Raw genomic sequence first — 72,089 nt, 5'->3', positions numbered from 1 at the left:
CGGGATTGGGGGTAATATTCTGGCGTGGGTGGAGAATTGGCTCTCTGAGAGAAAGCAGAGAGTTGGGTAAATGGTTCATTCTCAGACAGGCAAACAGTAAATAGTGGTGTTCCGCAGGGGTCAGTGCTGGGTCCCCAACTCTTTACAATCTATATTAACGATTTGGAGGAGGGGACCGAGTGTAATATATAAAAGTTTGCAGATGATACAACGATGGGAGGGTAAGTAGTGAGTGAGGAGGACATAAAAAACCTGCAAAGTGACATAGACAGGCTAAGTAATTGGGCAGAGTTTTGGCCGATGGAATGCAATACTGGAAAGTGTGAGGTTATGCATTTTGGCAGGAAAAATCATAGAGGAAGTTATTATCTTAATGGCAAGAAAATGGAAAGTACTGTAGTACAAAGGGATCTGGCTGTCCTGGTGCACGAAACTCACAAAGTTAGTATGCAGGTGCAGCAAGTGATCAAGAAGGCCAATGAAATGTTGGCTTTTATTGCTAGGGGGATAGAATATTAAAACAGGGAGGTATTGCTGCAGTTATACAAGTTATTGGTGAGACCGCACCTGGAATACTGCATACAGTTTTGGTGTCCATACTTAAGAAAAGACATACTTGCTCTTGAGTCAGTACAAAGAAGGTCACTCGGTTAATCCGGGGATGAGGGGGTGGTCATATGAGGAGAGGTTGAGTAGATTGGGACTCTACTCATTGGAGTTCAGAAGAATGAGAGGTGATCTTATTGAAACATATAAGATTGTGAAGGGGCTTGATCTGGTGGATGCGGTGAGGATGTTCCCAATGATGGGTGAAACTAGAACTAGGGGGCACAATCTTTAAATAAGGGGCTGCTCTTTCAAAACTGAGATGAGGAGAAACTTCTTCACTCAGAGGGTGGTAGGTTTGTGGAATTTGCTGCCCCAGAAAGCTGTGGAAGCTACATCATTAAATAAATTTAAAACAGAACTAGATAGTTTCCTCGAAGTAAAGGGAATTAAGGGTTACGGGGAGTGGGCAGGAAATTGGACATGAGTCTAGGTTCGGAATAGTCGTGGACCTGTGGGTAGTGGAGCGGGCCCAGGGGCCGTGTAGCCTGGTTCTGCTCGTACTTCTTGTGTTCTAATTCTGTGTTAGATTTCAGGAGATGGTTTTATTCCTGTTCCTGGCTGGGGTGGAGATCTCCTTTACAGAAGGTAAGTACTGTAGAAAATATAGGGACAGAGTGATCTCCTGGAAGAGTTTCGATCGCCTAGATGGGTCGGAGAGGAATTTCCCAGATTTTTTCTCCCAAATTGGCCATTGGGTTTTTTATCTGGTTTTTCGCCTCTCCCGGGAGATCACATGGGTTTGGGTGGAATGGAGAGTGATAGATGATTTCAGGTTAGGATCAGATCAGCCATGATCTTACTGAATGGTGGAGCAGGCTCGAGGGGCCGATTGGCCTACTCCTGCTCCTATTTCTTATGTTCTTATGTTCTTATGTTCAGTGGCAGATACTTAAGCGAATATTTCAAAATACACAGAATATATACATTCCCACATCAAAGAAAAATTCCAAGGGGAGGATCCACCATCGGTGGTTAAGTAAAAAAGTTAAAGGTAGTTTCAAACTTAAAGAAAAAGCATATAAGTGCGCAAAGATGGGTGGCAGGTCAGAAGATTGGAAAGATAGAGGATACAAGTAACTTCCCAGAAATAGCTTTAAATGAGGAAATGGAAGGGAGTGAGGAATTCAAGAAATTTACAATCACCAGGGAAGAGGTACTGAGCAAATTGTTGGAGCTGCGGGCTGAGACATCTAGGGGTCGTGATGGGCTTCATTCTCGGGTCATAAATTAAGTGGCATGTGAGATAGTTGATGCTTTTTTTTAATTTTCCAAAATTCCATAAATTCGGAGAAGGTTAAATTAGATTGGAAAAAAGCGAATGGAACTCCTTTATTCAAAGAGGGAGCGAGACAGAAAGCAGGAAACTACAGGCCAGTTAGCTTAAAATCTGTCCTAGGGAAGATGTTAGAAGCTATTTTTAAAGATATTATAGCAGGGCACTTGGAAAAGTTCAAGGTAATCCGGCAGTGTCAACATTGTTTTGTGAAATGGAAATCATGTTTTACCAATTTATTGGAGTTCTTTGAGGAAATAACATGTGCTGTGGATAAAGGGGAACCGGTGGATGTACTGTACTAAGATTTCCAGAAGGCCATTGATACGGTGCCACATCAAAGATTATTGCAGCAAAGAAAAGCTCATGTTGTAGGCAGTAAAATATAGGCATGAATAGAAGATTGGTAAGCTAACAGGAAACAGAGAGTAGGCAAAAATGGGTCATTTTCTGAATGGCAAGATGTAACGTGTCGTGTGCCACAGCGATCAGTGCTGGGGCCTTATACTTTATAATTTACATATATAACTTGGATGAAGGGACCGAAGGTATGGTTGCTACCTTTGTTGATGATACAAAGATAGGTAGGAAATTAAATTGTGAAGAGGACATAAGGAGGCTACAAAGGAATATAGATAAGTTAAGTGAGTGGGCAAAGGTCTGGCAAATTGAGTACATTGTGGGAAAATGTAAAGTTGTCCATTTTGGCAGGAAGAATATAAAAGAAGCATATTATCTAAACGGTGAGAGATTGCAGAGCTCTGAGATGTAGAGGGCTCTGGGTGTCCTAGTGCATGAGTCGCAAAAGGTTAGTATGCAAGTACAGCAAGTAATCAGGAACGCTAATAAAATGTTATTGTTTATTGCATGGGGAACTGAACACAAAAGTAGGGAGTTTATGCTCCAGTTATACAGGGCATTGGTGAGACCACATTTGGACTACTGCGTCCAGTATTGGTCTCCTTATTTAACGAATGATGTAAATGCATTGGAAGCAGTTCAGAGAATATTTACTGGACTGATACCGGGAATGGGTTATTTGTCATATGAGGAAAGGTTGGACAGTGTAGACTTGTATCGGTTGGATTTTAGAAGAGTAAGGTGACTTGAGTGAAACATATAAGATCCTGAGGTGTTTTGACAGGGTGGATGTGGAGAGGATGTTTCCTCTTGTGGGAGAACCTGGAACAAGGGATCACTATTGAAAAATAAGGGTGTGCCCACTCAAGACAGAGATGAGGAGAATTTTTTTTCTCACAAAGGGTTGTGTGTCTTTGGAACTCTCTTCCTCAGAGGGCGGTGGAAGCAGAGTTTTTGAATATTTTTTTAAGGTAAAGGTATAGAATCTTGATAGGCAAGGGGCGTGAAAGGCTATCCGGGGTAGGCGGGAATGTGCAGTAATCTGATCAGCCATGATCTTATTGAATTGTGGCGCAGGCTCCAGGAGCCGAGTGTCCCAGTCCTGCTCCGAATTCGTATGTTTGTATGTTAGTAAGTGATATTTCAATCCAATGTGCTATTTCATTGCAGATGTCTATTATATTGCAAAGTGATTTTCCATTGCAATTTTCTATTGCATTGCAAATGAGTATTATATTGCAATGTGCTGCTGCACTGCAAATGAATATTATATTTCATATTGATATTCCATTGCAGTATTCTATTGCATTGCAAATGAATATTATACTGCAAAGCAATTTTCTATTGCTATTTTTTATTGCAATGCAAATGACAGTTATATTGCAAATTTATATTGTATTCTAAAATACTATTGCTTTGCAAATCACTATTATATTGCAAAGTGATTTTCCAATGCAATGTGCTATTACATTTCAAATGGCGATTACATTGCAAACTGGTAATCCATTGCAATGTGCTATTGCATTGCAAAAGTCTAATATATTGAAAAGTGACATTCCATTGCAATGTTCGATTGCATTACAAATGAAAATTATATTTCAAAGCAACATTCAATTGCAATGTGCTATTATATTGTAAATGATTAATATACTGCAAAGTGAAATTCCATTGCAATGTTCAATTGCATTGCAAATGACGATTATATTGCAAAGCGAAATTCCATTGCAATTTGCTTTTGCATTGCAAATGCCTAATATGCTGCAAAGTAATATTCCATTGCAATGCTCTATTGCATTGCTAATGACTATTAAATTGCAAATTGATATTCATTGCTATGTTCTACAGCATGGCAGATGACGATTATATTGCAGTGATATTCCATTGCAATGGACTATTGCATTGGAAATGACTATTATATTGCAAAGCGATAATCAATTGCAATGTTCTGTTGCATTGCAAATGGCAATTATTTTGCAAAGTGATATTCCATTGCAATGTTCTGTTGCATTGCAAATGACGATTATATTGCAAAGTGATATTCCATTGCAAAGTGATATTGCATTGCAATATTCTATTACATTGCAAATGACGGATATATTGCAAACTGATATTCCATTGCAAAATTCTTCTGCACTGCAATTAACTATTATACTGCAAAGTGATATTCCAGGGCAACGTTCTATTGCATTGCAAATGACTATTATATTGCAACGTGATATTCCATTGCAATCTGATATTCCATTGCAAATGACTTTTATATTGCAAACTAACATTCCGTTACAATGTCCTGTTCCATTACAAATGACTACAGTATTTTTAACTGAAATTAGATTGCAATGTGTTATTGCAACGCAAATGATTATTATATTACAAATTGATATTCAATTGCATTGTTATATTGCATTACAAATTACTATAATATTGCAAAGTGATATTTCATTACAATGTTCTATTCCATTACAAATGACTACGATATTGTTAACTGACATTAGTGTCAGGAGCAGCAGGAGAGCGGCCATACAGTGACTATTTAAAATAACCTTTGCGGGCTTTTTTCCTCAGAGGCCGGTGTCAGGAGCGGCAGCTAAGCGGCTGTACAGTGGGTATTTAATCTCACTTTCACGGGCTTTTTTCCTCAGATGCCGGTATCATGAGCAACAGAAGAGCGGCATTTTACTCAGTGGCTTAGCAATCTCGCAGACTGGCAGCGGCATTCCAGAGCCACGTCACGATTCAAATAGTGATGCAGGCAAATGGAAGCAGCTGATTGGGTGCATACTTATACGACTCTATAGATTGACAGTGAAGGTTAAAAGTTTATGAAGTTTAGGTGGTTATAGTTTCGAAGGTCTCTGCTGTTTAGCGGGGAGTGATAGTAAACAAGGGCTCTTGAGTATATCATTTAGTTGCATTGTAATAAGTATTATCGATTTGATTTAATTTAATTTAAATTAATGAAACGTTAAGGCATGGCAGCATAGCTTGGCGCCGTGGAACGCTCCTCCTGCAATATCCACCAGCAGCTACAGGCAGACCACATTGCGGCGCTGGGGCTGCAAATGGATACATACATGAACATTCACGATGCGGTGGACGTCGTGGATAGCACGTTTGATGAGTTGCTCACACTGCAACTAAAGGCTGCACAGGCAGGAAGGAAATGGGTGATGCCCATGCAGTGTAGTAGGTGCAGGCAGGTATTGCAGATGTCCCCTGTGGCCATCCCCCTCTCAAGCAGTTAAACCGCTTTTTTTATTGTTGGGAGAGATGGCTTATTGAGGGAACGCAGCAGCAGCCAGAATCCTGGCACCATGGGGGGTTCTGCAGCCTAGGACATGAGGAAAAAGACCGGGAGAGCTATAGTGATAGGGGATTCTATTGCAAGGGGAAAAGATAGGCGTTTCTTCGGCCTCAAACGAGACTCCAGGATGGTATGTTGCCTCCCTGGTGCAAGGGGCAAGGATGCCTCGGGGCAGCTGCAGGGCATTTTGGAGGGGGATGGTGAAAAGCCAGTTGTCGTGGCACATATAGGTACCAAAGATATAGGTAAAAAACGGGATGATGTCCCAAAAGCTGGATATAGGGATTTAGGAGTTAAACTAAAGAATAGGACCGCAAAGGTAGTAATCTCAGGATTGCTACCAGTACCACGTGCTATTCAGAGTAGAAATAGAAGGATATTTCAGATGAATACGTGGCTAGAGGAATGGTGCTAGTGGGAGGGATTCAAAATTCCTGGAACATTGGAACCGGTTCTGGGGGGAGGTGGGACAAGTACAAACTGGACGGATTGCCCCTGGGCAGGACTGGGTGCGATGTCCTAGGGGGAATGTTTTCTAGTTCTGTTGGTGAGTGTTTAAACTAAAATGGCAGGGGGTTGGGAACCTGTGCAGGGAGACTGAATATAGGGAAGCAAGGATAAAACAAAAGACAGGAAGGATAAAATTGATATTGGAAGGCAGAAAAATCAAGGTTGTCAATCAAACAGGGCTACATTAAATGATCATTCTAAAAGGACCTTTTGTGTTAAAATAACATGCTGAAGGCATTGGCCTAGAAATTCAGTCGCGTTTGCGCCCACTTATTGTTTATAGAGTGGTTTGCGCTGGAAGTTTTTTAGCGCCCGAAATTCAGTTGCTCCCTAACATCGCCGTTAGCCGGTAGCGCTGCGCCGGCACCGATGACGTCATCGGTGTGCGCAGCGCCCCGGTTCCAATGCTATTCTGTCCCGATGGCCAAATTCAGTTGTGGCCGCCTCGCCCGTAGCGGCCGCAAACAGCGTTTGAGAAACGGTGCCTTGCAGCTCCAAGAGGCCGGCGCATAAATGTGGAGGGGCGGCCGGCCGCTTTCCCGGCGGCCGCCTGGCCGCACCTCGCTCCCCGGACTCCTGCACCACCCCCCCGCGTCATTGGTGTCTGACTCCCATGAGCCCGGCACTTCTCCGTGGTGCCGGGCTCATTTGCCGGGGGAATCCAGCGGCGATCTCACGGCTGCAGGCAGCTCCTCCTTAAGAGAAGGAGGAGGCCTGCAGTACGCCAGCCTGCCGCAGCGCATCGGGTGCCGCAGCGGCAGCTGGACGCCTGAAACTGACTTTCATCGCCCCAAACGAGGCGGCCAAACCCTGCAATAGCGCCCGCCTCTGTCTTGGGGCGGCGCAACTGAATTTCAGGCGGGCGCTACGGGAATCCGGGCGAGCGCAAAATTTTGGGCACTAAAGACCTGGCGCGGCGATACCGAATTTTCAGCCCATTGTGTCTTAATGCGAGGAGCATTCATCATAAGGTGGATGAATTAGTTGCGCAAATAGATGGAAACGGATATGATATAATTGGGATTACAGAGACATGCCTCCAGGGTGCCCAAGACTGGGGATTCAAAATCCACGGGTATTCAATATTCAAGAAGGACATGTGAAAAGGAATAGGAGGTGGTGTAGCATTGCTGGTTAAGGAGGAGATTAACAGAATAGTAAGGAAAGATATTAGCTCTGATGACGTGGAATCTGTATGGGTAGAGCTGAGAAATACCGAGGTTAAGAAAACGTTAGTGGAGTTGCATACAGACCTTCAAACAGTAATGCTGAGTTTGGGGATGGCATTATCGGGAAATTAGAGATGCGTGCAAAAAGGGCACAGCAGTTAGCATGGGTGACTTTAATCTACATATAGATTGGGCGAAAAAAATTAATAACAATACTGTGGAGGAGGAATTCCTAGAGTGTATACGGGATGATTTCCTTAAACAATATGTCGAGAAACCAACCAGAGATCAGGCCATAACAATAGATATGCTGGAAATACTCAGCAGGCCAGGCAGCATTTGCGGAGAGAGAGGCAGAGTTAACTTTTCAGATCTGGGACCCATCATTAGAACTGGAAAAAGCTGGAGATTTAACAGATATTAAGCAGGTGCAGAGGCAGGGATTGGTTTAGGAGGGGAGGAAGGAATTGAAAGAATATTCAGTACTTTTGTAAAAGGCAGGAAAGAAAAATGTTGCAAATGGGAATGGCAAAAATCATACAGCATGAGAAATGGAGGCAGGGATTATTATCTGAAAGTCTTCAACTCGATGCTGCCTGGTCTGCTGAGTATTTCCAGCATTTTCTTTATTGTTTCTGATTTCCATCATCCACATTATTTTGCTATTGTATTAATGCTTGGTTCAGTAAGTTCTTTCAATTCCTTCCTCCCCTCCCAAACACCACACCCCGTCTCTGTATCTGCATAATATCAGTTACATCTCCAGCTTTTTCCAGTTCTGATGGAGGGTCCCAGACCTGGAATGTTAACGCTGTTTCTCACTCCACGGATGCTGCCTGGCCTGCTGAGTATTTCCTGCATTTTCTGCTGTTATTTCAGATTTCCAGCATCCACTCTATATTGCTATTTTATTAGAGATCAGGCCATCTTACACTGGGTATTATGTAATGAGAAAGGGTTAATTAGCAGTCCTGTTGTGGGAGGGCCCTTGGGGAGGAACGATCTAAATATGATAGAATTCTTCATTGAGATGGAGAGTGAAGTGGTTGACTCAGAGACTAGGGTCCTGAATGTAAATAAATGAAACTACGATGGTATGAGGCGCGAGGTGGATAGGATGGATTGGGGAATGTTACTTAAAGGCTTGATGGTGGATAGGCAATGGCAAAATTTTAAAGATCACATGGATGAACTACAGAATTTGTTCATCCCTGTTTGGCATAAAAATAAAACAAGAAAGGTGACTCAACCATAGATAACAAGAGAAATTAGGCATAACATATGAGCCAAGGAGAGGACATATAAATTGGCCAGAAAAAGCAACAAACCTGAGGATTGGGAGCAGTTGAGGATCCAGCAATGGAGGGCGAAGGGAGTAATTAAGAGGGGAAAAATAGAATATTAGAGTAAGCTTGCTGGTAACATAAAAACTGACTGTAAAAGCTTCTACAGTTAAGTGAAGAGAAAAAGATTGGTGAAGTGAAGCATAGGTCCATTGCAGCCAGAAACAGGGGAAGTAATATTGGGGATCAAAGAAATGGCTGACCAATTAAATACATACTTTGGTTCTGTCTTCACAAAGGAGGACACAAATAACCTACCAGAGATGTCGGGGAACATAGGAGCTAATGTGAGGGACGAACTGAATTAAATCATTATTTGTAAGGAACTGGTGTTAGGGAAATTGATGGGATTGAAGGCCGATAAATCCCCATGGCTTGATAATCCACATCCTAGGGTAGGTAAGGACTTGGCCTAGAAATAGTAGATGACTTGTGGGGTACTGCATGGATCGGTGCTCAGACCACAGCTATTCACAATGTATATAAATGATCCAGACGAGGGAACTAGATGTTATATCTCCAAGTTTGCAGATGAGACAAAGCTGAGTGGGCTCATGTGCTGTGAGGAAGATGCAGAGAAACTCCAGTATGATTTGGCCAGGTTGGGTGATTACCCAGATGCATGGCAGATGCAGTATAACGTGGCAAAAACAGGAAATCAGATTATTGTCTGGACTGCAATACATTGGGAACAGGGGAAGTGCAATGACACCTGGTTGTCCTTGTGCACCAGTCGCTGATCGTAAGCATGCAGGTGCAGCAGACGATTAAGATGGCAAATGGTATGTTGGCCTTCAAAGTGAGCGGATTCGAGAACAGGCGCAAGGATGTCATGCTGTAGTTCTACAGGGCATTGGTGGGACCACACCTTTAGTATTGTGTGCAGTTTTGGTCGACTTATCTGAGGAAGGATGTTCTTGCTATGGAGGGAGTGTAGAGAAGATTCACCAGACTGATACGTGGGATGGCAGGAATGATCTATGAGGAGAGATTGGGTCTCGTAGGCTTATATTCGCTAGAGTTTAGAAGAATGAGAGGGGAACTCATTGAAACTTAAAGAATTCTAACAGGACTAGACAGACTAGATGCTGGAACGATTTTCCCGATGGCGGGGGCATCCAGAACCAGCGGTCACAATCTAAGGATAATTGGCAAGCCATTTACGGCTGAGATGAGGAGGAATCTCTTCAACCAGAGAGTGGTGAACCTCTGGAATTCTCTACAACAGAACGCAGTTGAGGCGAATTCATTAAATATATTCAAGAAGGAGTTAGATACATTTCTTAATGCTAAAGGGATCAAGGGATAGGCGGAGAAAGCAGGGATAGTGTACTGAATTAGAATGATCAGCCATGATCTCATTAAATGGTGGAAAAGCCTCCAGGGGCCGAATGGCCTACCCCTACCCCTATCTTCTACGTTTCTATGTTTGTATATGTTTGCAATGTGCTATTGCAATGCAAATTATTATTATATTACAAAGCGATATTCCATTGCAATGTTCTATTGCATTGTAAATGACAATTTTATTACAAAGTGATATTCCATTGCAATGTTCTATTGCATTACAAATGATGATTGTATTGCAAAGTGATAATACATTGCAATGTTCTATTGCATTGTAAGTGACATTTATTTTGCAATGTGATATTTCATTGCAATGTTCTATTGCATTGAAAATGACGAATTTAATGCAAAGTGATATTCCATTGCAATGATATATTGTATTGCAAATGTCAATTTTATTGCAAAGTGATATTCAATTGCAGTTTTCTATTGCATTGCAAATGACAATTAAATTGCAAAGTGATATCCCATTGCAATCTGCTATTGCATTGCAAATGACCATTATATTGCAAAGTGATATTGCATTGCAGTGTTCTATTCCATTAAAAATGACTACGATATTATTAAGTGCTATTAGATTGCAACGTACAGTTGCAATTCCAAAGATTATTATATTACAAATTGACATTCCATTGCAAAGTTCCGTTGCATTGCAAATGACAATTATATTGCGAAGTGATATCCCATTCCAATCTGATATTGCATTGCAAATGACCATTATATTGCAAAGTGATTTTGCATTGCAATGTTCTATTCCGTTAAAAGTGACTACGATATTGTTAAGTGATATTGGATTGCAACGTGCAGTTGCAATTCAAAAGGTTATTATATTACAAAGTGATATTCCAATGCAATGTTCTATTGCATTGAAAATGACGATTGTATTGCAAAGTGATATTCCATTGCAATGATATATTGCATTGCAAATGGCAAATATATTGTGAAGTGATATTCCCTTGCAATGTTTTATTACAGTGCAAATGACGATTAATTGCAAAGTGACATTGCATTGCAATGTTATATTGCAAGACAAATGACTGTTATATTGCAAAGTGATATTCCATTGCAATATGCTATTGCATTGCAAATGACTATTATATTAAAAAGTAAAAATCCATTACAATTTTCTATTGCATTGCAGATGACAATTGTATTGCAATGTGATATTACACTGGAATAATTTATTGCATTTCAAATGACAATTATATTGTAAAGTAATATTCCACTGCAAAGTTCCATTGCATTGCAAATGACAATTAAATTGCAAAGTAATATTCCATTGCAATGTTCGATTCAATTTCAAATGACAATTATATTGTAAAGTGATATTCAGTTGCAATATTCTATTGCTTTGCAAATGACAATTATATTGCAAAGTGATATTACATTGCAATGTTCCATTGCATTACAAATGATTTTGATACTGTTAAGTGATACTAGATTGCAATGTGCCATTGCAATGCAAAATAATATTATATATCCAAAATGATATTCCATTGCATTGCAAATGACTATTATATTGCCAAGTGATATCCAATTGCAATGTGCTATTGCATTGCAAATGAATAATAAACTGCTAAGTCAGATTCCATTAGAAAGGCAGATTCCACTACAAAAAATATTTTAAAGCAGAGATATTCCATTACAATGTGCTACTGCATTGCAAATGAATTTTATATTGCAAAGTGATATTCCATTGCAATGTTCTATTGCATTACAAATGACTATTATATTGCAAAATGATATTCCATTACAAGGTTCTATTGAATTGCAAATCACTATTGTATTGCAAAATGATATTCCATTGCAGTGTTATATTCCATTAAAATGACAACGATATAGTTAAATGATATTAGTTTGCAATGTGATATTGCAGTGCAAAATTTTATTATAATACAAAGTGACATTATATTGCATTGCAAATGAATATTACATTGCAAAGTGATATTCAATTGCAATGTGCTATTGCAATGCAAATGACTATTATATTGCAAAATAACATTCCATTGAAATGTTCTACTGCATTGCAACTTAAAATTATATTACAAATGAAATTCCATTGCAATGTTCAATATTGAAGGCCATGGTGTGGAGATGCCGGTGTTGGACTGGGGTGGACAAATGTAAGAAATCACACACCACCAGGTTATAGTCCAACAGCTTTATTTGAAATCACAAGCTTTCGGAGCTCTGCTCCTTCGTCAGGCGAAGTGGAGAGATGCATAAAAACACAGCTCATATACACAACACCACCTGCACTACCCTCACGATACTTCTATTTTCCTACCAAAGTGCATCAACTCGCATTCATCGATGTTAAACTTCACTTGCCACCTAACTGCGCAGTCTCTATGTTTTATAATGTATAACGTGAAATTTCATACAGACAAATGTCTTTTCTATATTTGAAGCAAAGCATCAGTTTATTGAAGATAAAACAATAATAATTAATAAAAGCAGCCATCTACAATTGTGTGTGGTTTTGGAATTTTACCAGAAAATCTGAGGATTTATTGCAGAGTAAACTCTTGACTTGTCAGTTTGTTCCACTGCTTTTCGAAGAAGTTGGAGAAGATTTATGTCAAATAACAGAACTGCTCTCCTGTTTGCTTCAGCCTTACTTTGTGACTTTAGATATCTATTTATGCATCTAACATCCTAAACTCCTCCCCACACCATCAAATCTCCTCAGCTCCGCCGCACCCCACCTAATATCCTCAGCTACTCCCCACCCGACCTAATATCCTCAGCTCCTCCCCACCCAAATAATCTCTTCAGCTCCTCCGCACCCCACCTAATATCCTCAGCTCCTCACCACCACAACTAATATCCTCAGCTCCTCCCCATCCAAATAATCTCTTCAGCTACTCCGCACCCCACCTAATATCCTCAGCTCCTCCCCACTCCACCTACTTTCCTCAGCTCCTCACCACCACAACTAATATCCTCAGCTCCTCCCCACCCAAATAATCTCTTCAGCTACTCCGCACCCCACCTAATATCCTCAGCTCCTCCCCACTCCACCAATATTATCAGCTCCTCCCTACCTCACCTAATATCCTCAGCTCCTCCACAATCCACCTAATATCCTCAGCTCCTCCCCACACCAACAATATCCTCAGCTGCTCCCTACCTCACCTGATATTCTCAGCTCCTCCACACCCCACCTAATATCCTCAGCTCCTCCAAACCCCACCAATATCCTCAGCTCCTCCCTACCCCATCTAATGTCCTCAGCTCCTCCCCATTCCACCTAATATCACCAGCTCCTCTGCACCCCACCCAATATCCTCAGCTCCTCCCCACCCCACCGAATATCCTCAGCTCCACTGCACCCCATCTAATGTCCTCAGCTCCTCCCCACCCCACCTAATATCAGCAGCTACTCTGCACCCCAGCCAATACCCTCAGCTCCACTCCGCCCCGCAAAATATCCTTAGCTCCCCACACCCCACCTAATATCCTCAACACAGACCCACCCCACCTGATATTCTCAGCTCCTCCCCACCCCACATAAGGTCCTCAGCTCCTCCCCACCCTACCTATTATCCTCAGCTCCTTCTTAAACCACCTAATATCCACAGCTACTCCCCAGCCCACCAATATCGTCAGCTCCTACCCAACGCACCTAATATCTTCAGCTCCTCCGAACGCCAACTAATATCCTCAGATCCTCCCCACCCCACCAAATATCCACAGCTCCTCCCAACCCAAACAATCTCTACAGCACCTCCCCACGCAACCATTATATCCACAGCTCCTCCACTCCCCACCTAATATCGTCATCACCTCACCAACACAGCTAATATCCTCAGATCCTCCCCACCCGAACTAATATCCTCAACTCCTCCACACCCCACCTAATATCGTCAACTCCGCCACAACCCACCTAATATCACCAGCACCTCCCCAGCCCACCTAATATCCTCAGCTCCTCACCACTCCACCTAATATCCTCAGCTCATCCCCACACCAAATAATATCTTCAGCTCCTCCCCACCCCACCTAATATCCTCAGCTCCTCCCCACCCCACATAATATCCTCAGCTCCTCCCCACCCACCTAATGTCCACAGCTCCTCCCCACCCACCTAATGTCCACAGCTCCTCCCCACCCCTCCTAATATCACCAGCTCCTCTGCACACAACCTAATATCCTCAGCTCCACTGCTCCCCACCTAATATCGTCAGCTACTCCCCACCCCATCTAATATCCTCAGTTCCTCCCCACCCCACCGAATATCCTCAGCTCCACTGCACTCCATCTAATGTCCTCAGCTCCTCCCCATCCCACCTACTATCAGTAGCTCCTCTGCACCCCGGCCAATATCCTCAGCTCCCTCCGCCCCACCTAATATCCTCAGCTCCTCCACACATCACCTAATATCCTCAACACTGTCCCACCCCACCTGATATCCTTCGCTCCTCCCCACCCAACCTAATATACTCAGCTCCTCCCACCACACATTATATCCTTAGATCCGCCCCAAATAATATCCTTAGCTCATCCCCACCCCACCTAATATCCTCAGCTCCTCCCCCTCCAACTAATATCCTCAGCTCCTGACCACCAATGTTTCCTTTAAGTGTTTGTCTTGAGCGGGCCACGAACCAACTCATCCGTGGTCAAATTGTACAACAATCTTTAGAACAACAACTTTAACAACAACGAAACCAACAACAACCAGATAAGATCATATATACAGTAATGAGATATTGCCACCCCACCATCTCAATTCGTGAGAAATTAGAAATGTTTCTGCAAGTTTAGCATAACTTCCCTGCTTTTGAAATATATTAATCAATAAATGAACCCGAGTTTTTTATTTGCAATTTTATGGCTTTTTTAACCTGCGTTGCTACTTCTGATGATTTTAGAATCTCTACCCCTAGATCCCTTTGCAACATTACCCTATTTAGACTTTTAATTTCCAAGGAGTAGCTAGGGTCCTTATGCCTGCTACCAAAATGCACCACCTCACACTTACCCATATTGAAATTCATTTGTCGTTCACATGCCCATTCTGCAAGTTTGCTATGATAAAATTCATTTAAAGCTTTAATTCATCATGTAAAAAAAATACTTGCCAGAAATGACTGGGATATAAAAATACTGCATTTGCACTTTAGAAACGCCCCTCAGGTACAGGGTTATGCATCGACGAACAGTCCAAAAGCCCAAGGTGAGCTAAATGAGGCAGATCTATTCGTACAATTTGTATTAATTTTAAAATTTTCACAGTGTTAGCCCATCCCTCATGTCACTAGAGCAATGGCTGCCACATGCAGCAGGAGCAGCGGATTTGCTATGCTGCTGAATTGCTTTACATCCAGCTATGCAATCAGAATCTTAATCACAATGCAACCAGACAACCAACAAATATAATGTGCTGTAATTCTTTAGTTTCAATATTAAATATAATTGAATAAAAGCAGGAATACTTAGTTCCAACTTGAATCACTTCCATTATTATTCGTGGTATTCTTGAACCAGCAGACCCCCATGGAACATGTCAGAAATACAGCAATAATCACAAGTGCAGAACAACACATACACAACTAGCGTCACCGAATGAAAAACAAAAAGCAGGAAAAGCTATGCTTTAACACAAATAAACATTCATCATTCTTCCTGGACTGGAGAACCAGTCAGCTTGACTTAGAAATGTTTACTCTTATGTTGATGTAAAAATGTTAATTTACAAATTTCGCTTCCAATATTTTTTCTCTCAAACATTCTCCACAATAATAATCCCTGCTCTTTATCATGAAAAGGGTACAATTAAATAGCGGGAAACAAACTTCATTTTACTCTCAATTGTTAATCTTCTAATTCAAACATGTATTCCAAATAGAAAGTGTACATTATCACAATCAATGTATTTTGTGTGTATTTATCAAAAAACAAGTAGAGGTTTCTTCTAAAGTAGCTTTCTACAATTGGTATACTTCATTGCATAGCTCTTGTTTCTATTTTATTATTCGTGAATGGGATGTGCCCATCGCTGGCAAAGCCAGCATTTATTGCCCATCCCTAATTGGCCTTGAGAAGGTGGTGGAGAGCTGCCTTCTTGAACCGCTGTAGCGCTTGTGGTGAAGGCACTCCCACAGTGCTGTTTGGGAGGGAGTTCCAGGATTTTCAACCAGCGACAATGAAGGATCGGCGATATACTTCTATGTCAAAATAATGTGTGAGTTGGAGGGGAACTTGGAGGTGGTGGTGTTCCGATGCACCTGCTGCCCTTGTCCTCCTGGGTGGAAGAGACCACGTGTTTGGGAGGTGCTTCCGAAGAAGGTTTGGCAAGTTACTGCAGTGTATCTTGAAGATGGGACACACTGCAGCCATGGTACATCGTTGGTGGAGGGAGTGAATGTTCAACGTGGTGGATGGAATGCCAATCAAGTCGAGCTTCTTGAGTGTTGTTGGAGCTGAACTCATCCCGGCAAGTGGAGATTATGCCATCACACTCCTTACTTGCACCATGTAGGTGGTGGAAAGGATTTGAGGAGTCAGTTGGTGAGACACTCGCCGCAGAATACCAAGCCTCTTACATGCTCTTGTTGCCACATTATTTATGTGGCTGGTTCAGTTAAGTTTCTGGTCAATGGTGACCCCCAAGATGTTGATGGAGTGGGATTCGGCGATGGTAATGCCGTTGAATGTCCTTCGAAGGTGGTTAGACTCTCGCTTGTGGGAGATAGTCATTTCCTGGCACTTCTGCAGTGCAAATGATACCTGGCACTTATTAGCCCAAGCCTGAACGTCGTCCAGGTCTTGTTGCATCTGGGAATGGAAAACTTCATTATCCAAGGGGTTGTGCAGTCATCAGCGAACATCCCCATTTCTGACATAATGTTGGAGGGAAGATCATTGATGAAGCAGCTGAAGATGTTTGGGCTTAGGACACTGCCCTGAGGAACTCCTGCAACGATGTTCTGGGGCTTTGATGAGTGACCTTGAACCACCACAACCTTTGTGCTAGGTATGGCTCCAGCCAGTGGAGCTTTTTCCCCCGATTCCCATTGACTTCAATTTCACTAGGGCTCCTTGATGCCTCACTCGGACAAATGCTGCCTTGATGTCAACCCTCACCTCCCCTCTGGAATTCAGCTCCTTTGTCCATGTTTGGATCAATTCTGCAATGAGGCCAGGAGCCGAGTGGTCTTGGTGGAACACAAACTGGACATCAGTGAGCATGTTATTGGTGGGTAAGTGCCGCTTGATAGCAATGTCGAAGACATCTTCCATCACTGGTGATTGAAAGTAGACTGATGGGGCGGTAATTAGCCGGGTTGGATTTTTCCTATTTTTGTGGACAGGACTAGCCTGGGCAGATTTCCACACTGTCGCATAAATGCCAGTGTTGTAGCTGTCCTGGAACAGCTTGGCAAGAGGTGCAGCTAGTTCTGGAGCACATGAATTCAGCACGATACCCGTGGAGTTGTTGGGGCACTTAGCCTTTGCTGTATCCAGTGCGGCCAGCCGTTTCATTATATCACGTGGAGTGAATCGAATTGGCTGCAGACTGGCTTCTGTGATGGTGCTGACCTCAGGTGTAGGCCGATATGGATCATCCATTGAGCACTTCTGGCTGAAGAAGTTTGCAAACGCTTCAGCCTGGTCTTTTGCACTCACGTGCTGTGCTCCACCATCATTGAGGACGGGGATACTCCTGGAGCCTACTGCTCCCGTTAGTTGTTTAATAGTCCACCACCATTCACGACCGAATGTAACAGGACTGCAGAGCTTTGATCTGACCCGTTGATTGTGGGATCGCTTAGCCCTATCTAAAATATGCTGTTTCCTCTTTTTAGTCCTGTGTTGTAGCTTCCCTATGTTGGCACCTCATCTTTAGGTATTCCTGGTTCTGGTCCTGGCATGCTCTTCTACACAATTGAACCACGGTCCTCTGGATTGATAGAGTGAGGGATATACCGCTCCAGAATTTTACAGATTGTGGTGGAACATAATTCTGCTACTGCTGATGGCCCACCGTGAATCATGGATGTCCAGCTTTGAGCTGCTAGATCTGTTGTGACTATATCCCATTTAGCACGGTGGTAGTGCCACACAACACGATGCAGGGTGCCCTTAATGTGAAGGCGGGACTTCATCTCCAAAATGTCTCTGCGGTGTTCACTGCTACCAATAATGTCCCGGAAAGATGCATCTGCGACAGGTCGATTGACGAGGACGAGGTCAAGTAAGTGTTTCCCGCATATTGGCTCTCTCACCTCCTGTTGCAGGCAGTTCGGTCAGTAGTGGTGTTACCGAGCGACCCTTAGTGTTGGACATTGATGTCCCCCACCCAGAGAGTACAATTTGTGCCCATGCTTCTCTCAGTGTTTCTTCCAAGTGGTGTTCCACATGGAGGAGTACTGATTCATCAGCTGAGGGAGGGCGGTCGGTGGTAATCAGCAGCAGGCTTCCTTGACCATGCTTGACCTGAAGCCATGAGACTTCATGTGGTCTTGACTCAAAGGCCACCCCTTCCTGACTGTATACCACTGTGCTGGGTCTGTCCTGCTGGTGGGACAGGACATAATATGGGATTGTGATGGAGGAGTTTTGGACATTGGCTGAAAGGTGTGTAACGTAATAAGGACTCACTACGCACTTGGTTGCACATAAAGCAAGGCTTTAATCGACTTGTAACAAAACATGGAGGTCTAGTTAGTAGCCGCTAGCTTCCTGTTTCCAGACTGTCTCTGGCCAAGCTGGGCCCACGCCTGAGTATTTATTCCTCTCGGGCGGCGCCCTCAGCTGGCCGTTCAGTAGTACTTCCTGAGTTACTTCTTATAGAAGTTGCGATTTATGACAATCTTCCTCCCTAAAAGGTTTGGAAGTCCAGTCTTACTTTAACGGACTAGGTGGACCAAAAATAGCCGTAGTCATTTAGCTTTCTGCTTGTGACTGGAAGGCACAATTCCCCGGAACGTGTCCTGGCCACTCAGTCACTTGGCCCGTACCAGTAAGTCAGTAGAGTCCGTGTCATCTTGATCGTCCAGTGGAGGCCTGGGAATATCATGACTCCGGGTGTGGGTCCCCCCAGCGCAGAGCTGGCCTCATCCTGGGTCATAGCCAGAGATTGTCCAGCGTCCTGATTTCGGGTGGCTATCCTACGGGGAGCGTTCGGCTCCCTGAGTTGATCCAGTAGCACTGCTGGCAGATCCCTCGATGCCCCAGGTAGGGCGTCATCTTCATAGGGGTGCGGAGTGTTGACATCATCGTCGTGGGATCCTACATCATTCAGGCCTGTGTGACTGGTTGGGCAGGGAGCCAGACCTCTGAGCGAGAGGGTGGACTCCGGGCCATTGGGGTACCACACGTGCACATACGTGGGGTTTACCTCCATTAAGTCCACCTCATCAACGAGAGTGTCGTTCTTGGCCGACCGGACGAAGCTCCGGAGTAGCACAGGGCCTGGAGCCAACAACCATGATGGTAGAGATGTCCCATGTGTAGAGCGACGCCAGAACTTGAAGAATTGCTCATGAGGTGTGACATTAGTGGATGTGGAGAGAAGAGACCTGATAGAGTGTAACACGTCGGGGAGCACAGTTTCCCACTGCTGGTCTGGTAGGTTGCATGACCACAGTACCAGATGGAGAGCGTTCCAGATGATGGCATTGTATCAGTCAACCTGTCCATTGCCGGTTGGGTGATATGGTGTCATCTTACTCGAGGCGATTCCCCGTTGGGAGAGATAAATTTTAAGTTCACTCGACATAAAGGAGGGACCCTGATCCGTGTGGATAAAATTGGCCATCCTGCAAAGTGAAAAGACCTGATCGAGGCATTTAATTACCGTAGAGGTAAGCATATTAGGACAGGGGAAGGCAAAGGGAAAGATTGAATACTCGTCTACCATCGTAAGTAGGTAGGTGTTCCACGTCGACAAAGGCAATGGCCCTTAAAATCTATGCTGAGCCTCTGCATGGGCGGCATTGCATGTATGATTAAGTCATCTGATGGGCGGAATAATTGTGGTTTCAATTCTGCACATATCCTACAGGAGGAGCATGTTTACTTTACGTCCTCTGTTGAGATTGGTAGATTTTTGGAGTGCACAAAGTGCAACATACGGGTAACGCCAGGATGGCATAAGTCCATATGCAGATCTGCCAGAGTCGACGTTGACATTGAAGTGCAAAATGCCCGTGTGAAGGTAACTGGGGCCACATTCTGTTTGCCGGGTCGGTAAAGGATAGTATATCCAAAGGCGGCCAGCTCCATCCTCCAGAGTTGAATTTTATTATTTTTGATTTTCGTGCGCTTCCAGTTATCCAACATGAAGGCCAGTGAGTTGTGGTCAGTTATGAGCGTGAAAGGAAAACGAGCAATAAAATGACTCCATTGGCGTACAGCCTCGATGATGGCTGTAGCCTCCTTCTCAGCGGCGGGGGCGGGGGTAATGGAGCTCGCTACCGTTTAAGGTTCTGGATAGGAATGTCACGGGCCGACCAACTTGATTCAAGGTAGCTGAGATCACCACCTCCGATGCATCGCATTCGACCACAAAAGGAAGTCTTTCATCAATGGAGTGAAGCGTGGCTTTCTCCAGCTGTCGTTTGAGGAGATTGAAGGCAGAAATAGCCGTTGCTTCTAATGGAGAAGACTTTGCATGAAGCAGCGGCTGTATCGGAGAAGTGAGGTATCCTCTTTGCATAATAAGCAAACATGCCAAGTGCCCGACGAAGAGAGCCGAGATTTGTAGGGGGAGGGAGCTCCTGAAATGGACAAAGTCGCTCTGGGTCCGGTTTATAACACCGTTGCCCACCCAGTAGCCGAGAATGTTCACTGATGGCGCCGATTTCACCGATTTGGATTTGTTTAAGTTTAAGTGGCGACGGCGGAGAATGTCAAAAAATCTCTGAAGTTTGGCGTCATGCTCCTTTTGATCATGGCCGGCAATAGTGATATTGTCTAAATACGGAAAGATATCTGTCAAGTTCTCTTGCCGGACTAGGCCATCCATTGCCCATTGCAAGACGGCCACCCCATTGGTGACCCCAAATGGAAGGCAACAAAACTGATAAAGCCGACCATTGGCCTCTAAGGCCGTATACTTTTTGTCAGAGTATTTCAGCGGTACCTGATGGTACGTGCTCTTTAAATCAAAGGTTGAAAATACCTTGTATTTGGCAAGGTTGTTGACCGTGTCATCTATGTGTGGTAGAGTGTAAGCATCCAGATCGGTATATTGATTAATAGTCTGCGAATAATCAATACACAGACGTTTCTTATGTTGTTTTAAAGGGTTTTTCACAATGACCACTTGAGCCAGCCAGGGCAATGAACTCGGCTGGATAATAGCTTCAGCTTAAATGCGAGAGATTTCTGCCTCGATGAATGCTCGGTCGTCTTGGCAGAAGCGCCATGATTTGGTGGCTATGGGTTTACAGCAGGGGGAGAGATTGGCAAACAGGGAGGGCTCACTAAGTAAGGCCACCGAGAGCGCACAAAACGGCACCTTAGAAATGGTAAGCTACGGCTTCGACCCTCCAAACTCAAAAGTGAGTCCTTTGTGCTGCTTCTGGAAGTCCTGTCCCAGAAGCACATCGCTACATAAGTTTTCGAGTACTCCGAGTCGGGTGGAGGGATACATGCGACCATTGAGGATGAGGTTGAAAAGACAGAAGCCAGAAGAATTGGTGGTCAGAGTCGTCAGAGCCATTGCAATCTCCCTGTCCGAGAGAAAAATGCGCAGTTTTAACCTGCTGACAGCCCGCTTACTAATGAAGCTCTCAGAGCTGCAGGAGTCAATTAGCACGCTTGGATTGTGCCCATTTACTGAAACCTTCGTGGCTGCATGGGACAAACTTTGGGGAAAAACAGCTGTGATGGGAGGAGGGGTAATTTTCCATTCGGCAGCTGTAGCCTTAGCAGTGGTTCTTGGGGGAGGAGCAGCTCCATAGATATCAGCTGTGATGCTAACAGGAGCTCTCGACTGGTATACTTTAGAGGGGTGGCCTTTCTTGGTAGCAGAGGCCCGTGACTGGCATACCTTGGAAAAGTGTCCTTTCTTGCTGCAATGATTGCAGGTCGCATTACAAGCTGGGCAAAATTTTCTGTAATGGAACGTACCTCCACACAAGAAAAGCTTTATTCCTGATTGCCAGGATGCTGCTAGGACGGGGTCGTCATCAGCAAAGGCCTCTAGGGTAGGGTCGTCGTCCATTAGAGTAGAGTCATCATCAGCGGGGGCATCCGCCCGAGACATATCGAAAGACTTATTACAGGTGATAGCCGCCGCCCGTGCACGTGGTGGGAGATAAGTGTCTGCATTCTTCTTGGCCAAGTCCAGGGAACACGGCTGGTCAAAAGCAGCCCATAAATTGTGGATTATATTTTTCAGCAGGCGCTAACATATAAAAGGGGACGCAAACCCATTGATAAAGGAATCGCGGATTAGTTCCTCTTGATACTGTTCAGCTGTAACCGCTTTAAGGTTACAATCTTTGCTGAGCCTGTGGAGTTTCTGGAGCAATTCATCGAGTGCTTCCCCAGACTGCTGCCAAGTTGTGGCCAGTAGGTGTCGTGCAAAGATTTCATTATGGCACTTGACATATAGCTGCTGTAAAATTTTGATAGCAGCGCCGTAGTCTATACAGTCCTCAATATAATCATACACATCAGGGGATACATAGTTATTAACATTCGTAACTTATTAGGGGCATCCGCCCCACATTCGTCAAGAAAGTTGCTAAAGGTACGAAACCAATGCTTCCATACCTTCGCTGCTGCACGTGCATTTGGGTACAGGTCGAGACGAGCAGGTCTAAGGGGTTTTTCCATGATGGATCAGTTTCTTGGCAGAGTTCTTTTCTGTGGTTCGAGTTGCAGCTGGTTGTTCCGAATCACCCAAAGCATGGAGACGATAACAAGTCGATTAAATTGACGAAATAAAGACTGACTACGCACTTGGCTGAACATAAAGCAAGGCTTTAATCGACTTGTAACAAAACATGGAGTTCTAGTTAGCAGTCACTTGCTTTCTGTCTCCAGATTGTCTCTGGCCAAGTTGGTCCCACGCCCGAGCATTTACACTTCTCGGATGGCGCCCTCAGCTGTCCATCCAGTAGTACTTCCTGAGTTACTTCTTGTAGAAGTTGCAATTTATGACAGCCTGTATGGGGCAGAAAGCAGCAATCTATAGACCAGTTAGCCTAACAGCTGTCGTTGGGAAAAGGCTCGAGTCCTTCATTAAGGAAGCAGTAGCAGGCTATTTTGGAAAATCATAATGCAGTCAAGCAGAGTCAGTATGGTTTTATGAAAGGGAAATCATGTTTAACAACTTTGCAGGAGTTCTTTAAAGATGTGACGAGAAGGATGGACAAACGTGAGCCAATGGATGAGGTGTATTTGGATTTCCAGAAGGCAATCGATAAGGTGCCACATAAAAGGTTTCTGCATACGATAAGACCTCACGGATTTGGGCGTAATATATTAGCATGGATAGAGAATTGGCTAACTAACAGAAAGCAGAGAGTCGGGATAAATAGGTCAAATCCGGTTGGTGAACGGTAACTAGTGGGGTGCCACAGGGATCGGTGCTGGGGCCTCAACTATTTACAATCTACATTAACGACTTGGATGAAGGGACCAAGTGTAATGTAGCCATGTTTCTGGATGGGTGGGAAAGCAAGTTGTGCAAAGGACTCAAAGAATATGCAAAGAGATATAGGCAGGCTAAATGAGTGGACAAACATTTGGCAGATGGAGAATAATGTGGGAAAGTGCGAGGTTATCCACTTTGGCAGGAAAAATAAAAAAACGATATATTATTTAAATGGAGAGATTACAAAATGCTACAGTTCAGAGGGACCTGGGTGCCCTTGTGCATGAAGCACAAAAAAGTTAGCATGCAGGTACAGCAAGGAGTCAAAAAGGCAAATGAAATGTTTGCCTTTATTGCAAAGGTGTTGGAGATAAAAAGCAGGCAGTCCTGCTCCAACTGTATAGGGAATTGGTGAGGCCACAACTTGAGTACTGTGTGAAGTTTGGGTCGCATTATCTGAGGAAGGATGATCTTGCCATGGAGGGAGTGCAGCGAAGATTCACCAGGATTATTAATAGGATGGCAGGAATGACGTATGAGGAGAGATTGAGTCAATTGGGCTTATACTCGCTGAAGTTTAGAAGAATGAGAGGGGATCTCATTGAAACTTATAAAATTCTACCAGGACTAGAGACACTAGATGCAGGAAGGATGTTCCCGATGGCGGGGGAGTCCAGTACCAGGGGCCACAGTCTAAAGTTAAGGGGTAAGCCATTTAGGACAGAGATGTGGAGGAATTTCTTCACCCAGAGAGTGGGAAACCTGTGGAATTCACTACCACAAAAGGCAGTTGAGGCCAATTCACGAAAAATTTTCAAGAAGGAGTTTGATATAATTCTTAAGGCTAAAGGGATCAAGGGATATGGGGAGAAGGCAGGGGCAGGGTACAGAGTTTGGATGATCAGCCATGATCTCATTGAATGGCGGAGCAGACTCGAGGGGCCGAATGGCCTACACCTGCTGCTATCTTCTATGTTTCTATGTTTCTATGTTTAATACAAGTAACGGCATGTGTGCACACCCCCTGCAGGTCAAAGTTGCGCGGTGCTTGTTAACAGGACTGCATTATGTGTAACAGCAAGTGTTCGACCCGTGCTGGTCTTTTGCGCATGGTATACATTAGCCGGTCTGCAGTATAAGTAACGGCAGCATGCCCCTCCTGCTGATCGAACGTGCATGGTGCATGTTAGCAGGTCTGCAGTAAAAGTAACGGCAAGAGAGCGCCTCCTGCTTATCTAAGGTGCGCGGTGCATGTTAACAGGACTGCATTATAAGTAACGGCGAGTGTGCGCCCCCTGCTGGTCTAATGCGCACAGTGCACGTTAGCCGGTCTGCAGTACAAATAATGACGAGTGTGCGCCCGCTGCTGGTCTAAGGTGCCCGGTGCATGTTAGCAGGTCTGCAGTATAGGTAACGGCAAGAGTGCGCCTCCTGCTGATCAAAGGGACCCGGTGCATGTTAGCAGGCCTGCAGTATAGGTAATGGAGAGTGCATGCCCCCTTCTGGTCTAATGCGCACAGTGTACGTTAGCGGGTCTGCAGTAAAAGTAACCGCAAATGTGCGCCCCCTGCTGGTCTAATGCGAACAGTGCACGGTAGCCGGTCTGCAGTATAAGTAACAGCGAGTGTGCGCCTGCTGCTGGTCTAAGGTGCCCGGTGCATGTTAGCATGTCTGCAGTATAAGTAACGGCGAGTGTGCGCCCACTGCTGGTCTAAGTTGCCCGGTGCATGTTAGCAGGTCTGCAGTATAGGTAATGGAGAGTGTTCGCCCCCTGCTGGTCTAATGCTCACGGAGCGCATTAGCGGGTCCGCAGTAAAAGTAACCGCGAATGTGCGCCCCCTGCTGGTCTAAGGTGCACAGTGCACGTTAGCCGGTCTGCAGTATAAGTGCGAATGCAAGAGCGCCCTCTGGTGGTTTAATGCGGACAGTGTGATGCCTTCAACCATTAACGTGCTTGTATTTGATAGTTATTTATTTTTTTAATAAAGTGTTTATGAAGACATTAAGTTCCTGACACTGAAATAATTCAACTCAGAGGGAAAAAATGAGCAATTCTTACAGCAGATAATTTATTCTATGGGTGGAAGGAATGTCTAAGGGGGTTACCGAGTGATGTTGAAAACATTATTAACTTTTCTGCCATTCAGCCGAATTGTGATGAAATTTGAGGTTTTTCTCAATTTAAAGACTGTATTTTAAGGGGTTCAGTAAAAATGCTCAGTGTTTATGACACCGGGGTTCTGTGTGAGGAGCTGATGAGTTTAACAGGGTCAGCACTGAATGTTGGAAGTTCTCTGACAGTCTCTGTCTCTCTGAATGGTGCAGATGGTGTGGGCGGGTCAGGGTTGATTGACAGCTGAAGGCTGTTTCTGGTTCAGTAAATGAAGAATGTTCCTTCCAAATGTTTTTTGATTGACAGCTGCAAACGACTTCTTTGTCTCAGGTCACATTAAGTGAATCATTCTTTGATCATTCCGTGTCTGCTTTAAAGGGGTTTGCTGTCAGTCACGGAACATTCTGAAGCTGCTTGACACGGGTTTACTGTCATTCTCAATCATTCTCTGTCTTCTTAAAATGGGTTAACTCTCAGTCCCGGATCATCCACTCGGAGCAGCAGGGAGCAGCGAGGAGGAGCCCGGCTTAAAAACCGGCGGCATTTGCGAGGCCCGACCACTCGGAGCAGCAGGGAGCAGCGAGGAGGAGCCCGGCTTAAAAACCGGCGGCAGTTGCGAGGCCCGACCACTCGGAGCAGCAGGGAGCAGCGAGGAGGAGCCCGGCTTAAAAACCGGCGGCAGTTGCGAGGCCCGACCACTCGGAGGAGCCCGGCTTAAAAACCAGCGGCAGTTGCGAGGCACGACCACTCGGAGCAGCAGGGAGCAGCGAGGAGGAGCCCGGCTTAAAAACCGGCGGCAGTTGCGAGGCCCGACCACTCGGAGCAGCAGGGAGCAGCGAGGAGGAGCCCGGCTTAAAAACCAGCGGCAGTTGCGAGGCCCGACCACTCGGAGCAGCAGGGAGCAGCGAGGTGGAGCCCGGCTTAAAAACCGGCGGCAGTTGCGAGGCACGACCACTCGGAGCAGCAGGGAGCAGCGAGGAGGAGCCCGGCTTAAAAACCGGCGGCAGTTGCGAGGCCCGACCACTCGGAGCAGCAGAGGAGAGAGGTAAAAAGTCATCAGTGTGTGACGTCACCAGGGAGCAGGTAAGTGATTGGTTGGTGAGTATTTCTCTTTTTTAAACTTTAACTCTGTAGTTTATACTGACTAGGATCTTTTCTGGTGTAGCAGGGACTGTAGGTAGACTATACAAGCGCCTTAGAGGTATCTTTAATTGGTGATAGTGAATTTAATTTAAATTAATTAAAGGGTAAGTCATGCCAGGAGAGCCCAGCCCCGTGATGTGCTCCTCTTGCTCTATGTGGGAATTCAGGGACACTGCCCCTGATGACCACGTGTGCAGGAAATGCATCCATCTGCAGCTACTAGCAGACCGCATTGAGGCGCTGGAGCTGCGGGTGGATGGGTTGTTGAGCATTCACGATGCTGAGAGGGTCGTGGATAGCACATTTAGTGAGTTGGTCACACCGCAGGGAAGGGTTGCACAGGAAGAAAGGAAATGGGTGACCACCAGGCGGAGCAATAGAAGCAGGCAGGTAGTGCAGGAGACCCCTGTGACCATTCCCCTCTCAAACAGGTATACCGATTTGGATACTGTTGAGGGGGATGACTCACCAGGGGAAGGCAGCAGCAGCCAACTTCCTGGCACTGGGGGTGCTCCTGCTGCCCAGGAAGGGAGGAAAAAGAGTTGGAGAGCAATAGTAGTAGGGGATTCCAAAGTAAGGGGAACAGATAGGCGTTTCTGTGGCCGTAGACGTGAATCCAGGTTGGTTTGTTGCCTCCCTGGTGCCAGGGTCAAGGATGTCACTGAACGGCTGCAGGGCATTCTGGAGGGGGAAGGTGAACAGGCAGAGGTCGTGGTCCACATTGGTACCAACGACATAGGTAAAAAGAGGGATGAGGTCCTGCAGCAAGAATTTAGAGAGCTAGGTGGAAGATTAAAGAGCAGGACCTCAAAGGTTGTAATCTCTGGATTACTCCCGGTGCCACGTGCTAGTGAGTATAGGAATAGGAAGATAGAACAGATGAATGCGTGGCTAAAGGGATGGTGCAGGGGGGAGGGCTTTAGTTTCCTGGATCACTGGGCCTGCTTCTGGGGAAGGTGGGACTTGTACAAGTCGGACGGCCTACACCTGAACCAGAGGGGGACCAATATCCTTGGGGGGAGGTTTGCTAGCACTGCTGGGGGGGGTTTAAACTAACTTGGCAGGGGGATGGGATACAGAGTGGAGCTATATTAGGGGGTGATTTACAGCCAAATACAGAGGAAAAAACAAATCAGCTGGGAAGGCAGAGAAAATATGTGAGGGCAAAAGGGAATATGGCAAGGCTGGAAGGCATTTATTTTAATGCAAGGAGTCTTGCAAATAAGGTGGATGAACTGAAGTTGTTGTTGAACACATGGGAGTACGATATTGTTGCTATCACGGAGACATGGTTGAGGGAGGGTCAGGACTGGCAGCTCAATATTCCGGGGTATAGAATCTTCAGGAGAGACAGAGGGGGGTGTGAAAGGGGAGGGGGTGTTGCAATATTAATTAAGGAGTCGATTACTGCTGTAAGGAGGGATGATATATTAGCGGGTTCCTCTAATGAGGCCATATGGGTAGAAATTAAAAACAAAAAGGGGGCAAGCACCTTGCTGGGAGTGTACTATAGGCCCCCAAACAGTCAGGGGGAGATAGAGGAACAGATATGTAGGCAAATCTCAGAGAAGTGCGAAAATAATAGGGTAATAATAGTGGGGGATTTCAACATTCCCCAATATTAATTGGGATAGTCAGAGTGTGAAAGGCTTAGAGGGTGCAGAATTCTTAAAGTGCATCCAGGAGAGCTTTTTGAGACAACATGTAGAAAGTCCTACAAGAGAGGGGGCGGTACTGGACCTAATTCTAGGGAATGTAGCCGGGCAAGTGGTGGAAGTGTCAGTAGGAGAGCATTTTGGCGACAGTGACCATAATTCGGTGAGATTGAAGGTGGTCATGGAAAAAGACAATGACGGCCCGGAAATAAGGGTTCTAAATTGGGGGATGGCCGATTTTAATATGAAAAGGCAGGATCTGGCCAAAGTGGACTGGGAGCAGCTACTTATAGGAAAATCCACATCAAAGCAGTGGGAGGCTTTCAGAAGGGAATTAGAGAGAGTACAACGCCAACATGTTCCTGTAAAGGTCAAGGGTGGGACCAACAAGCAAAGGGAACCTTGGATGACAAGGGATATACAAAAATGCATTTGAAAAAAAAGGGGGGCTTTTGGCAGTTACAAAAGACTGAAGACGGAGGAAGCCCTAGAGGAGTATAAAAAGTGCAGGGGCATATTAAAAAAGAAATTAGGAGGTCGAGGAGGGGCCATGAAATAACACTGGCGAGCAAAATAAAGGAAAATCCTAAGGTGATTTATATGTATATTAAGGGCAAGAGGATAACCAGGGAAAGGGTAGGGCCCATTGGGGACCAAAGTGGCAATCTGTGTGTGGAGCCAGATGATGTAGGCGGGGTTTTAAATGAATTTTTTGCATCTGTGTTCACTATGGAGAAAAATGATGTAGACATAGAAATCGGGCAAGGGGACTGTGACATACTTGAATATATTAGCATCGGGAGGGAGGAGGCACTAGCGGTTTTAGCAGGCCAAAAAGAGGATAAATCCCCAGGCCTGGACGAGATGTATCCCAGGCTGTTGTGTGAGGCAAGGGAGGAGATTGCAGGGGCTCTGACACAAATTTTCAGAACCTCTCTGGCCACAGGGGATGTACCAGAGGACTGGAGAACAGCTAACGTAGTACCATTATTCAAGAAGGGCAGCAGGGATAAACCAGGGAATTACAGGCCAGTGAGCCTAACATCTGTGGTAGGGAAATTATTGGAAAAAATTCTGAGGGACAAAATTAGTCTCCACTTGGAGAGGCAAGGATTAATCGGGGATAGTCAGCATGGCTTTGTCAAGGGTAAATCATGTCTGACAAATCTGATTGAATTTTTCGAGGGGGTGACTAGGTGTGTGGATGAGGGAAATGCTGTGGATGTGGTTTTCATGGACTTCAGTAAGGCTTTTGACAAAGTCCCGCATAGGAGACTGGTCAAGAAGGTAAGAGCCCATGGGATCCAGGGTGCCTTGGCGCGTTGGGAAACCGGAGGCTGAGAGGTGACCTTTAAAATTATTTAAATTATGAAGGGGTTTGATATTTCAAATTAATGAACAGATCCGCTACAAACAGGGTCCAAAACATCACGCCTAAATCATATTGAACTTCAAGACCAACGCCGCAACCAATCAGATATCGCAGCTGAAAATACTCCTCTTTGAAACAGGCCCAGATGCAGAATGATCATAGAATCATAGAATGGTTACAGCACAGAAGGAGGCCATTCGGTCCATCAAGCCCGTGCTGGCTCTCTGCACGAGCACTTCAGCTAGTCCCACCCGCACACCTGCCCGTGCCCAGTAGCTCTGCAATTTTTGCTCATTCAGGTACTTATCCAAGTCCCTTTTGAAGGCCGTGATTGAATCTGCCTCCGCCACCATTTCCAGTTACTAACCAATCACTGCGTAAAAAAGTTTTTCCACGTGTCGCCTTTGGTTCTTCTGCAAATCACATTAAATCTGTGCCCTCCGGCTCTCGACCCTTCTGACATAAGAACATAAGAAATAGGAGCAGAACTAGGCCATTTGAACCTTCGAGCCATTATCTGCTCTGACTAGGCCGCTCATGATTTTGAAATGGCCCGGGACTGACATGATCTGTACAAACAACACATCCCGTTTAAACAGACACGGAATGATCCGGGACTGACAGTCCAACCCTTTTAAACAGACACAGAATTACCCGGGACTGACAGTACAACCCTTTCAAACAGACACGGAATGACCCGGGACTGACAGTACATCCCTTTTAAACAGACACAGAATGATCCGGGACTGACAGTACATCCCTTTTAAACAGACACAGAATGACCCGGGACTGACACCACATCCCTTTTAAACAGACACAGAATGATCCGGGACTGACAGTACATCCCTTTTAACAGACACAGAATGACCCGGGACTGACAGCACATCCCTTTTAAACAGACACGGAATGATCCGGGACTGACAGTACAACCCTTTTAAACAGACACAGAATGATCCGGGATTGACAGTTGATCCCTTTAAACAGACACAGAATAAATCACTTTCGTACTGGGACAAGTAAGCCGTTTGTATCATTCAGTCCAAAAAAGCTGATGGTTAGGAATTTCCTGAATTGATGAACCACAGGCAACCTTCAGTTGTCTGCAAAGAAACAGACTTTCTGCCATGCACCGTGCACATTCACCCACCGGGGCGCACAATCGCCTTTACTTACACTGCAGACCTGCTTACATGCACCGTGCCTGTTAACCCACCAGGTGGGGCACATTCGCCATCATTTTTAAAGTATACTGATATTAATAGCAATTTTTGTTAAACAAGTCTATTATTTTCCCCTAATACCCTGGTCTAGCAAAAGACTATCGAACTCAGATATACAATCATTAAATGATCTAGCAATAACTGCCTTTTGTGGGAGGGAGTTCCACACTTCGACCTTTCTTTGTATGAAGAAATGTTTCCTAATTTCTCTCTTGAACGGCCTGGTTCCTATTTTAAGGTTTGGTCCCCTTGACCTAGACTCTACCTCACCCCCCCGCACCCCACACCTGCACCCCACCGCCACCCCCCATCCCTCGCCCCAGTGGAAAACGTTTCCCTCTGTCTACTCTATCAATTACCTTCAATATCCTAAAAATCAGAATCTGCCCACATGGCATACTGGTAAGACAGGTAAACGCCCAAAGGATCCAAGGAAAGTGACAAGTTGGAAGCAAAGGGTCGTGGTCGATGGGAGTTTGTGACTGGAAGGCTGTTCAGTGGGGTTTAGGAGGGCTCAGTACTAGGTCCCTTGCTTTTTGTGTTATATATCACTGATTTAGACTTCAATGTAGGATTAAGAAGTTTGCCGATGTTGTATAAACATTGTCCATGTGGTTGTTAGTGATGAAGAAAGCTCCAGACTGCAGGACGTTATCAATGATTTGATCAGGTGGGCAGAAAAGTGGCAAATGGAATTCAATTCGTGGAAGTGAGAGGTAATGCATTAGGAGAGGGCTAACAGGACAAAGGAATACACAATAAATGGTAGGATATTGAGAAGCGTAAAAGAACAGAGGGACATTGGAGAGCATGTCCACAGGTCCATGAAGGTAGCAGAGCAGGTAGAAAAGGTGGTTAAGAAGGCAATTGCAAAAGACTGCGGATGCTGGAATCTGAAATAAAAACAAAAAGAGCTGGCAATATTCAGCAGGTCATTATTTCAGATTGCCTGCTGAATATTTCCAGCATTTTCTGTTTTTATTTCAGATGAGCTGCTGAATTTTTCCAGCATTTTCTGTTTTTATTTCAGATGAGCTGCTGAATATGAGAATACCAAGGTCAAGGAAATAGAAACAAGAAACTGTGAAGGCAGCAAGAAGTAAAATAAAAAGGCTAAACTGATCTTTGGCTGCTAATATGGCTGGCGCCCACAATGTTACACCTTGCTGTTAGAAACAATGTAAGGCAGAGTGCAGAAGTTATACAGACAATAGGCGATCAGAAAACACATTACCGTGATTGCAAACGCATTACCATAATGTTTAGGTGATCGGGAACTCATTACCAGGATATTTACTTAACTGTAACCCATTCAGTAAAATGTGACTTCTTTATTTCAAACTGCCAGGCCAGGAAATCAAATTAACCGTATACGTGCACAGCTCGGGATTGGTGCAGACTGTATGATGTGTTAATGTCTTCTCAAATGTAAGTATAATAATGTAACACACTTTTGGACAAACTGCTTGCTCTGTTGGATTCGCAGACTCTTGCAGGAGTCGGTGTCGATATATCAGAGTAAGACTCCACGGATTATCAATCGTTTGAATTCTCCAGTTGTTCGACTCAGTGTTTACTGAACCAGACTGAGGGTAAAAGAATCCGTTCTAACATTTGGTGTCAGAAGTGGGATCTCAACGGACAGTCACCGAGAGTTTGCGAACTAGGAGCTGAATCATCTCAGACGTGGAGGGAGGAAATGGGCCCCCGATGTGAGTAACTTTTGTACTGCCTCGGTTTTCCTCCGATTCCGCCAGTCCGACGATGAGTCGGCCAATCGCTAACTCCCGTGTGGTGTCCCGCCGAGATCCAGGTCAGTCTGGCGAATACTGGAAGGGATAGGTGATTAGGTCAGTGATCGGATATCGCTGAGGGTCAGTGATCGGATATCACTGAGGGTCAGTGATCGGATATCACTGAGGGTCAGTGATCGGATATCACTGAGGGTCAGTGATCGGATATCGCTGAGGGTCAGTGATTGGGTATCGCTGAGGGTCAGTGATCGGATATCGCTGAGGGTCAGTGATCGGACATCACTGAGGGTCAGTATACGTACTGAGGGAATAACTAGGAACTGTGTAAACTTAGAAATAACACTTGTGTCAGGTAAAGAGTGTCGACCTTGTATCTCACTTGGCCCGCCTAGGCTCTGAACAAGTTTAAAACGCGACTGTGTAAAGTTCACAAGGGGAGTAAGATGGGCAACTGTTTAGATACCACGACTGAATCGGGTAGCGCCTTACAGACCCTTTGTGAACAACATCCTGACAAAGCGAAGCAACTCAGACAGTTGTCGGGAGGATTGAATAAGAAATTAGGAAGTGATCAATGGCCACTAGGAGGAACTAAGAACCTAGATGCCGCTAAAAAGGCTCAAGAACTAACTTGGAAAAGTAACAGGGGTACCACAGCCAAAGAACTAATTGCCCTATGGAGACAGTACTGTCAGGAACTGAAAGAAACTTCCTTGTTAGCAAGCTGGCAGGATAATGCTTTAAAATTAGGAATAGCACTTACAGGGGGAGGGGTAGTCAAATCAGTAGAGGTATTGAAAAAGGAATGCGCTCATGAGAAACGCTCAAAACAGGAGTCTGAAAAGACCACGAGCGAGCCTGGAAAGGCTGATAATAGTGGATTACGTAATCCAATGGTTGGCCTTGCCTTGACAGAGGGAGATGGTGATGATGATTTGGACGAATGGAATCACAGGGCTCAGGTTGTTCCCCACACTCCCCCCCCGTACGTTAACATTTATCCCCCGGTGGCACCCGCACCAGCTGTACAAACCACCGCGCCGACACCTCAAGTATCTGCCAGTGCCGTTTCCCCGCCGCCGTCAGTCACAGTTCAAGTAAATAATCCCCCGCCGGTCCAGATGGGAGACCAACAACCGGGTCCCCAGTATACCGACCCTGTTGCCTTTTACACCCACTCAGGACTAAGAATAATCGGCCCCCGACGACACCCTCCCCACCCCAACCCAGTCCATCAAGGTCACGAAAACGGAGAAATCAAAGGCAGATGATTCAAAGTCAGAGACTAGAGAGTCAGAGCCAGAGTACCCTCAAGGCTTTAAGGTCCTTTTTAGAGTGCTGGGACCATAGTGACATTGACAGTGGAGATTCAGGAGATGACTTGTCATCCCTGGAATCACGATCCGATACCGAGAGACCCGCCAGACATAAACCGACACCCCGGCAGTTGCCGGTGAGACAAATGCCTAACCCTGCCTTTAACGCAAATATTCCAGTGTCCGCCGATAACCCCCGAACCATAGGTATCTTCTACCCCTGGAAACCTAACGAGATAATGGCTATCTTAGCCGGGATGCCAGATAGGAAGAAATCCCCCACCTTGTTTGTAGAATTCCTCCGGACTACTATACTCGTCTATAATGCTGAATCAAGAGACTTATGGGCGTTAGCACAGCAGATCTTGAATCCCGCCGAACATGCAAGGTTAACCTAGGCTTTGAGGATCATGCCACATTAGAGGCTCAAAACGCACAGAGTGCCGCTCGTGAACGCGCCATACTCACTGCTTTAACCACCACCCTGCAGAAACCCATTGATATATCCAAGGTATTGGATACAAAACCATGAAAGGGCGAGGGAGCAGAGGAATTCCTAGAGAGATTCTCTGAGGTATATCGGAGTCAGTCAGGAGATGCTAATTACCGGAACGGAGCAAACTCGCCGCAATACTGTGCTATCCTGATAAATTGTCAAGCAACCTCGGTGTCTGAAGCAATTAAGACTAACAATATGGACTGGTCAGAGAATCGTCCCAGCCAGATGGCCAGGGCAGTGAAATATTATTGGAAAGAGAGTAAGAGTCAGGAGAGTCAGCCCCAGGTCAAGGTCAAGACTGAGTACGTGATAAAAAAGGAAGAGCCAAAGCCCACCCAAGATGTGATAGGATATCAGACGGAGCTCCAGTACTGCGTCCCAGACTGGGTTGATAGACAAGGGTACAGAGATACCAGCCGTCCCAACGGACCAACCGTCCCTAATTATGGCCCACCCTACGCTCCCCAAGACAAAATTTCGGCGATAGAGGAAGAGGAGGGAGGCAAGCAGGGTCAGATACCTGTTTTAATTGTGGCCAGCAAGGCCATTGGAGCAGGGAATGTCCCTCCCGAAGACAAGGAAGAGGGGGCCACATGCAAGGACAACGGGGAGGTTGACAGGGAAATCGGGGACGAGGAAGATATACAGACTTCTCCCAGAATAATCCGTTTCCCCAGTACTGACTAGCCAACCTCGTGGCGAACGGGTTCCAGTCAGACAAGGAGCCCCTTTCTATCCCTGCTGATTGAAGGGAGCCGACATACGTTTCTGGTAGACACCGGAGCTGCTATGCCATCTGTCCGATCAGAGCTCAATCTCCCTAAATCCGGGGAGACACAAAGCCTGTCCGGATTCCAAGGACAAGTGTGCCAGTACCCAATATCAGAACCAGTTGAAGTAACATTTCAAAATGAGTCTGTGAAACACCAATTCGTGATCACAAATGGGCTGGATTGCAATTTCATGGCCAGAGACCTGTTATGTGCATTTCAATTAAAAAGCATTGTAGTACTATCAACCCAGCATGTTTTCTCACAGAACCACCCCTCGAACAAACAGACCCAGGACATGATTGTCTATTTTTTATCACGGAAGATACCTCCGTCAGTGAGGATCTATCTGATGCCCCAATGCAGAGTCCTGACACAACCATGTATGTAGATGGAAGTGCGTCCGTCAGTCCCCTTGGGAAAAGACTTTCTGGATATGCAATCGCAGATCAGGACAGTAATACTTTGGAGTCTGCTGCCTTTGAGTTTCCGTATTCCGCCCAACAAGCAGAACTGTTCGCATTAATACGAGCTTGTATCTTAGGGAAGGACTTAAAGGTTAACGTTTATACAGATTCGAGATATGCCTTCGGAGTGGTTCATGATTTCGGACAATTATGGAAAAACAGAGGGTTCCTAACCTCTGCAGGAACACAGAAATCCCATCAGAAATTAGTATCTGATTTGCTACAAGCCCTCATGCTACCAAAACAGATCTCCGTGATAAAGTGCTCCGCACACACAGCAGGACAGACCCCTGTAGATATAGGGAATAGATGTGCAGATCAGGAAGCTAGGGAAGCGTCCCAGGAACAACGAGTGGTTGTGCCTAGAATGATGAGCCAGACTAAAAGCTCAAATAAAAGCAAGTCTCCCTCGGAAAAGCCAATGCCAACCATCCAAGACGTCATTAAGTTACAGGAGGACGCTCCTGACCGTGATAAGGGACTGTGGAAACAGCTCGGTTGTACATATGATTGTGTGTCTAAATTATGGGTCACCCCTGCCGAGCAAAACTTGTATGTCAGATGAGCTAGCATTATGGGTTATTGAATGTATACACTTTGCAACTCATTGTGGTACCAGAGCAACTAGTGACACGTTATTAGCTACATGGTGGCATCCTAGATTACAAGCTCTGGCTCAAGGTATTAGCAGTCGCTGCCTCATTTGTCAGCAGCATAACCCGGGAAAAGGCATACCTTGTGAAATGGGTAAGACGCCGTTACCCACGGGTCCCATTGAGACCCTCCAGATGGACTATATTGAGTTAGAAAGGTGTCAGTGTTATAAATATGTACTGGTTATTGTTGATGTATTTAGTAAGTCGATTGAGGCCTACCCGACTACGGATAACAAAGCCTCCACTGTTGTAAAAGTTTTAATGAGAGAAATTATTGCAAGGTACGGAATTCCAAACCGATTAAGTTCAGACAACGGCCCTCACTTTGTGGGTCTGGTAAACAAGGAGTTCTGCACTCAAATGGGCATCCAACAGCAGCTACATTGTGCCTACAGGCCACAGGCCGCCGGACTGGTCGAGCGGGCTAATCAGACCTTGAAAAATAAACTTGCCAAATTACAGGCCGAGACGGGAACTACATGGCTCAAATTACTCCCCGTGGCCTTGTTCCAAATACTTACTATCCCGGCTGGTGCCACCCCAACTGCTGCCAAAGTAGAGGGAAAGAGTGCTTGGGTCCGCCTCCACCACTGTAAAATTGTCAGTAATGCTATGCCTAAAACTTAAAGAATGCTAACCTCTCTTGCTTCCAAGAAATCTCTCCCTAAACAGACGTGCCGCGCCGACCAGCCATGCAGACGTCGCTGTGGATCCTCTCTATCAGTGCCCTGATCACCCTTGGAATAACTCAACGGCCCAGAAGGTGGACATGCCGGTGGAACCAACCCAAGCGGGTACACCACCTATGCCACGGAGACGTGCTTCGGTGCAATGATGATAACCCAGGCGGGTTCGGGAAATGGAACGTGATCAACTGGGACACCTACATTGGGCTTATTAGACAGCCCCACCGCTCGCTAATGCTGAGATACATACACAGAGGAACATTGCCATGCCATTGGACCAAGTGTAAATTTGATTACGTCTGTTGACGCCAGGTGACCAAGTCTGTTACTGCAGGACCATGCAACAGAATTACCGATGCCAAAGGACAAAACTGTTATCCAAAGTCCAACCAGGAAAAGAAAAGAAATGGACTGCCCCCTATGAGCAGCTTCGACTATTCGAGGGTAGAAGGTACCCTCACAAAGAGACGTAAACGAGATCTCCAACACACTTTCCCTGAAGAAACCCCGACGGGCAACCTATTCCTCCAGACTCACGCTGCCCTATACTCACCAGAGTCAATTGTTTTTTATCCGCCCCTGATATCTGTTGAGGGGGTGTTTACCCCAACCCCGGTTATTGTTCCCCCGGACTTTCTTTTAGGTGCTCACCTTCTCCCTCCCACAAACAATATAACAATACCCTATACCTTAACCCCGCCCGCCAATTGCCTGAAACTAAGCAGGAACCCTGGTGGCTATGAGAATTGTTGGAATGGGACGGGCTATGGCTGTAGGTCAGTATGGGTTAAGCAGAACTACACCTGCTTGATGACACGCTGCCTCCACCATCAGTGTACGATAGGACCAGACACCGGTAGCTGCACATGTGAGCAATCCGTATGTGTGTCAATAACCGAAGGAGTACAAGTTTTATGTGCAGAAGGGGATGGGGCAACTCTGAAGGTAGGGGGGGAAACCTTTATGGTAGTAAAAATAGCTAATACCCAGCCTACTGATACTCGTGAGATCCAAGGTTTTGACTATTTCCTTCCCCCGAGCCATTTAAGCACAAGGCAGAAACACGTATCTGTGATATATACCAAACCAGGCTACTTTTTCTTGAGCCAAGGAAAAGCCACTAATTTCATGGTAGTAGATACCACCCCCAGACGGTAGCCATCGCTACCTTAACCCCTACCACAGTACCCTGCCCCTCCCAATGGACATCCCACCGAAAAATAGTAGTCAGGGCAGCCTCGAAAGAGTTTTGCTCCAAGTGGAAAAATCCTGAATCCCTAGGAGGACACAGAACCTCTATAGGATATGGATTTGCTGGCCTGTTCTCTATAGGCTATATTGGAGCCTATCTGGCCGCCAATAACTGGAACTACCTTATCTGTGGCCTCACCATCCTGGGTAATGCTACCATGGGGGCCCTCGACGCAGTCACTAAAGAATTGTCGGAACTCAGGTATTCACTATGCAAAACAGATATGCCCTAGACTACCTGCTGGCCCGAGAAGGTGGTGTCTGTGCAATAGTAAAAGGTAAATGCCTTATGGGAGTCCGAGACCAGACAAAGAACATCACCCGCTTTATCACAAAGATAAGGGAACAAATGGATAATATGAAGGAAGCAAGTAACTGGGGAGATTGGGGATTTGGAGGATGGTATGACTGGTTGATAAATATGGCTATGTACCGAGTAGTTGCAATCGCCTGTATTTTTATTGGACTAGCAATCATGAAATGTGTGCTAGGAAGAATGCAGCTAGCTTTGGAAAAAAAGAGGTAGCCCGAAGATGTTAATGGTAAGACTGACCAATGAATATGAAATGAAGGAAGTAAAGTACGATGACAATGAAGAATTTGATCGACTAAATAAGTTGGACGTAACTGAATAACGGTTGGTTATCATAGAATGATAAAAGGAGGGATTGAGAATACCAAGGTCAAAGAAATAGAAACAAGAAACTGTGAAGGCAGCAAGAAGTAAAATAAAAAGGCTAAACTGATCTTTGGCTGCTAAAATGGCTGGCGCCCACAATGTTACACCTTGCTGTTAGAAACACTGTAAGGCAGAGTGCAGAAGTTATACAGACAATAGGCGATCAGAAAACACATTACCGTGATTGCAAACGCATTACCATAATGTTTAGGTGATCGGGAACCCATTACCAGGATATTTACTTAACTGTAACCCATTCAGTAAAATGTGACTTCTTTATTTCAAACTGCCAGGCCAGGAAATCAAATTAACTGTATACGTGCACAGCTCGGGATTGGTGCAGACTGTACGATGTGTTAATGTCTTCTCAAATGCAAGTATAATAATGTAACACACTGTAGGACAAACTGCTTGCTCTGTTGGATTCGCAGACTCTTGCAGGAGTCGGTGTCGATATATCAGAGTAAGACTCCGCGGATAATAAATCGTTTGAATTCTCCAGTTGTTCGACTCAGTGTTTACTGAACCAGACTGAGGGTAAAAGAATCCGTTCTAACAAATATTTCCAGCAGTTTCTGCTTTATTATTGGTTAAAACGTCCTCGGGAATATTTTCCTTTATTAGGCGGCAGGTGGTTAAGAAGGCAAATGGTATCTTGGCCTTCATAGCGAGAGGGTTTGATCACAGGAACAGGGATGTCTTGCTGCAGTTGTACAGGGCCTTGGTGAGACCACATCTTGAGTATTGTGTGCAGTTTTGGTCGCCTTATCTGAGGAAGGACATTCTTGCCATGGAAGTAGTTCTGCAAAGTTTCACCAGGCAGATAGCTGGGATGGCAGGAATGATGTATGAGGGGAGATTGTGTCGATCGGGCTTATACTCACTGGGGTTTAGAAGAATGAGAGGGGATCTAATTGAAACGTATAAAATTCTGACAGGACTGGACTGACTAGATGCAGGAACGATGTTCCCGATGGTCGGTGAATCCAGAACCAGGTGTCACAGACGAAGGTAAGGGATAAGCCATTTAGGACAGAGATGAGGAGGAATTTCTTCATCCAGCGAGTGCTGAACCTGTGGAATTCTCTACCACAGAAGGCAGCAGAGGCCAATACATTAAATATATTCAAGAAGGAGTTGGATATATTTCTTAAGGCTAAAGGGATCAACGGTTATGGGGAGAAAGCAGGGACCGGGTACTGTATTTGGATGATCAGCCATGATCTCATTGAATGGTGGAGCAGGCTCGAGGGGCCGAACGGCCTACTCCTGCTCCTATCTTCTATGTTTCTATGTTTGTATTAGCCAAGGCATAGAATTCAAGAACGGTCTGGTTATGTTTGAACAGTATAAAACACTTGTTAGGCCACAGCTAGAGTACTGCAGACAGCTTTGGTCACCACAGTACAGGAAAGATGTTATTGCACTAGAGAGGGTACCGAGGAGATTTACTAGGATGTTGCCAGGACTGGAAAATTTTAGCTGTAAGTAAAGATTGGATAGGGTTGGGTTGTTATCTTTGGAGCAGAGGAAGTGGAGTGGAGACATAATTGAGGTGCATAAAATACTGAGGGGCCAGGATACAGTGGATAGGAAGGACCTATTTCCCTTAGCAGAAATGTCAATGATCAGGGGCGTAGATTTAAAGTAACTGGTAAAATGATTAAAGAGGAGTTGACAAGAACCATTTTCACACAGAGAGTGGAGCGGATCTGGAAGTCACTACCGATCACATTAATAGAAAGCAGTATGGACATGTACTTGAAGTGCTGTAAGCTACAGGGGTACGGACCCAGAGCTGGAAAGTGGGATGAGGCAAAATATCTCTTTTTCGTCCGGCAAAGACACGATGGGCCGAATGGCCTCCTTCTCTGGCGTAAATTTCTGTATTTCTATGATCTCTGCCCCTTAATCTTCAATATTCCAGGGAATACAAGCCTAGATTATGTGATCTCTGCTCATAGCCTAACCCTTGGAGCTCTGGTAACACACTCGTGAATCTGCACCGCACATCCTTCAAGGTCAATATATCCTTTCTAAGGTGCAGTGTGCAGAACTGTACACAGTGACCTAACCAGGCCTCTGTGCAGCTGTCACACAACTTCCTTCCATTTATATTGTGCAGGGAAGCTGTCTAATAGTTTGCACAGGTCATTTCACTGTTGAAAAGTTACATTTGCACAGCTGCGATGGCCGAGTGGTTAAGGCGTTGGACTTGAAATCCAATGGGGTTTCTCTGCGCAGGTTCGAACCCTGCTCGCAGCGATTCTACTGCAAATTCTTTATTTTATTTCATCGGTTCCCTGTGGAGATCACTGGCCCCGAAACTGATTAGAATTCCCTCCACTGCACGTTATGACACTGATTAACCCAAAGCTGTTGTTCCAATTGGAAACACTAATTTGTCATCAATGAGAAATTGTGGATTTGTTTGAAACTATTTGCAAAGATCAGTGAGAAATTTACACATAAGACAGCACGTAAAAATTCCATTTAATAAAGAACCCTGCAATGTTTGGAAGGAAAAGAGTGGAAATGCGGTTTGGTTTTCTAAAGTTGAAACCGAATTAAAAAGTGTGTAAAACGACCGCGGCAGGACTCGAACCTGCAATCTTCTGATAGCATTCAGAATTTACACCGAAGTCAGACGCCTTATCCATTAGGCCACGCGGCCACACAAAAGTAGACTCAACAAATCCTAATAATGAGTGATTAAACTCCGTTACTGTGTTCATTTCATTAACAACAGAGAATACTGGAAACACTCAGCAGGTCAGGCAGCATCGAGTGAGGGAGAAACAGAGTTAACCTTTCAGGTCGAACCCTTCGTCAGAACTGGAGAAGGTTAGAGAAGAGGGATATTTAAGCAGGGGTGGGTGGAGGCGAGGTAAGAACAAAGGAAATGTCTGTGATAGAATGGACGGCAGGAGAGATTGACTTACAAAAGGGATGATGGTGCAAGGCAAAAGGAGAGGTAATAGGACAAGTTAACGAACAAAAGATGGCTCAAGATGAGGTGTGAATGATTATGGCAGAAACATTAACAACTGTCATGTGAGGAAAAATGAGAACAAATTAAAAAAATTAAAGATATACAGGGGCCAATTTATAGTCTGAAATTGTTGAACTCGGTGTTAAGTCCAGAAGGCTGTAAAGTGCCTAATAGAAAGATGAGGTGCTGTTCCTCGAGCTTACGTAGAGCTTCATTGGAACAGTGCAACAGGCCAAGGAAGGAGAGATCAGAGAGGGAGTGGAGCAGATAATTATAGTGACAGGTGACCGGAAGCTCGGGGTCACACTTGCCGACTGTTCTGCAAAGCGGTCACCCAATCTGCATTTGGTGTCACAATGTAGATTCAGCGAATACAGTAACTAAATTGTAAGAAGTACAGGTAATCGCTGATTCACCTGGAAGGAGTGTTTGGTGCCCTGGGCGATGGGAAGGACGGAATTAAAAGGGCAGGTGTTGCATCTCCTGCACTTGCATGGGATGGTGCCGGGCGAAGGAGAAGGGGTGTTGGGGTGATAGAGGAGTGGACCAGGCTGTCATGGAGAGAGCGGTCCCTTTGAAATGCTGAAAGGGAGGAGAGGAAGATGTGTTTGGCGGTGGGATCATGCTGGAGGTGGTGGAAATGGCGCAGGATGATCCGTTGAATGTGGAGGCAGGTGGGGTGAAAGGTGAGGACAAGGGGGGAACCCTATTATGTTTCTGGGAGTGAGCGCAAGGGGTGAGAGCAGTCGTGCGGGAAATGGAACAGACTCGGTCGAGTGTCATGTCAACCATGGTAGAGGGGGATCCTCAGTTGAGGAAAATGGAAGACATACCGGAAGCATTGGTATGGAAGGTGGCCTCATCAGAACAGATGCAACAGAGACAGAGAAACTGGGAGAATGGAATAGAATGGAATGGATAAATCCCCAGGGACTGATAATCTACATCCTAGTGTACTTAAGGAAGTGGCCCTAGAAATAGTAGATGCATTGCTGGTCATCTTCCAAAATTCGATAGACTCTGGAACAGTTCCCATGGATTGGAGGGTAGCTAATGTTACCCCACTATTCAAAAAAGGTGGTAGATAGAAAACGGGGAATTATAGACCGGTAAGCCTGACATCGGTAGTGGGGGAAATGCTATGTGGATGTGGTGTATTTGGACATTCAGAGGCTTTTGAGAAGGTCCCACACAAGAGATTAGCGTGTAAAGTTAAGGCACATGGAATTGGGGGCAAGGTACTGACTTGGATAGACAACTGGTTGGCAGACAGGAAGCAAAGAGTTGGAATAAACGGGTCTTTTTCCGAGTGGCAGGCAGTGACTAGTGGGGTACCGCAGGGATTGGTGCTAGGACCCCAGTTATTCACAATATATATTAATGATCTAGACGAGGGAACTAGATGTAATATCTCCAAGTTTACAGATGACACAAAGCTGGGTGGGCATGTGTGCTGGGAGAGGAGAGAAGCTGTGTAACACTGGCGGCACACTATGTTACAGCTTTCCATGAACAGAGGGACAACCAGTAAACTCAGAAATGAATATATATAAACAATGCGAATGTATATTTATACACTCAGGGATATACCTGTTTATACACTGTATGAATAGAACTGCGTTTATGTGCTCAACCATAAATGTATTTTGATGCTTTGGCAACATAAGATGTAACTTATCATGCCAATAAAGCGATTTGAATTGTGAATTGAATTGTGAATTGTGAATTGGATGCCGAGAAACTCCAGTATGATTTGGACAGGTTGGGTGATTGGGAAGAAGCATGTCCGATGCAGTATAATGTGGATAAATGCGAGGTTGTCCACTTTGGTGGCAAAAACAGGAAGGCAGATTATTATCTGAACGTCAATAGATTGGGAGAAGGGGAAGTGCAACTAGACCTGGGTGTCCTTGTGCACTAGTCGCTGAAGGTAAGCATGCAGGTGCAGCAGGCGGTTAAGAAGGCAAATGGTATGTTGGCCTTCGTAGCGAGAGGGTTCGAGTACAGCAGCAAGGATGTCTTGCTGCAGTTGTACAGGGCCTTGGTGAGACCACATCTTGAGCATTGTGTGCAGTTTTGGTCGCCTTATCTGAGGAAGGATGTTCTTGCCATGGAGTAAGAGCAGTGAAGATTCACCAGACTGATACCTGGGATGGCAGGAATGACATATGAGGAGAGATTGGGTTGATTGGTCTTATACTCGCTGGAGTTTAGAAGAATGAGAGGTGATCTCATTGATACTTATAAAATACTAACAGGACTAGACAGACTAGATGCAGTAAGGATGTTCCCGATGGCCGGGGATTCCAGAACCAGGGGTCACAGCCTAAGGATAAGGGGTAAGCCATTTAGGACAGAGATGAGGAGGAATTACTTCATCCAGAGAGTGGTGAACCTGTGGAATTCTCTACCACAGAAGCCAGTGGAGGCAAATTGATTAAATATATTCAAGAAGGAGTTAGATATATTTCTTAAGGCTAAAGGGATCAAGGGATATGGGGAGAAGGCAGGGACAGGGTACTGAATTTGGATGATCAGCCATGATCGCATTGAATGGTGGAGCAGGCTCGAGGGGCCAAATGCCTACTCCTGCTCCTATCTTCTATGTCTCTATGTTTCTATGTTTCTATGAGTCCTTACAGCAAGCGTGGTGGGAGGAAGTGTGGTCCAGGTAGCTGTGGGAGTCAGTGGGCTTATAGTGGATGTTGGTCGATAGCCTATCCCCAGAAATGGAGACAGAGAAGTCGAGGAAGGGAAGGGAAGAGTCGGAGATGGACCATGTGAAGGTGAGGGAAGGGTGGAAATTGGAGGCAAAGTGAAAGAAATTATCTAGTTCAGGGCGAGAGCAGGAAATGGCACCAATACAATCATCGATGTACCGGAAAAAGAGGTGAGGAAGGGGACCTGAGTCGGACTTGAACAAAGAATGTTCCACATATCCCACAAAAAGGCAGGCATAGCTAGGGCCCATGCAGGTACCTATAGCAACACCTTTAATTTGGAGGAAGTGAATGGAATCAAAGGAGAAGTTGTACAATGTGAGAACAAGTGCAGCCAGGCGGACAAAGGCGGTGGTGGATGGGGACTGGTGGGGCCTCTGTTCAAGGAAGAAGTGGAGCCGCTTAAGGCCGTCCTGGTGGTGGATGGAGGTGTAGAGGGAATGGACATCCAGAGTGGAAAGGAGACGTTTGGGGCCAGGAAACTGGAAACTGTTAAAGTACGGAGGGTGTTGGAAGAGTCGCGCACGTAGGTGGGAAGGGACTGGACAAGTCGAGAAAAAATAGAGTGAAGATAGGAAGAAATCAGTTCTGTGGAGCAAGAACAGGCTGCAACAATTGGTCAACCAGGGCAGTCCTGTTTGTGGATCTTGGGAAGGATGTGGAAGTGGGCAGTGCAGTGTTGAGGAACTGAGAGATTGGCGGCCATGGGGGGAAGATCTCCAGAGGAGATGAGGTCAGTGACAGTCTTGGAAACAATTGCTTGATGTTCAGTAGTGGGGTCATGGTACAGGGGGAGGTCGGAGGAGCTGTCAGAGAGTTGCCGTTCAGCCTCCGGATGGTAGAGGACGGTTCTCCAAACAACAACAGCACCACCTTTGTCAGCAGGTTTAATGACAATGTTAGGGTTGTATCGGAGAGAACGGAGTGCTGCAAGATCAGACGGGAGTTAGGTTGGAGTGGGTGAGGGGAGCAGGGAACTGGAGATCGCCGATGTCATTTCAGTCCCATTCTATGCACTCCAAACCAACAGAGAGAGTAGACAATGGTAATGCAGTAGATGTAATTTATCTGGATTTTCAGAAGGCCTTCGATAATGTACCCCATAATAGACTGATGAACAAGGGCAGAGAATTCAGAGTCAGGCGTGAAGAAGTGGAATGGATTGCTGGCTGGCTTAAGGAGAGAAGGCAGATAGTCCGACTACCGGGTAGTTTATTCACAGTGGCAGAAGGTGGGTAGTGGTGTTCCACAAGTATCAGAGCTGGAGCCACTGCTGTTCGCAATTTATATTAACGATTTAGACTTAGTGATCAGAAACACAATTTATAAATTTGCAGATGACACCAAATTGGGGGGAATAGTCAATACTGGGGAGGACTGCAACAAGTTACAGGAGGACAGTAATAAACTTGCAGAATGGGCATAGCATTGGCAAATGAATTTGAACACAAATAAGTGTGACGTATTTCATTATGCTAGGAAGAATAGGGAGGTCAGTTTAAAAGATCTTTAAAATTATGAAAGGTTTTGATAGAGTGGATACAGAGAGAATGATTCCACTTGTGGGAAGAGCATAACTAGAGGCCATCAATATAAGATAGTCAGCAAGAAATCCAATCGGGAATTCAGCAGAAACATCTTTACCCAGAGAGTGGTGAGAATGTGGAACTCGCTACCACAGGGAGTGGTTGAAGGGAATAGTTTAGATGCATTTTAGAGGAGGCTAGGTAAGCAAATGTGGGAGAAGTGAATAGAGGGTTATGCTGATAGATTTAGATGAGGAAAGACTGGAGGAGGCTCGAGTGAAGCATAAACGGCGGCATGGACTGGTTGGACCGAACGGTCTGTTTCTGGCGGTATGTTAATAATGAGCGATTAAACCCCGGGATTGTATTTATTTCAGTTCTATTCTTTGCACTCCAAACCAATCAGCAGCTGTGAACCGTTCACTGATTGAAATACGAGAAGTCCCGATGGATCTGGAATTGTTCATTTAATGTTGGAAACGCTCCGCAGGTCATAACTCAGGATTTCCAGCTTTGCTTCAAAGTATTGCAGGTCCCGTGTGAGTTTCCATCCAAACTTTTCAACAAATAACAAAATCAAGTAACTACCCTCTCTACCAAAAATCAAATGGCCCGTACAGGGATCGAAACCGCGACCTTGGCGTTATTAGCACCACGCTCTAACCAACTGAGCTAACCGGCCATTGGATTTGGTTCATGTGTATAAGCTTATATTTTCGAGACTCTAGCTGACAATTTCCTGCATTAATCTTTCAGCATACACCTGCAGTTGTCAATCATACACTATCCTATCGGCAAATACTGTGCATATGTCACTGTGTGCCACACATGACAACAGCCAACACAAGTGCCAGGCAATGGCCAGCTCCAACAAGCGAAAGTCGAACCACCGCCCCTTCACATTCAACAGCAAGACCATCACCGAATCAGCGACCACCATTACCAACAACAACTTGCATTTATATAGCACCATTAATGTAGTAAAACGTCCCAAGGCGCTGCACAGGAGTATTTTCAGACAAAACATTTGACACCAATCCACATAAGGAGAAATTAGGGCAGGTGACCAAAAGCTTGGTCAAAGAGATAGGTTATAAGGAGCATCTTAAAGGAGGAAAGAGAGGTGGACAGGTTTAGGCAGGGAATTCCAAAGCTTAGGGCAACAGAAAGGTTGAGCGATTATAATCAGGGATGCTCAAGAGGGCTGGATTAGAGGAGCACAGATATCTCAGGGGGTTGTGGGGCTGAAGGAGATTACAGAAATAGGGAGGGGCGAGGCCATGGAGGGCATAGAAAAGCAAAATATTATTGAAATGGAGAGAGACTACAGAATGCTGCGGTTAAGATGGATCTGGGTGTCCTCGTACATGAAACACAAAAAGTTAGCATGCAGTAATTAAGTAGACAAATGGAATGTTGGCCTTAATTGCAAGGGGCATGGAGTATAAAAGCAGGGAAGTCTTGCTACAACTGTACAGGTGAGGCCACGCCTAGAGTACTGCATACATTTTTGTTCTCCTTATTTAAGGAGGGATAAACTTGCATTGGAGACAGTTCAGAGAAGGTTCTCTAGGTTGATTCCTGGGATGAAGGGATTGTCTTATGAGGAAAGGTTGAGCAGGTTGGGCCTATACTCATTGGAGGTTAGGAGAATGAGAGGTGATCTCATTGAAACATATAAGATTCTGAGGGGGCTTGACAGGGTAGATGCTGAGAGGTTGTTTTCCCTCATGGGGGAATCTAGAATCAGGTGGCATAGTTTCAGAATAAGGGTTTGTCCATTTAAGACGCAGATGAGGAGAAATTTATTCTCTCAGAGGGTTGTGATTCTTTGGAAATATCTACCCCAGAGAGCTGTGGAGTCTGAATCATTGATTATATTCAAGCCTGAGGTAGACAGATTGTTGAACTATCGGAGTGTCAAGGGCTAAGGGGGAACAGGCAGAAAAGTGGAGTTGAGGCCAAGATCAGATCAGCCATGAACTTATTGAATGGTGAAGCAGGCTCGAGGGGCCGAATGCCTACTCCTGCTCCTATTTCTTATGTTCTTATGTTCTTATAAGGGCAGCAGGTGCATGGGAACACCATCACCTCCAAGTTCCCCTCCAAGTTACATACCATCCCTTTGTGAAAATATATCACCATAACTTCATCGTCGCTAGGTCAAAATCCTGGAAATCCCTCCCTAACAGTACTATTGGACGACCTTCACCTCATTGACTGCAGCGGGTCAAGAGGGCTTCTCACTACCACCTTCTCAAGGGCAATTAGGGATGGGCAATTAATGCTGGCCTTGCCAGCGATGGCCAAATAATAGGAACAAATTAAATTAAATTAAAATAGTCACGACTGGATGTGGCAGGATTGCAGAGCATTGATCTGATCCGTTGGTTGTTGGAGCGCTTAGCTCTGTCTACACATGCTGTTTCCATAGCTTAGAATGTGTGTAGTCCTGTGTTGTAGCTTCATGAGGTTGGCATCTCATTTTAGGTACGCCTGGTGCTGCTCCTGAAATGCTCTTCTGCACTCCTCATTGAACCAGGGTTGGCCCCCTGTCTTGATGCTAATGGTAGTGTGTGAGATATGCCGGTCCATAAGGTTACAGATTGTGGTGGAATACAACTCTAAAACTGAGGCCCCCTCTGCCCTCTCGGGTGGACATTAAAGATCCCATGGCACGATTGGAAGAAGAGCAGGGGGTGATGAGGTTTACCCGGTGTCCTGTAACCAATATTTATCCGCAGATCACCATCACTAAAACAGGTTATCTTCGATTATCACTTTGTGGGAGCTTGCTGTGCACAAATTGGCTGCTGCTGTTTTTCCTACATTACAACAGTGACTATAACTTCATTGGCTGTAAAGCATTTTGAGACGTCCTGATGTGAAAGGCGCTGTTGAAATCAGAGTCTTTCTTTTACAGCCTTCGAAGTCAACTGACAAAAACCAAAACTCAACATAAATTGATTTTAACAGTAAAAGGAGTGAAGTTAGGCTGATTAGCTCAGTAAGTTCGAGCGTGCTCCTAAATAACGCCAAGGTCCCGAGTTCGATCCCCGTATGGGCCATTTACTTTTTGATGGTGTGGGTAGTTTCTTAATTTTGCTATTTGCTGAAAAGATTGGAGCTGTAATACTTTGAAGCAAAGTTCTGCCGAGAGTTCAAGGAACTGGAAGGTTGACCCTGTGTTTCTCTGTCCACAGATGTCGCTGACCTATAAACCACCAATTAATCCTCAGGTTACCAGAAGATTGTAGGTTCTAGTTCTGCCGCGGTTTTTTTACACACTTTTAATTCGTGTTCAGTTTTATAAAACCAAACCGTGTTCCCACTTAGTAGCTGAAGGTGATTCCCTACCAGACACTGCAGAGCTCATTATTAATTAATATTTTTGATGCTGCTTTGTGTGTGTATTGCTCACTAGTTCCCAAAAAATCCACAATATCTAATGGATGCCGATAAATTATTAGTGTTCCAATTGGAACAACAGCTTTGGGTTAATCAGTGTAATAAAGTGCAGTGGAGGGAATTCTGATCAATTTCGGGGCCAGTGATCGCCACAGGGAGCCGATGAAATAAAATAAATAGTTAACTTCAAAGTCGCTGCGAGCAGGGTTCAAACCTGCGCAGAAAAACCCCATTGAGATTTCGAGTCCAAACGCCTTATCCACTCGGCCATCGCAGCTGCAAATTAACATTGAGAAAATGCTTCCTACTGTGAGTGAGTCAGGAACTAGCTCAGAGAAGACAGGTCACAAATACTCACCGATAAATCCATCAGGGAATTCAGGGTTAACTTCTTTGCCCAAAGTGCGCTGAGAATGCATTAGTTGAGGCGAATACTACAGATGCATTTAAGAGGAAGGGAGAAAGGAATAGAAGGATATGCTGATAGGATTTTTTTTAATTCGTTTATGGGATGTGGGTGCGCTGGCAAGGCCAGCATTAAATGCCCATCCCTAATTGCCCCTTGAGAAGGTGGTGGTGAGCCGCCTTCTTGAACCGCTGCAGTCCGTGTGGTGAAGGTACTCCCACAGTGCTGTTAGGGAGGGAGTTCCAGGATTTTGACCCAGCAACGATGAAGGATCGGCAATATACTTCTAAGTCAGGATGGTGTGTGACTTGGAGGGGAACTTGGAGGTGGGGGTGTTCCCATGCGCCTGCTGCGCTTGTCCTTCTAGGTGGAAGAGGTTGCGTGTTTGGGAGGTGCTGCTGAAGAAGCCTTGGTGAGTTGCTGCAGTGCATCTTGTAGATGGTACGCACTGCAGCCACGGTGCGCCGGTGGTGGAGGGAGTGAATGTTTAAGGTGGTGGATTGGGTGTCAATCAAGCGGGCTGCTTTGCTCTGGATGGTGTCGAACTTCTTGAGTGTTGTTGGTGCTGCACTCATCCAGGCAAGTGGAGAGTATTCCATCACACTCCTTACTTGTGCCTTGTAGATGGTAGAAAGTCTTTGGGAAGTCAGGAGGTGAGACACCCGACGCAGAATGCCTCGCCTCTGACCTTCTCTTGTTGTCACAGTATTTATGGTCAATGGTAACCCCCAGGATGTTGATGGTCAGCTCCTTTGTTCATGTTGGACCAAGGTTTTAATGAAGTCGGGAGCCGAGTGCTCTTGGCAGAACCCAAGCCGGGCATCAATGAGCAGGTTATTGGTCAGTAAGTGCCTCTTTACGGCACTGTGGATGGCACCTTCCATCACTTTGCTGATGATTGAGAGTTGAGAGTAGACTGATGGGGCGGTAATTGGCTGGATTGGATTTGCGCTGCTTTATGTGGACAGGACATACCTGGGCAGTCTTCCACATTGTTGGATAGATGCCAGTGCTGTAGCTGTACTAGAACAGCTTGGCTGGAGCACAAGTCTTCCGAATGATAGCCGGTGTGTTGTCAGGGCCCAGAGCCATTGCTGTTACCAGTGTGCTCAGCCTTTTCTTGATATCATGTGGAGTGAATGGAATTGGCTGAAGACTGGCTTCTGTGATGGTGGGGACCACGGGAGGAGGCCAGGTGGTCCGTACAGTTTCATTTTTATTATTTTGTTTCGTAGCGGTTTGTTACAACTGACTGGATTGCTAGGCCATTTCAGAGGCAGTTAAGAGTCAACCACATTGCTATGGGAATGGAGTCACACAAAGGCCAGACCAGGTAAGGGCGGCAGATTTCTTTCCCTGAAAGACATTAGTGAACGGGCAGCATGGTGGCATAGTGGTTAGCACTGTTGCCTCACAGCGCTAGGGACCCGGGTTCGAATCCGGACCTCGGGTGACTGTCTGTGTGGAGTTTGCACATTCTCCCTGTGTTTGCGTGGGTTTTCTCCGAGTGCTCCGGTTTCCTCCCACAGTCCAAAAATGTGCAGGTTAAGTTGATTGGCTATAATAAATTGCCCCTTAGTGTTAGGGGGGTTTAAATACGTGGGGTTATGGGGATAGGGTGGGTGTAGGGGTTACGGGGATCGGGTGGGATGTGTGTCAGTGCAGGCTCGCTATTGATTCTAGTTTTTTTTTGGGGGGTGGGGGCGGAGAAATAGAGAAGGAGGAGCCTCGTTTGGAGACCAGTTCGTACAAATGGACTGTTTCTGTGGGGCAGACTCTATAATATTATGTAACACCCGTTTTAATCAGATACAGAAAGATCCGGGACTAACAAGCACATCCCTTTTAAACAGAATGACAGTACATCCCTTTTAAACAGACACAGAATGACAGTACATCCCTTTTAAACAGACACAGAATAATCCGGGACTGAATAAGTAGATCCCTTTTAAACAGACATGGAATGCTGCCTGACCTGCAGAGTGTTTTGCAGCATTTCATCTGTTTATATTTCAGATTTCCAGCATCAACACTATTTTGCTTTTGTAATGCAGTTCTATGGCGCAATGGACTTCTAGTTGTATGACAGATTGTGGGTTTGAGTCCGATCAGGGTCGGATTTTGGGTCAGGGTTTGGTGTTTCCTCCACCGACGGTACATTTTGCAGTAAATCGGTAATTCAGAGAAGGGAAACTGCCGCCCCGACACTTTCCCTCTAAGTCCTCTCAAACCCTGAACTCTGTTACACAGGAGCAGGAGGAGGCCATTCAGTCCCATGTCCCATTTACATAGGAACACGAGGCCATTCAGTCCCATGGCCGTTTTACATAGGAACAGGAGGAGGCTATTCAGTCACAGAAACCCCACAGTGCAGATAGAGGCCATTTTTGGCCCATCGAGCTTGCACCGACACATATCCCACCCTATCCCCGCAACCCCACGTATTTAATCCCCCTAACACTAAGGATCAATTTATCCGAGCCAATCAACCTAGCTTGCACATCTTTGGACTGTGGGAGGAAATTGGAGCACCCAGAGGAAACCCACGGAAACACTGAGAGAATGTGCAAACTCCATGCAGACAGTCGCCCGAGGCCGGATTCGAACCCGTGTCTCTGGGCGGCAACAGTGCTAACCACTATGCCACCGTGCTGCCTTTTACATAGGGACGCCATTCAGTCTCATGACCCTTTTACATAGGAACAGGAGGAGGCCGTTCATTCCCATGGCCCATTTACATAGGAACAGGAGCATGCCATTCAGTTCCATTACCCTTTTACATAGGAACAGGAGCATGCCATTCAGTTCCATGACCCTTTAACAAAGGAACATGAGGAGGCCATTCAGTCCCAAGGCCCTTTGACACGGGTACAGGAGAATGCCATTCAGCCCAATGACACTTTTACTCAGGAACAGGCGGAGGCTATTCAGCCTGTTAAGTCTGTTATGCAGGAAAAGGAGGAAGCCGTTCAGCCCCTCAAGTCTGTATCAGTGGAACAGGAGGAGGCCATTCAGCCCCTCGAGCCTGTTAGATGGGAACAAGAGGAGGCCATTCAGCCCCTTGAGCCTGTTATACGGGAACAGGAGGAGGCTATTCAGCCTGTCGAGCCAGTTATACAGGAAAAGGAGGAAGCCATTCAGCCCCTCAAGCCTGATACACAGGAATAGGAGGAGGCCTTTCAGCCCTTCAAGCCTGTTATACATGAAGAGAAGGAGGCCATTCAGCCCTTCGAGTCTGTTATACAGGAACAGGAGGAGTCCATTCAGCCCCTGAAGCCTGTTATTCATGAGAAGGATGAGGCCATTCAGCTCCTCGAGCCTCTTACACAGGTACAGGAATCCATTCAGCCCCTTGAGCCTATTATACAGGAACAGGAGGAGTCCACTCAGCCCCTCGAGCCTGTTATACAGGATCAGGAGGAGACTATTCACACTGTTAAGCTTCTTATACATGAACAGCATGAGGTCATTCAGCCCCCCGAGCCTGTTACACAGGAACAGGAGGAGGCCAATAAGCCCCTCGATGCTGTTATGCAGGAACAGGAGGAGGCCATTCAGCGACTCCAGCCTGTTATTCATGAACAGGAGGAGGCCATTTAACCCCTCGAGCCTGTTACACAGGAACAGGAGGAGTCCATTCAGCCCCTCGAACCTAATGTACAGGAACAGGAGGAGGCCATTTGGCCCCTTGAGTCTGTTACACAGGAACAAGAGGAGGCCATTCAGCCCCTTGAGTCTGTTACACAGGAATAGATGGAGGCCATTCAGCCCCTCAAATATGTACAATAGAAATAGGAGGATTCCATTCAGACCTTCAAGCCTGTTACAGAGGAAAAGGAGGTGGGTATACAGTCCCAACAGCAGGACAGATCCACCAGCTGGCACAGTGTTTACAGTCGGGAGGAGAGGCCCTGCGAGTCCTCAACATTGACTCCGGACCCCATGAAGTCTCAGGACATCAGGTCAATCATGGGCAAGGTAACCTCCTGCTGATTACCACCTACCACCCTCCCTCAGCTGATGAATCATTAATCCTCCATGTTGAACACCACTTGGAAGAAGCACTGAAGGCAGCAAGGGCAGAGAATGTACTCTGGGTGGGGACCTCAATGCCCATCATCAAGAGTGGCTCGGTAGCAGCACTACTGACCGAGCTGGTCGAGTCCTGAAGGATATGGCTGCCAGTCTGGGCCTGCAGCAGGTGGTGAGGGAACCAACACGAGGGGAACACCTACTTGACCACCTCCTGACCAATCTACCTGTCACAGATGCAAAACAGTTAAAAAAGTATTCATTGGCTGTAAAGCACTTTGGGATGTCCTGATGTCGTGAAAGGCCTGTAGAAATGCAAGTCTTTCTTTTACAGCCTTCAAAGACAGTGACTTAGCTGGCAAAGACCGGAAACAGGGATGGTACTATAGGTAAGCTTTATGGATGGGCCGGTTAGCTCAGTTGATTAAAGTGTGGTGTTAATAATGCCAAGGTCGTGTGTTCGATTCCTGTACGGGCCATTTCTTTTTCGGGGGCAGGTTAATTTCTTAATTTTGTAATTTTTGAGCAGTTTAAAAGTTTAAAAAGTTAAGAAGGAATCTCACACGGGACCAACAAAGCTGCAAAATCTTAGTTCTACCGAGAGCTCATGGACCTGAAAGGTTAACCCTGTGTTTTTCTGTCCACAGATGTTCCCTGACCTGTGGAGTGTTTCCAACATTTATTGAACAATTTCAGATCCAGCATCTGCTGCATTTCGCTTTTTATTTTACCGCAGTGTCCTCGCTTCTATTAACAAAAGTCAAAAATAATTTGTAGCTACCGGAAAATGGAAATTATTGTTAATGGGAGCATTGGTGGTTCAGGGGTAGAATTCTCACCTGCCACGCTGGAGACCTGGGTTCGATTCCCAACCAAAGCACGTTAAAACTTTTAACAATTTATTTCAGAGCAAACACATCACATGAAACATTAATAATAAATTAGCTGTTCCTGTGTAACTGGGTCAAGGGAATGAATGGCCTCCACCTGTTCCTGTGTAACAGGCTCGAGGGGCTGAATGGCCTCCTCCTGTTCCTGTGTAACAGGCTCGAGGGGCTGAATGGCCTCCTCCTGTTCCTGTGTAACAGGCTCGAGGGGCTGAATGGCCTCCTCCTGTGTAACAGGCTCGAGGGGCTGAATGGCCTCCTATTCCAGTGTAACGGGCTTGAGGGACTGAATGGCCTCCTCCTGTTCCAGTTTGACAGGCTCAAGAGGCTGAATGGCCTCCTCCTGTTCTGGTTTGACAGACTCGAGGGCTGAATGGCCTCCTCCAGTTCCGGTTTGACAGGCTCGAGGGGCTGAATGGCCTCCTCCTGTTCCTATTGAAACATGTTTCAGGCACTGATGTGGCTGATGTTCCGATTGTGCCCTCTGCTGCCCCGGCACAGAAAGAAAAACAGTGCCAGTGTATAAAATCCCCAAGACCTTGTACTTTCTTTCTTTCTTTCATTTCTTCCTTTTCTGTGCCATATGCTCCCTATTCTAATGTTGCTTAGTGATATATGTGTTCATATTTGCCGGTTTCAACGTGTTCATTGCTTCTGCTGCTTTGAATTGTGTCGAAAAATTGAACTGAATTTCTCCACCTGTGTGAAGTATCCTCGGGTTCGAAGCCGTTTTGGTTTCAATCAAACAAACGCACAGATTTCTCGAAGTCGCTGAGACTTTCCTGGCCAGTATTTGTTTCTTACTTCCTTGCATTTGGAAAGCTCCAGGCTCCATTCCCGGCCTGTGCTGAGGGAGCTGACCTGAGCCTGGGCAGCGGTTACAATTGGTGTCTGTGGCCATGTGTTAGGGAGAGGGTGAATGAGCCTGGCTTCTTGTCCACTCGCCCTGCTGGCTGTGGGCAATGGCTGAGCAGAGGACCAGTTGTGATGGGTTTCAGCAGGAGGGCAGAGGTGGAGAAGGGAAGTTGTAAAGATAAAGAAAGGGGCTCCCAACTGTTACAGATGCTGCTGCCCACAGTAGGCTGTTTGGACAGTGGGATACCACAGCCCATGACACACACGAGCCAATCCAGCCTCCTCGTGGACGGCCTTCACTTACACTTCTCCTTCTTAAGATGAAACTGCCATTTCATTCATGTGACGCCTAAACCACATCCCCTCTGATAGTCATTTCAAAACCATTGCACTTACAGACTCAGCTCAACATCGGTAAACCCCAGCAGCAAGCAGGTGAGATTTACGATCTCTTAATGATCAATGACCTTTCACAGGAACGTGTCAAACCAGTGCTATGTTATTAAAGTCAACACAGGATGTCAAGGTCTTAGAGAGGGTGCAGAGGAGATTTACCAGAATGGTACCAGGGATGAGGGAATTCAATTATGTGGAGAGACAGGAGAAGCTGGAGTTGTTCTCCTTAGAGCAGAGAGGGTTAAGAGGAGATTTGATAGAGATGTTCAAAATCATGAATAGTTTTGATAGCGTAAATAGCAAGAAAGTGTTTCCACTGGCAGAAGGTTCGGTAACCAGAGAACACAGATTTATGGTGATTGGCAAAAGAACCAGAGGTGACATGAGGAAACATTTTTTTTAAGCAGCAAGTTGTTGTGATCTGGAATGCGCTGCCTGAAAGGGCGGTGGAAGCAGATTCAATAGTAACTTTCAAAAGGCAGTTGAATAAATACTTGAAGGAAAAACATTACAGGGCTATGGGGAAAGGGCAGGTGAATGAAATTAATTGCATAGCTCTTTCAAAGTGCCGGCGCAGGGCTATGGGGAGAGAGTGGGGCACTGGGATTTATTTGGGATTGATACGGGTCTATGGGGCGTGAGCGTGGCAGTGTGTTTAGTTTGGGATTGATTCAGGGCTATGGGGTGAGAGCGGGGCAGTGGGATTAGTTTGGGATTGATTCAGGGTTATGGTGTGAGAGCGGGGCAGTGGGAATAGTTTGTGATTGACACAGGTCTATGGGGTGTGAGCGGGGCAGTGGGATTAGTTTGGGATTGATACAGGGCTATGGGGTGAGAGCGGGGCAGTGGGATTAGTTTGTGATTGATACAGGTCTATCGGGTGTGAGCGGGGCAGTGGGATTAGTTTGGGGATTGGTGCAGGTCTTTGGGAAGATAGCAGGTCAGTGGGATACGTTTGGGCTTGTTACATGGCTTTTGGGAGAGAGTGGGGCAATGGGATTAGTTTGGGATTGATACAGGGCTATGGGGTGAGAGCGGGAGAGTGGGATTAGTTTGGGATTGTTACAGGGCTCTGGAGAGAGAGCAGGAGAGTGGGATTGGTCTGCGATTGATACAGGTCAATATGGAGATAGTGGGTCAGTGGGTTTAGTTCAGTATTGCTGTGGCAAAGACCCAGAATTAACACAGTGGGCCGAATGGTCTCCTCTGCTCAGTAAATATCTATTGTTGGGGACTCCTCGACAGCTTTTAACACACCATTTGCTGTATACTTCCTCTCCATATTCTTCTCTAAATGTTCACTGACGGTTCCTTCACAGCTGCCCAGGCTCCCTCTTTTTCGGGTTAGCAGCAAATGTCGATACATCTGCCTCCTGTACCCAAGTCCAGATTGTTGAAATAGCAAGAAGGGCAACGGTCGCAGCAGTGATGCAGGGGGGCCCACTCTTTACATCGTCCAGTCAAAAAACCATCCAATAACTACAGCACTCTGCTTCTGTCTTTTAACCAGCTTCCTGGTTTCTAGAACGGTTTCTAGTTGAGTATTAATTTTATCCCATATAAGGTCGTAGAAACATAGAAACATAGAAGTTAGGAGCAGGAGTAGGCCATTCCGTCCCTCGAACCTGCTCCATCATTCAATGCGATCATGGCTGATCATCCAAATACAGTACCCGGTCCCTGCTTTCACCCCATACCCCTTGATCCCTTTAGCCTTAAGAAATATATACAACTCCTTGAATAGATTTAATGAATCCGCCTCGACTGCCTTCTGTGGTACAGAATTCCACAGATTCACCACTCTCTGGGTGAAGAAATTCCTCCTCATTTCTGTCCAAAATGGCTTACCCCTTATCCTTAGACTCTGACCCCTGGTTCTGGACTCCCCAACCGTCGAGAACATCCTTCCTGCATCTGGTCTGTCCAGACCTGTCAGAATTTTATAAGTTGCAATGAGATCCCCTCTCATTCTTCTAAGCTCCAGTGAATATAAGCCCAATCGACCCAATCTCTCCTCATACGTCATTCCTGCCATCCCAGGTATCAGCCTGGTGAATCTTCGCTGAACTCCTTCCATGGCAAGAACATCCTTCCTCAGATAAGGCGACCAAAACTGCACACAATACTCAAGATGTGGTCTCACCAAGGCCCTGTAAAACTGCAGCAAGACATCCTTGTTCCTGTACTCAAACACTCTCGCTACGAAGGCCAACATACCATTTGCCTTCTTAACTGCCTGCTGCACCTGCATGCTTACCTTCAGCGACTGCTGTACAAGGACACCCAGGTCTCGATGCACTTCCCCTTCTCCCAATCTATTGCTATTCAGATAATAATCTGCCTTCCTGTTTTTGACACCAAAATTGATAACCTCGCATTTATCCACGTTATATTGCATCTGCCATGCTTCTGCCCAATCATCCAACCTGTCGAAATCATACTGGAGTTTCTCGGCATCCTCGGCACACACACCCACCCAGCTTTGTGTCATCTGCAAACTTGGAGATATTACATCTAGTTCCCTTTTCTAGATCATTAATATACATTGTGAAGAGCTGGGGTCCAAGGACCGATCCCTGCAGTGAACATAAGAACATAAGAACATAAGAAATAGGAGCAGGAGTAGGCCAATCGGCCCCTCGAGCCTGCTCCACCATTCAATAAGATCATGGCTGATCTGATCCTAACCTCAAATCTTCTATCACTCTGCATCCACCCGAACCCATGTGATCTCCTGGGTGAGGCGAAAAACTAGATAAAGACACAATGGCCAATTTGGGAGAAAAAAATCTGGGAAATTCCTCTCCGACCCATCTAGGCGATCGAAATTCTTCCAGGAGATCACTCTGTCCCTATATTTTCTACAGTACTTAGCTTCTGTAAAGGCGATCTCCACCCCAGCCAGGAACAGGAATAAAACCATCTCCTGAAATCTAACACAGAACTAGAACACAGTAGGAGCAGAACAAGGCTAGACGGCCCCTGGTCCCACTTCACTATCCACAGGGCCATGACCATTCCGAACCTAGACTCATGTCCAATTTCCTGCCCGGTCCCCGTAACCCTTAATTCCCTTTACTTCTAGGAAACTATCTATTTCTGTTTAAAATGTATTTAATGATGTAGCTTCCACAGCTTTCTGGGGCAGCAAATTCCACAAACCTACCACCCTCTGAGTGAAGAAGTTTCTCCTCATCTCAGTTTTGAATGAGCAGCCCCTTATTTTAAGATTATGCCCCCTAGTTCTAGTTTCACCCATCATTGGGAACATCCTCACTGCATCCACCCGATCAAGCCCCTTCACAATCTTATATGTTTCAATAAGATCGCCTCTCATTCTTCTGAACTCCAATGAGTAGAGTCCCAATCTATTCAACCTCTCCTCATATGACCACCCCCTCATCCCCGGGATTAACCGAGTGAACCTTCTTTGTACTGACTCGAGAGCAAGTATGTCTTTTCTTAAGTATGGACACCAAAACTGTATGCAGTATTCCAGGTGCTGTCTCACCAATACCTTGTACAACTGCAGCAATACCTCTCTGTTTTTATATTCCATCCACCTAGCAATAAAAGCCAACATTCCATTGGCCTTCTTAATCACTTGCTGCACCTGCATACTAACTTTTTGAGTTTCGTGCACCAGGACACCCAGATCCCTTTGTACTACAGTACTTTCCAGTTTCTTGCCATTAAGATAATAACTTGCTCTATGACTTTTCCTGCCAAAGTGCATAACCTCACACTTTCCAGTATTGTATTCCATCTGCCAAATATCTGCCCACTTACTTAGCCTGTCTATGTCCCTTTGCAGGTTTTTTATGTCCTCCTCACTCAGTACTTTCCGTCCCATCTTTGTATCATCTGCAAACTTTGATATGTTACACTCGGTCCCCTCCTCCAAATCGTTAATATAGATTGTAAAGAGTTGGGGACCCAGCACTGACCCCTGCGGAACACCACTAGTTACTGGTTGCCAATCTGAGAACGAACCATTTATCCCAACTCTCTGCTTTCTGTTAGAGAGCCAATCCTCCACCCACGCCAGAATATTACCCCCAATCCCGTGATTTTTTATCTTGAGCAATAATCTTTTGTGTGGCACCTTGTCAAATGCCTTTTGGAAGTCTAAATACACTACGTCCACTGGTTCCCCTTTATCCAACCTGTATGTTACTTCCTCAAAAAACTCAAGCAAATTTGTCAAACATGACTTCCCCTTCATGAAACCATGCTGAGTTTGTCCTATTAAATTATGTTTATCCAAATGTCCCGTTACTGTCTCCTTAATAATGGACTCTAACATTTTACCAACCACAGATGTTAGGCTAACAGGTCTATAGTTTACAGCCTTCTGCCTACTACCCTTTTTAAATAAGGGTGTTACATTAGCAGTTTTCCAATCTGCCGGGACCTTTGCTGAGTCCAGTGAGTTTTGGAAAATTATTACCAATGCATCCACAATCCCTACCGCTACTTCCCTCAAGGCGCTAGGATGCAAGCCATCAGGTCCAGGGTATTTATCCGGCTTAAGTCCCATTATTTTACCAAGTACCACTTCCTTAGTGATTTTAATCGTATTTGGTTCCTCCCCCCGTAGTGCCCCCAGTGCCCCACTAGTCACTTCCTGCCGCTCAGAAGCAGACCCATTTATTCCAACTCTTTGCCTTCTGTCTGCCAACCAGTTCTCTATCCAAGTCAATACCTTGCCCCCAATCCCATGTGCCTTAACTTTACACACTAATCTCTTATGCGGGACCTTATTGAAAGCCTTTTTAAAGTCGAAATACACCACATCCACTGGTTCTCCCTTATCTATTTTACCAGTTACATCCTCAAAAATTCAAGTAGATTAATCAAACACGATTTACCTTTTGTAAATCCATGTTGACTTTGTCCGATCCTGTCACTCTTTTCCAAGTGCTCTGTTATTACATATTTATAATGGACTCTCGCATTTTCCCCACTACTGATGTCAGGTTTACCAGTCTGCAATTCCCCGTTTTCTCTCTACCACCTTTTTTGAATAGTAGGGTAACATTAGCTACACTCCAATCCATGGGTACTGTTCCAGATTCCATCGAATGTTGGAAGATGTTCAGCAAAGCATCTATTATTTCTAGGGCCACTTCCTTAAGTACCCTAGGATGTAGATTATCGGCCCCTGGGGATTTATCGGCCTTCAATCTCGTCAATTTCTCTAACACCATTTCCCTACAAATACTGATTTCTTTCAGTTCCTCCCTTTCACCAGACCCTATGTGTCAGCCGTGGCTCAGTGGAAAGCACCCTTGCCCTGAGTCACTCTCGCTCTCCACACTCCAGTGACTTGAGCATAAAAATCCAGGCTGACACTCCAATGCAGTACACAGAGTGTGCTGCACTGTCGGAGGCACAGTCTTTCAGATGAGATGTTAAACCGAGGCCGTGTCTGTCCTCTCACGTGGGCGTAAAAATCCTAAGGCACTATTTCGAAGAAGAGCAGGAGAGTTCTCCACTGGGCCCTGGCCCAATACTTATCCCTTAATCAACACAACTAAAACAATTTATCTGGTCATTATCACACTGCTGTTTGTGGGAGCTTGCTGTGCACAAATTGGCTACCACATTTTCTACATTACAACAGTGACTACACTTCATTGGTGCTAAAGCGTTGGGACGTCCTGAGGTCATGAAAGGCGCTGTAGAAACGCAAGTCTTTCTTTTTTCTTTCTCTGGGAGCTCACCCACCACCAATGATGTGGTCTGTAGTTATTTGATTTATCCCTTTCACTCTGATTGAAGAGAGTTGTTATATTGGCAACTGCAGGCATGTGGCACAACTTCCATATCCAAGGCTTAGATAGAATATTACATCACAGACACCGGCCATTCGGCTCGACCAGTCCATGCCAGCGTTTATGCTCCACACGAGCCTCCTCCCACCCTACTTCATCTCACACTATCACCACATCCTTCTATTCCTTTCTCCCTCAGGTCCTTATCTAGCTTCCCCTCAAATGACATTCGCCTCAAACTCTCCTTGTTCCACATTCTCACCACTCTCTGGGTAAAGAACTTTCTCCTGAATTCCCTATTGGATTAATTAGTGACTATCTCATATGTATGGCCCCCAGTTTTGGTCTCCTCCCACAACTAGAAATACTTTCTCTCTGCCTACCATATCGAACCCCTTCATAATTTTAAAGACCTCTATCAGGTCACCTCTCAGTCTCTTTTCTAAAGAGCCCCAGCCTGTTTAATCTTTCCTGATAGTTGAAACCTCTCAGTTCTGGTACAAACCTTTTGTGCAGCTTCTTCAGTGCCTCTATATCTTTTTTGTAATATGGGGATCAGAACTGTACACAGGGTGATTGGAGCATTGTCCTCAAAGCCTCTGTTATCTCCTCTCTGTCTTCCCTCAGTATTCGAGAACACAGTCATCAGGGACTGGGGCCTTTGGCACTTCAATACAAAGAGGAAGTAAATCTTAAGGAGAAAGTAGCCGTGGCCTGGGAGAGCCACAGGTGATGATGGAATGGGAGAGGTATGCGAGAGCGTGAGGTGTTCAGAGGAGTAACGGGTCTTCAGGGAGCTGGTAATATCTGGACAGAAATGAGCCTTCCGCATATCACAGATATTAAACATGGGAATGGCTTTTCAGAGCAGTGGAGAACAGAGTATCCGTGGCAGCAGGTTAACTGATTTGCTTAATTTCTACTAAACTGACAATGTAAACCATCTCTGACTTTACAGGCTGTTCTGGCAGCGACAGAGAAAAAACATCTCACACTCACGGAATTTTTCTTGAGTGAGGTCCTGCAAAACATCTGAACTCTCGGATGGAAGAAGGAGGCTGTGATGTTGAGACTGAGCGTTGACTGGCTGCTACTTCTCTGTGCCCTCTCCAGCAATGTGTTGGTGCCCACAGTCCCCGGGTACAGTTTCAATAACAGCATGCAAGATGCGAACCACAATGGTACCTTTCAGTGCGTCCGCCGCTTCCTGACACAGGCCTCTAGTGCCGTGTCCGACCTCCCAGCCAGCACCGTGCACTTGAACATCTCCCACAACTGGCTCACCCAACTGCAAGCGGACAGCTTCCGCAGCCTGTCCAAGCTGCTCACCCTGCGGCTGGATTACAATCGGATTGAGAGTGTTTGCTGCAGTGTGTTCAGTAATCTCACCAGCCTACTGACCCTCAACCTGTCCTACAACAGTATCTCTCGTCTGAAATCTTCGGGCTTCCAAGAACTTGGAAAGTTAGATGACCTCCTGCTCCATCACAACTTCTTGATCACAGTTGAACCCAAAGCCTTCGCTGCATTGGAAAATCTTCAAACAGTTGTCTTAAGCTCCAATAAATTCCAGAATTTCTCCCATCTGGTGAGCGCTGTCTCTGGGCTCAGTAATCTGATGATCCTGGATCTGGGGAACAATCAACTCGCCTCCCTGCAACATCGCACCACCCTTCCGCCCTCCCTCCGAAACCTCTCCCTCTCTAACAACTCTCTCACAACCTTTGACAGCCAACGAGACTTCCTCAGCAACCTTCTCAAGTTGCATATGTCCAATAACAAACTCTCCGATGCTTTGGAATTTTCTAAAGTTTACCTGAGGAACATCTCGTGTTTGATCATCAAGAACAACCCCTTAAATATCACCGATTTTCTCAAATCTGCAAACCTGGATCTACAGAATGTTCAATACTCTTGGTTAAGGCTGCACAACCAGAGTCAGTTGTCCAACCTGTGCCACTATCTGGGTCACAGGATTATGAACCGCCTGGTCCTGCAGAACAATCAGATCTCAATCCGCACTGCCCATTCCCTATCCCAGTGCCCACCCATCACCAGCTGGGATTTATCACACAATCTCCTCACATCTGTGGAGTGCTTTGAATTTGCATCGAAAAGCAAGCAAACTGTTTCTTTCATTATCGAGCACAACAGAATCAACAAGTTCCCTTCCTGTTACAAGGACAGGAAGGCAGTCGCGGTGTTTCCCAAGCTGTCGCTTCTAACCTTTCGCTACAACAGGATTTTCACGATTTATAGTCACACCTTCTGTTATGCTCCCAATCTCCGGACCCTAAAGCTGAACATTAACAACATTGCTGTCATCAATAAGGCTGCCTTTTCTAACCTCACCAACTTGCAGGAGCTCCGACTCGACAACAACCTCATAACTGACATCTATGAGCGCACCTTCAGCAACCTTGGGAGTCTCAGGAATCTCAATCTCAGAAACAACAGCATCTCAATTCTTTTCAGCAAGGTGTTTGCAAATCTCAATAATCAGGACACATTGGACGTGGGAGGGAACAAAATTCGAAGCCTCACCAGCCAGTCTTTCTGTGGATTACACAACCTGACCAAGCTTTATCTCGATAGGAACTGTATAACCCGTATCAGCAGGGAGATCTTCGACATCCTCCCATCATTAGGAGTGTTGGAATTGGACAGTAATCGGATCAGATACAACACTGTCCTGATTGCAGCATCTCCCTTTGTTAACCTCACAAAGATTTACATTCTCAAACTACAAGCCCAGCAAACCTACGGCATCAACATTATTCCTTCAAAGTTTTTCAATGGATTCATCTCTTCAAGAGACCTGTATATAGGAGAGAATAAAATGTCGCTGTCCAAAGACGGATTTGAAGACCTGATCAATTTGAGAATTCTCCCCATGCCCGATGCATGCAACGGGGTCCACAGTCTGAATCCAGGGATTTTAAAGAAACTCCAGAGTCTAAAGAGACTCAACCTTGAAAATGTCGGCCTCCAATCCATGTCTCTTGGCATTTTTGGAAACCTTTCCAACCTCAGGATATTGTTCGTGGGGAGAACGCCATTCAGATCATCAATAGCACGGTTGCAGAACACCTGCCCTCCCTGACCTACCTGAATCTACGGAAGAACCCGTTCCCCTGCACCTGTGACATCAGTTGGTTCCAAAACTGGTCCCTGTCCAACCCCAGGGTGCCGGTTATCTATTTTTACAACCAAGCCTGTGCAGATCGGCCAACCGAATACTTGTGCAAGTTTGATGCTCGAGTTTGTGACTTGGACATTGACCAGATCATGTTCCATATAACTGTGCCGGTCTTGATCTTGTTCATGTTCATCCCTATAATCTACAGCAAATGGTAGTGGCTCATCAAGTATGGGTTTTCTATTTTTCGATCGTGGTTGAATGACCACAGAGGGAGAGGAGAGAGTCAGCAGTCCTACAGGTATGATGCATTTATCTCCAATATTTCTCAGGACGAAGACTGGGTTCTGCAAGTGTTGGTGCCAAACCTGGAAACGAGAGGACCTCAAAGCTTCAAACTCTGCCTCCACCACAGAGATTTTGAGCTGGGCAACTTTATCATCGACAACATCGTAGACAGCATCTACCAGAGCAGGAAGACCATCTGTGTGATGAGCCGTAACTACCTGTACAGCGAGTGGTGCTCCATGGAACTGCAGCTAGCGAGCTACAGGCTCTTCCACGAGCTGAAAGATATCATCATCCTGATCTTCTTGGAGAAGATTCCAGATGCTGAACTCTCAACCTACCACAAGATGAGAAAGGTCATGAAAAAGAAGACTGACATCCAGTGGCCATCAGATATAGAAACTCAAAACTTGTTTTGGTTCAAGTGAGAAAAGCGATTAAAGGCTCCAACTGGGCCAAGGAGGGGAATCCCGCTGCTGAATGTTAAGCTTCGAGGCCTAGAAATCCGCAGTCTTACCGCAGGCTCTTAAGGCACGATTCGGGGAAATATGGTGGCCGCCGCACTTCTGACGTGTTTTGGAGTGCGCCGCTCAACCTACCGCCCTGTGTTAATTGTGAACAATTCCCCCAGTGGCTGCAGAATGGCCGGTGGAATGCTGCTGACTTTCAGTGGGGTGACTGCAAATGGCTTTGCAGGACGACCTCGAGCAGCTCTGGCCCTAGGCCTGGCTGAGACTGCACCACCTCGGCATGGGCGGCAGCAGCCTAGGCTGGCTGACAGGCAGCAGCAATGGCAATGGTAGAGTGGCAGAGGTGGAAGTAGGAATGCTGTCATCCTGAGAGAGGGCAGCAGGTTCCTGCTCCCCAGACCGACTGCTACTCCCCCCGGGACGGTGCCTCAACATTCCTAGCAATCTGTTGGAGACCAGATGGCTGGGCGGCTGTGACACCCTGCAATCCCCGTTCGATACTGGTGGCAGCAGTCTGAGCGTGGGTGTCAGCAAGCTGAGGTTGCAGGAGAGCACTCTAATATAGCGAGACCTTCCAAGTGGCGCTACAAATGGAATGATAATTAGGTGCTGCTGCATTAAAGAACCTCCCATTTAAGTAGTGGAGAAAGCAGAGGCCAAACATGACTTGCAGTTAAACTGCACCCGATATTGGCCCATCTGTTCAGCGGTAAACCAATGAGCAGCGGATTTAGTGCAGAGATCTGCACTATAATCATGTAAAAGAGCACCCAGCATTAAGTTTGCGTGCTACTTAGACTACTTTGTCCAGACACAGATAAGTAGTGCTGAGCCATGACTCCGCCAGTTTTCGGGCCATGTCCGATTTCTTGGCCCTAGTTCCTCAAAGCCCCTTTGTTTCTAATGGCAGGGCTCCCACTCATCTCGGAACCCGCTGCCACGAGCTTCCTTCCACCTCTGACACAGTCCCTCCTCATCGTTAATCCTGTCATTGCTGCTATTGACCCAGGATAAGGCAAAGGTACAGACACACAATGTAAGCACAGAGTAAAGCCTTAATCATCTGGCCCCGCAAGTCGGCTCACTGACGTCTTTCCATCCAACATCTGCTTGAATCTGGGCCAGGCTGATGGCGTGAACGACTCCTCGGTCCGTGGTAATTTGACACTGGTGGACATTAATCCACAGCACAAGACTGTCCACACTGCAGCCCAACAGTAGATCTCAGTGACATTCCCAGTGGCCTCAGGATTGGCCAGTGTGATAAATCTAGCTAACAAACCTTTCATATTATCTGCTAATTTTGATAAATACTTGCTCCCATGACAGGATAGCCCTGGTGCTATCCATTGCAGGTAATTCCAGGATATACCTGGCCGGAACGTGATTACAGGTAATGCCCACCCACCCCTGGTGGGACAATGATTACTGGTAATGCAAGGATACCCCTGGTGGGACGGTGATTACAGGTAATGCCCGGATACTCATTGTGGGACGGTGATTACATGTAATGCCCAGATACCCCTGGTGTGACAGTGCTTAGAGGTAATGCCCAGATACCCCTGGTGGGGCAGTGATTACAGGTAATGCCCACATACCCCTGGTGGGACAGTGTTAACAGGTAATGCCCAAATACCCCTAGTGGGACAGTGCTTACAGGTAATGCCGAGATAACCCTGGTGGGACAGTGATTAAAGGTAATGCCGGATACCCCTGGTGGGACTGTCATTACAGGTAAGGCCCAGATACACCTGTTGGGACGGTGCTTACAGGTAATGCCTGGATACCACTCGTCTGAAGGTGATTATAGGTAATGCCCAGAAACCCCTGGTGTATCAGTGATTGCTATTAAGGCCCGGAGACGCCTGGTGTGAAGGTGATTCCAGGTAATGCCCAGATAACCCTGGTGGGACAGTGATTACTGGTAATGCCAGGATACACCTGGTGTGACAGTGATACTGGTAAATCCCAGATACCCCTGGTTGGACGGTGATTATAGGAAACGCCCAGATACCCCTGATGTGTTGCTGATTACAGGTAATGCGTGGATACCACTGGTGTGAAGGTGATTACAGGTAATGCCCGATACCACTGCTGGGACAGTGATTACAGAAAATGATCAGATACCCCTGGTGTGAAGGGGATTCCAGGTGATGCCGAGATACCCCTGGTGGGACAGTGATTACAGGTGATACCTGGATACCCCTGGTGTGAAGGTGATTGAAGGTAATTCCCAGATACCGCTGGTGTGACATTGATTACATGTAATGCCCGGATACCCCTGGTGGGACGGTATATAAAGGTAATGCCAAGATACCACTGGTGGGACAGCGATTACAGGTCATGCCCAGATGCCCCTGGTGGGAAGGTGATTACAGGTAATGCACAGATACCCTTGGTGGGACAGTGATTGAAGGTAATGCCCGGATACCCCTTGTTGGACTGTGATTACTGTTAATGCCCACATACCACTGGTTTGAAGGTGATTACTGGTAATGCCCGGATAATCCTTGTGGGAGAGTCATTACAGCTAATGCTCAGATAACCCTGGTGGGAAAGTGAATATAGTTAATGCCCAGGTACCACTGCTGGGACAGTGATTGCAGGTAATGCCCAGTTAACCCTGGTGGGACGGTGATTACAGGTAATGCCCAGATACTCCTGGTGGAATGGCGATTACAGGTAATGCCCAGTTACCCCTGGTGGGACAGTGATTACAGGTAATGCACAGATACCCCTGGTGGGACAGTGATTACAGATAATGCCCGGATACCCCTTGTTGGACCGTGATTACTGGTAATGCCCAGATACCACTGGTGTGAAGGTGATTACTGGTAATGCCCGGATAATCCTGGTGGGAGAGTCATTACAGCTAATGACCAGATACCCCTGGTGGGACAATGAAGACAGTTAATACCCAGATACTCCTGGTGGGACAGTGATTGCATGTAATGCCCAGATACCCCTGGTGGGATGGTGCTTACAGGAAATGCCCAGATACCCCTGGTGTGATGGTGATTACAGGTAATGCCCAGTTACCCCTGGTGGAACAGTGATTACAGGTGATACCCGGATACCGCTGGTTGGACGGTGATTACAGGTAATGCCCGATAACCGCGGTTCTCTGTGGAATGAAGCATGCTGTCAGCCCCAGCGCTTTCCTCAGACGGTTGTGAGCTGTCTCCCGCCCACCCCTGGAAAATGGCCCTCCAGACTGATGCACAGCGAGTCTGCTACAGATTAAGAACATGCAGCCCATCGAGGACCGAGCAATTGGACGGCAGCTCACCAGCCCGGCATCCACATCTATGGGGTCCAAAGAATGGAGGAAAGGCTGCCGAGACTGCAGAAGATAAATGAGCCCAAGGCAATGATTAAGCGGGCACTGTCACTGATGACAGAGGCAGGAGAGAAACAGTGCCCTCAGCTCCTGTACATTTATAGCACTGCTCTGTCTATCGGACACCAGTGGGTAGCAGCATTGACTGACAATGAGGAATATGATACTGAAATCCACACACCCATCACTATGTTACAAAAACATTTTAAAAGACTTGCATTTCTATACCACCTTTCACCACCTCAGGACTTCCAAAACTCTTCACAGTCAATGAAGTACTTTTTGAAATGCAGTCACTGTTGTAATGTAGGACACGCGGAAGAAAGTTCGTGCACAGCTAGCTCCCACTAACAGCAATGTGATATGGCCAGTTAATCTGTTTTTTAGTCATGTTGATTGAGGGATGAATATTGGCCCAGGACACCAGGGAGAATGACCCTACTCTCTTTCGAATAGTGGCCGTGGGATTGTTTACATCCACCTGAGAGAGCAGACTAATGCCTCAGTTAAATGTCTCATCCGAAAGACTGCAGCTGCTACAGTGCGGCGCTCCCTCACTTCCGACGGTGCAGTGGTTCCTCAGTACTTCGCCTCCGATAGTGCAGCGCTCCATCAGTACTGACCCTCCAACTGTGCGGCACTCCCACAGTCCTGCCCCTCCGAGAGTGCTGCGCTCCCTCAGTCCTGCACCTCCAACAGTGCAGCGCTCCCTCAGTACTGACACTCCGACACTGCAGCGCTCCCTCAGTACTGACCCTCCAATAGTGCAGCGCTCTCTCAGTACTGCCCCTCTGACAGTACAGCGCTCCCTCAGTACTGCCCCTCCGACAGTGCGGCACTCCCTCAGTGCTGACCCTCCGAAATTGAAGCGCTCCCTCAGTACTGACCCAATAGTGCAGTGCTCCCTCAGTACTGGCCCTCCAGCTGTGCGCCGCACCCTCAGTACTGCCACTCCAACAGTGTGGCTATCCCTCAGTACTGACCCCCCAACAGTGCAGCGCACGCTCAGTACTGCAACTCCGATAGTGCAGCGCTCACTCAGTACGTTCCATTCGACAGTGCAGCGCTCTCTCAGTACTACTTCCCATCCGACAGTGCAGAGTTCCGTCAGTAGTGCCCCTCCAAAAGTGAAACACTCCCTCAGTATCGCCCCCGAAAATGCAGTGCTCCCTCAGTACTGCCCCTCCAAGAGTGCAGCGCTCCCTCAGTACGGCCCCTCCAACAATGCAGCGCTCCCTCTGTACTGCCCGTCTGAAAGTGCATCGCTCCCTCTGTACTGCCCCTATGACATTGCAGCACTCCCTCAGTAGTGTCCCTCTAACAGTGCAGCGCTCCCATGTTATTGCCCATCCGACAGTGCAGCAGCCCCTCAGTACAGCCCCTCCGACTTTGCAGCACTCCCTCAGTACTGCCCCTCCGACAGTGTGGCAATCGCTTAGCACAGCCGCCCTGACAGTGCAGTGCTCCCTCAGTACTGCCCCTCCGACAGTGCAGCGCTCCTTCAGATCCACCCCTACAACATTGCAGCGCTCCCTCATAACCGCCCCTCCAACAGTGCAGTGCTCCCTCAGTACCGCCCCTCCGACAGTGCAGCCCTCCCTCTGTACTGCCCTTCCGACAGTGCCGCATTCCCTCGGTACTGCACTGGCAGTGTCAGCCTGGATTTTTATGTTTAAGTCTCTGAAGTGGGACTATGAACCCACAACCGTCTGACTCAGAAACGAGATTCCGACCCACTGAGCCACAACTGACTCAATCCAGACATCATATGCCACAAGCGTAATAAACCTTGGGGCATTCTTAAACACGTTCCCATCGTTCCAGTTTGGAAGTCCCACCCGCTGGTCTCTCCATCCAATCCCCGTCAGTGTCGCTGGGCTTTCTGCCGGAGTGACTGCAGGAGACCAGCGATGATCCAATGGGATCTCGGGACGGGAGTGTTACAGCGTGGCTCACGCATGGCTCGCAGTCGCAAGAGGCCCTGCCTCGATATTTATAAAATTGTTCAGTGTTTGAATTGTGCCGTATCCCTTTCGAGATGCTGGACAGGAGGGTGGGCAGAACAAGGCTTCAGGCTGCAGGAATTTATCAATGGACTGGTCAGGTGGGCAGAACAGAGACAAATGCAATTCAATTCGGAGAAGTGTGAGGTAATGCATTTGGGGAGTGCTAACAATGCAAAGGGATACACATTAAATGGTAGGACACTGAGAAGTACAGAAGATCAGAGGGACCTTGGAGAGCAGGTCCACATATCCCTGAAAGTAGCAGGACAGGTAGATAAGGTGGTTAAGAAGGCATGGGGCATACTTTCCGTTATTAGCCGAGGCATAGAATATAAGAGCAGGGAGGTTATGCTTGAACTGTATAAAACACTAGTTAGGCCATAGCGAGAATACTGTGTTCAGTTCAGGTCACCACATTAAAGGAAGGATGTGATTGCACTATGAAAGGTGTGGAGGAGATTTACGAGGATTTTGCCTGGGCTGGGGAATTTTAGCTATGAGGAACGATTGGATAGGCTGGGGTTGGTTTTTTTTGGAACAGAGGAGGCCGAACGGAGACCTAATTGAGCTGTATAAAATTATGAGGGGCCTAGATAGATTGGATAGGAAGGATTTATTCCCCTTAGCAGAAGGGTCAATAACCAGGGGGCATAGTTTTAAAGTAATTGGTCGGAGGTTGAGAGGGGAGCTGAGGTGAATTATTTTCACCCAGAATCTGGAACTCACTGCCTCAAAAGGTGGTCGAGGCAGAAACCCTCATCACCATTAAAAAGTACTTGGATATGCACCTGAA

The 72,089-nt window shown here is 46.2% G+C and overlaps 3 non-coding genes across 3 annotated transcripts; 1 reads left to right on the top strand and 2 right to left on the bottom strand.

Annotated features, from left to right (window-relative positions):
- The first annotated feature begins 41,237 nt into the window (after positions 1–41,237).
- Positions 41,238–41,319, top strand: trnas-uga (transfer RNA serine (anticodon UGA)). The gene has a single exon. It is a non-coding gene; the product is annotated as a tRNA-Ser (tRNA).
- Positions 41,320–41,638: 319 nt separating this feature from the next.
- trnar-ucg (transfer RNA arginine (anticodon UCG)) lies at positions 41,639–41,728 on the bottom strand. The gene is given in 2 exon segments: positions 41,639–41,674; positions 41,692–41,728. It is a non-coding gene; the product is annotated as a tRNA-Arg (tRNA).
- Positions 41,729–49,893: 8,165 nt separating this feature from the next.
- Positions 49,894–49,977, bottom strand: trnas-cga (transfer RNA serine (anticodon CGA)). Its single transcript has one exon. It is a non-coding gene; the product is annotated as a tRNA-Ser (tRNA).
- Positions 49,978–72,089: the final 22,112 nt, after the last annotated feature.

Source organism: Somniosus microcephalus, unplaced genomic scaffold (assembly GCF_052327205.1).
Source record: "Somniosus microcephalus isolate GS21.2 unplaced genomic scaffold, FLI_Smic_1.0 unresolved_chr8, whole genome shotgun sequence".
Classification (NCBI taxonomy): domain Eukaryota; kingdom Metazoa; phylum Chordata; class Chondrichthyes; order Squaliformes; family Somniosidae; genus Somniosus; species Somniosus microcephalus.
The sequence above is the reverse complement of the archived record's forward strand: the minus strand, read 5'-3'. Positions and strand labels throughout refer to the sequence as shown.